Here is a 72089-nt window from a genome sequence, read left to right on the forward strand (position 1 = left end):
CCTCGACTCCTTCCACGCCTGCCACCCTCGTCCTCTTCATCTTCGTCCGAACCCTCCTCCGTATCTCCCTTGTCTCCCAATGGAGCGCTGCCCTGCTTCCATTTACCAACTTTTCCACCCGCGGATGGTCGCTGCTCCTCCTCTGCTATATAATCTCGGATATCGAATTCCTCCTCTTCCGACTCCTCCGGTATGCCAAGGTAAATTCTCTGTGCTGATTCATCAACGGCGGTCTTCCCTTTCGTATCCATACTCATCCCCTGGCTTCATGTCCTCCTACCTTCTCCCCTGTCTGGGTTCACTGCCATAATGGTTAACAGCAACTTCGTAACACTGCTGTTATTCGCTCCCAAGTCCATCGGACTGTATGCAAGCAGGAAAGACGAAACTCTCCCCCTCACTTGACTGCTATGCACTCCCGAATTAATCTTTGTCGCCGATCGGCTACTCGCATGCAGTAATATAACCCTGCTCGGCCACCTTTCCTCCTTGAAACATCGTTGCTGCCAATCCTTCTCATTAATACACGTCTCAGGTCTTGGATCATGATGTGATACGATCCCTGTCCGTCTGACGCTTCCACCACTCCACCTCGGTACCTTGCCCCCATTCCTTCTTGGGATGATCATTCCTCCCAATGTTCGAGTATACGCACCATGCCTGATTTTAATTTGAGCTACTCTCGCCTTCATATACCCTGTGCAATCATTAATGATCTTGTCTTTTCCCCTCCTATCCATTATGAGGAGGCAGCTAATCACTCCTTTCATGCTCAATCGCTTCATCATTATCTTGCATTAATATGGATTTTAAATCATTCCACCGTGGATCCTCCTGAAATGACAACCAACTGCCGTCCATTTCCCTGTTCGACTCTCCACATGCCCAATTGGCTAAGAAATCGGCTGCTCTATTACCTCGCCTCAAAACATGATTGATCGTAATATAGTCAATCGTCCGCATCAAACCTTCTATGTCCTGTATGATCCCTGCTGTCCGCCAGCTCTTCGCCACATGGTCCCAGCTTTTGCCACCCCTCAATTTCCTTAGCATATCTATCGTGAGTTGGGAATCACCTTCAATTTCAAGGTTTCTATATCCATTTCGTGCTGCAATTCGAAGTCCATTATAAACCCCCCATAACTCTGCTTCATTGTTCGACATTTCCCCTCCGCATTCAGCATATGCCCACCGCGAAATCCCTCTACTATCTCTAAAAATACCTCCCCATCCTGCTTGCCCAGGGTTACCCTTCGATGCCCCATCAAAGGTCAATTTGATTCGACTATCTCCTGGAAATCTAAAATGATTTGGGCTCTACATGCGAAACCTATTACTCCGGTCAGTATTGGGATATAACATTGTAAAGTCAATATTCAATTTGGCTAGTATTCGCTGTTCTTCCGAGTTTAATTTCCAATCGTCTTCACTCCAAACTTCAGATAAGACCGTTTCTTTAATCGATCGACAGACTTCATCCCAAATTCTCGATTCGTGGCAGTTTCTGTCTCGAAAGAGTCTGCGATTTCGTTCTTTCCACACCTCCCATATTACAAAACCAACCGCTAAATTCCATATCCTCCTGACAAGTTTACTTTGAAAATTCCCCTTTCCCCATTGAAGTATGGTATTCCTAAGACTGTCGGGATCCCTGTTTGACTTACCAAAGAGTACCCGAAGTTCTTCCCACAGACTCTGAGTATACATACATCGATTCAGTAGGTGTTCCTGATTCTCTATCTCTTTACTACACAGGTAACACCTTGATGGACCAATCATTCCTCGTTTCTGCAAATTATCCCAAGTCAGGATCCTTCCTCTGCACACCAACCATGCAAAAAGTGTTACTTTTGGCCACCATTTACCTTCCCAAATCTTTTTCCAATCCATTGGTTCATCCTCCCTTTCCTCTTTCGTAGCCCAGTAGTAAGCTTCTTTAACTGTAAACATACCCTGCATTGCTTTACCCCATCTAAGGATATCTTTACCTTCTCGGATCTTAATTTTCCTCGAATCTATTTCTCTTATATACACTTGCGCAGTCTCCAGACTTATACTCTCATCCCATTCCTGCGGTCTTTTCCATACTCTCCAAATATCATTTAATGCTGCTCTTCTCCAATAATCCCTTACGTATTCCATTCCTGCGCGTTGCGCTGTTGCTTGGAGTTCATGTAAAGGTTGATTTCTCGCCAGCTTCTCACGCTGTTGCCATCCTTCCTCCCAAAACCTCGCTGAACTTCCTTCGCGGATTTCCCAGAAAGCGAAGTCCCTAACCAGATCTTTGTTATTTCTTGCTAACTCCCATATTTGTGACCCTCGTGGAGTTTCTGCTATTCGTAGACGCCCTTCAATTGTGCCTGGCATATCATATTTTTGATTCCATATTCTTTTCCACACATCTGTACCCCCCTGTACCCATCTCCACCATAATTTCGCCCCTAAAACCTTATTTACGATTTCCAGATCTCTTACTCCAAGGCCTCCTTCCTCTTTCCTCTTGATTACATTCTTCCATGAAACCAGAGTCCATTTTTTCTGCTGCTTTGGTCCCCCCCAAAGAAATTTACCCAATATTTCTCTCAATTTAGAAAAAACGCCTTTGGGGGCAGCCATAATGGACAGAGGGTATATGGGGATAGATAATAATACCGATTTTAAAAGAATAACTCGGCTTGCTATATTCAGCATTCTAAACGACCAGCTAGCTAATCTTTTCCGGATCTTATCCAATAAACTTTGCTAATTCTTTATGCGGTTTGAGTTTATATCCAGCTGAATACCCAAATATTTTGTGGGTAACTCTCCCTGTCTAAATCCTAGAACTCTGGTTAAATGAGCCTTGACAGCTTCAGGTGAATTAAATATAAAAGTAATGAGCTATTCTTGTTATTAATGAATATATATTAAGAGTTTATATTATTATTATAATATTAATATAATATTTATATAATAATATATAGAAATAATCTGGTGGTTAATATTTATATAATTATTAATAATCATAAATCTAATTGATAATATTTATATAGTTATTAATAATATTAAATAATTATAATAATTATTAATGTGGTTGATATAAGTTTATGGACATATATCAACCATATTGAAAAATGTGATTGTATATATGTTTCATATACCCCACAGGCATTTATCAATCACATTAGAACATAGATTCCAAAAGCTTCCAAGGAGACATTCATGTTTATTTGATTTATTAGGAAAATATTTATTTATTTTCCATTTGTTTAAAGCTCCCAGCACTGCGAGATCATAATTATTGTGTTGTGGAAATCTGTTCCCACTACAATCCTGATCTGCATTTAGGTCCGCTTTCCGAACTATGTTCTTTTCACCTAGAAACAATGGTGTTGTCGGAATAATTGTCTTGCCGGCAACACAGGCACAGTGCTGTAGCATATTGGCATTCTGTAGACTCTGCCCGAAATTGTTGAACTTATGTTAATGGTAGATTTTGAAAATATTCCAAAATCTACAAGAAAAAGACAAACAATTTAACTCTATCGTGAAAATCAAAATCTACACTGGAGAAAAAGATGATCAAAATCTACACTGGAGAAAAAGATGTCTATCCCAAAGGCCTTCTATGGAGCCAACAGTGGTTACCAGAGTTACAAGAAGAGCTACGAAGCTACCAAAAACAAACAAATTAAACTCCACAGAGGCAATGCTCTGTTTCTACCTTTCCAGGATCTTTTTGCACAGGGAAGCTTAAATTTTTTTTTACTGAGGAACAGAGTATTTCACCACCATAAAAACATTTCTATTGATTGAAACAAAAATCACTGATACATATTCATCCTCTTTTACTGAGAGAGATTTACCAAAAACAACATTCAACCAAAACTCTGTTTTCACCTGAGAATTTACTGAGCTGGGTTTACTGCTGTAAAACTCCTTTTACATTCACTGCTGTGAAAAACACTTTACTACTGTAATAAAAATTTACATATGCATACAAAAATGCGCTCCACCATTTTCTTTATGCACTGCTGTGCAATATCTTCACATGCTTCATGTGCATTCCCCTGGTTTTTTTTAAGCTGCGTGCTACAACTCTCACACATACAACCAATACAACAACGAGCATATATTTCACTTGGCTCGTAATAATAAAAAACTACCGTGGGGTTTTTTTTAATACATATGGTCAACGCTCTATAAAAAAATATAACACGTTTTTATGAACATTAATATATGCCGTATGAAAAAAACTTAACTATTCACCTACATATATGACACTTCATTAATTAAAAGGTATGGTCAACCAAAATTGACATTCACTCCACGCAATCCTTGATTTAATGCGGGCCCATATGCAACTTCAGACAATCGACGGTGGAGAGCGATGGAAACAATCGAACGGTGGAGGAGAATATCGGAAGGCCTCATTTGAGTGAACGATAGCTCCCGAAAAGTTGAACTTGCTGACGTATGGTGAGAGCCACGCGTCTGCACCATATTGTATCGGAGTCAAAAATACGGAAACTGCCTTTTCGCAAAAGCGGTCCGATATCCCTCAAAGTGGTTTATGGTTTTGCTGAGTGGTTTTTGGGGATGTACGGCTGCGCAGTTGGAATTATGACTTCAACACTCCCCTTTAATTTCAACTGCTGGGCATTCGGTCATACCCAGACACTTTCTCAAAAATTCAAAGCTTTTCTGATCCAGCGGCTTTGTTAAGATGTCTGCAACCTGTTCTTGAGTCCTGCAATGTTCTAGGACAATTTCTCCATTGTTCACCAATTCTCTAATGTAGTGAAACCTTGTATCAATGTGTTTCGTTCTCTTATGAAACACTGAATTCTTTGACAATGCAATAGCTGAGCTATTGTCACAAAAAATCACTATTGCTTTTGCCTGCTCTTGGCTTAAGCTTCTCAACATTCTTCTCATCCACACTGCTTGACATGCTGCTGCTGTAGCTGCCACATATTCAGCCTCTGTTGTAGACAATGCTACAATGGACTGCTTCTTAGAAGCCCATGAAATGGCTCCTGAACCCATATGAAAAACATAACCGGAAGTGCTTTTCCGATCATCTACACTTCCAGCCCAATCACTGTCAGTGTATCCAACCAAATCTGAATGTTCTGAGACATTATATAAAATTCCAAACATTTTGGTACCTTTGACATACCTCAAAATTCTTTTTGCTGCCTGCCAATGTGCTTCCTTTGGCTTCTCCATGAATCTGGAAATTAAACTAACAGCATACATAATGTCAGGCCTAGTAGCTGTTAAATACATAAGGCTGCCAACAATACTCTTGTACAAACTAGGATCAAAATTCTTGCTGCTGTCCTCTCTGCTGAGTTTTAATCCCATTACTGTGGGAGTGATCGCTGCCTTGCATTCTTGCATGTTAAATCTGCTCAATACTTGATTTACATATCTTGCTTGTGAGATAAAAATTCCTTTTTCATTTTGATCTACTTCTATGCCTAAGAAGTATCTTAAGAAACCCATGTCAGTCATTTCAAATTCTTCTTTCATGACTGATTTAAAATTCTCAATGCGCTGATCATCATTACCTGTGAAAATAACATCATCAACGTATAAGACAACAATTAAAATTTTACCATCTTTTTTTTTGATGTAGACGGTGGGTTCTCCTTCACACTTGTCAAATTCATTATCCAATAGATATGAATCTATCCTGTTGTACCATGCTCTTGGCGCTTGCTTCAGCCCATAAAGAGCTTTTTTCAATCTGCACACTTTGTGCTCTTCACCTTTCTTCTCATAGCCGAGAGGTTGTTCAATGTAAACCTCCTCCTTTAACACTCCATTTAGGAATGCTGACTTCATGTCCATTTGGTAGACTTTCCATTTTTTTGTGCTGCTATGGACAGCACTGCTCTCACGGTTTCCATTCTTGCAACCGGTGCGAAAGTCTCCTCATAATCTCTCCCATACTGCTGCTTGTACCCTTTGACAACCAGTCTTGCCTTGTGTCTTTCTATTTTACCTTCAGCATTGCTCTTAGTCTTGTAAACCCATTTGACTCCAATAACTTCTTTGCCTTTTGGTAGCTCAACCAAATCCCATGTTTTGTTTCTCTCTATGGCATTCATCTCCTCATCCATAGCTTCTATCCATTTCTTATTTTTAATTGCCTCTTCGAAATGAATAGGATCATCAACATGACAATATAACGAAAACAAGGAATTCATTCCTTCATCATATATGTCACTTAGATTTCTAAATTTCTTACCTCTTTCACTTGGTGTGCAAGTGCTTGATGATGCACTTGAGTTTCCTCCTTGTGGTGTGCTTGGAGAAGCACTCTCATTTATCCTCAATGGTGTCCCTTGCTGTCCTTGTGTTGGCGCTGCTGTTTGGGGATGCATTTCAGCCACCTCCTCTTCATCTTCATCATGAGACAAACAGTTCTTGACATTCACTGTTTTCTCTATGCTTCCATCCCAAGCTTCCTCTTCAATGAATTGAACATCTCTGCTGACAAAAAACTTCTTGGTAGATGGGATATATAACCTGTAGGCTTTGGATTCCTCACTGTATCCAATGAATAGACATTTCTCCCCTTTGTTGTCCAACTTCCTCCTTAGCTGATCTGGTATGTGTGCATAGGCCACACATCCAAAAACTCTCAAGTGGGTGACACCTTGCTTTCTCCCACTCCATGCTTCTTCTGGCACCTTGTTCATCACTGCTTTTGTAGAAAACTTGTTCAAAATATAAACTGCACAATTTACAGCTTCAGCCCAATAATCATTTGGCAAATGCTTTGCCTTCAACATGCTCCTTGCCATATCCATGATGGTCCTGTTCTTCCTTTCAGCAACTCCATTTTGTTGCGGGGTGTACCTTGCTGTAAATTGTTTGTGAATTCCATTTTCTCTACAAAATCTTAGGAATTCCTTGGAGATATACTCACCTCCTCTATCAGTTCTTAGAACTTTAATGTGCAGCCCGCTTTGGTTTTCCACAAATGCCTTGAAATTTTGGAATTTCTCAAACACTTCACTTTTGTTTTTAAGGAAATATATCCAAGTCTTTCTTGTAAAGTCATCAATGAATGTTAGGAAATATTGGCTGCCTGCTAATGATGGATTTTGCATTGGTCCACATAAGTCTGAGTGGATGATCTCTAAGGGTACCTTTGCCCTTATGCTCTTCCCTGATGGAAAACTTTCTCTATGTTGTTTCCCCAAAATGCAACCTTCACAAAGGCTGTCCGGTTTCTCTATCAATGGTAATCCTCTTACCATTCCTTTTCTGCTTAACAAGTTTAGACCTCCAAAATTGAGATGACCAAATCTCAAGTGCCACAACCAATTTTCATCCTTTGGCACGCTTTGGAAAGCCTCTTGGGTAACTGCTGCAATTACATTTTTGTTTTTCAAATCTGCCCTGATTCTAAGAGGGAACATCCTGTTCCTCGTCATTTTTACTTCAGCAATGCATCGTTTGCTGGGTGCTATATCCATGATGGTGCATACATCATTTTTGAAGAAAACATTGTACCCCTTATGGACAAGCTGTCCAATACTCAAGAGGTTACATCTCATTCCAGGGACATAGTAGACATCTGCTATGGTTTTCTTTTCTCCTTTCTTTGTAAATATTTTTACCTCTCCTTTTCCCATAACAGAGATTTTACTATCAGTTCCTAGTGTGACTTCTGATTTCACATTTTTATCTAGGGCAGAAAAGAAGGCTATGTTTCCGGTCATATGGTTGCTGCAACCTGAGTCTAAAAACCAAATGTCCTCACTATTTGTTTCAGCGATGTTACAGGCTAACAACACATTATTTTGACTGTTGTTTTCTCTTGTAACATTTGCATTTTGTCTACTGTTCATATCATGCTGTTTCTTTCTACAATCACTTGCATAATGTCCATACTTTTTGCAATAATAGCATTGAACATTAGATTTATCATACCTTTGTCCTTGAGCATGATACTGTTCTCTTTGTTGGTTGCTGCCTTGGCTTTGGTTCTGATTTGGATTGCTGCCTCTTCCTTGAGCATTTGCTGGACTGTTCCTTCCACCTTTGTTCTGGCTTCTGCCTCTTCCTCTCTTGTTTCCTCTGCCTTGACCTCTTCCTCTTCCAAAAGACATCTGGGTCTTGAAGGCTTGCTCTAGAGATGAGTTTTCATTCCTACTCAACCTCTGCTCATGTGTTATCAGTGATGCATGAAGCTCATCAACTGAAAATTTTGAGAGATCCTTTGTCTCTTCAATGGTGATGACAATTGCATCAAACTTTGAGGGTAAGACCCTCAATATTTTCTCCACAATCCTCCTATCTTCAAGGGTTTCTCCATGAGTCCTTATCTGTGTGACCAAACCAATTACATGTGTGAAGAATGAGTCAATGTTGTCTGACTCCTTCATGCACAGATTCTCAAAATCCTTCCTCAACAATTGTAGTTTTGCTGTCTTCACTTTCTCCATGTCTTGATAGGCTGTCTTGAGGGTTTGCCATGCTTCATTGGATGTCTTAGCTGCTGCTAACCTTGGAAACACGCTTCCATGCACTGCTTGATACAAGAAGAAAAGGGCTTTTGAATCCTTCTTCTTGCAGCTCTTCAGCAGATCCTTCTCTCCTTGAGTTAATGCATTAAACTCATTTTCATCTGCTGGTTGTTCAAAACCTTCCTCAACTATTTCCCATAAGTCTTGGGAAGCAAACAAGGCTTTCATTGTTATTGCCCAATAGTCATAGTTCTTACCATCAAATAATGGGAGTTGCATACCCATGCTATCACTGGTGCTTGTGCCAGCCATTCTTGCAGCCTCAACTATGCTTCAATTTCTTGACTGTTTTTTTTTTTTAAATAACTGACTGCTTCTTCAGCAACACATAAAAAAAACTTTGTGAAATACCTGAGTATTTTCTTGACTGAGCCTTCACTCTGCTTGAGAAGTTTTACTGCTGCAACAAACTCCTCCCTTCAGCTTCTTGAACAACTTCAAAGAGCCTAAGTCTGCTCTGATACCACTGTTGGGTATTTTTGATGGGAAAATCCCAAAAACAAACAAAACTAAACACAGAGGCAGTGCTCTGTTTCCTTCACTCCAGGATCTTTTTATGCACAGGGAAGCTTTAAAAAAAATTACTGAGGAACAGAGTATTTCACCACCATAAAAACATTTATATTCATTAAAATATATGCCTGATACATATTCATCCTCTTTGATGAGAGGGATTGACCACAAAAATACATTCAACAAAAAACATTTAATCTGTCTCCACATGAGAATTTACTGTGCTGGGTAAAATTCTCATTTACATTCACTGCTGTGAAAACATATTACTTACTGGTGTAAAACCTTCTTTTACATACTGCTGTAAAAACAAAATTTACAGCCCTCTCTTTTCTTCATGCACTGCTGTGCAAATTCTCTCTATTCTCTTTAGCTGCCTCCGAGCTCTCACATATTACAAAAAATCAACAAGAACAAAAAAAATACGAGCTCCTTCTTCTTTTTGGATATTACATTGCGTAAAAACAAAAATTAACACAAAGTCCATGTTTTTCTTTAAATGCACCATACCTATCTTTAAGTTCTCCATACGTTCGTGCATAAAAGAAATATTAAAAACAAAATATTTACCAACCATCCTACGAACACATTTAATTTCATTAAATTACTTTAACGGCGGTCAACCCAAAAACTTTTACTCCACTCAATGTTTTAATTCGATGTTGGTTTGTATGCAGCTTCAATCGATCAACGGTGGAGGTTGATGAAGTAAATCGGACGGTGGAGGAGAATATCGGAAGGCATTACATAACTGAACATTACGTCCCGATATGTCAGAGATGATGACGTATGGGGAGAGCCACGCGTCTGCACCATATGTATCGGAGTAAAAAATACGGAAACTGCCTTTTCGCAAAAGCGGTCCGATATCCCTCAAAGTGGTTTATGGTTTTGCTGAGCGGTTTTTGGGATGTACGGCTCCGCAGTTGGAATTATGACTTCAACAACAGTGTTGTAGCATATTGGCATTCTGTAGACTCTGCCCGAAATTGTTGAACTTATGTTAATGGTAGATTTTGAAAATATTCCAGAATCTACAAGAAAAAGACAAACAATTTAACTTTATCGTGAAAATCAAAATCTACACTGGAGAAAAAGATGTCTATCCCAAAGGCCTTCTATGGAGCCAACAGCGGTTACCAGAGTTACAAGAAGAGCTACGAAGCTCAATGTTTGCAGAAGGTTCCACTTGAGTGTCCATCGTTGCACTTTTTTCTGTACAATGTACATCTCCACGGGAAAGTACACCACCAATGGCCAGAAGTTCAGAGCACCCAAAATTCCCACCACGTCATTGAATAATGGAAATAAAATGGCAATGCCAGTAGTTGACACCACAAATGCAGTTCTCCAACCCAGCTTGAGTAGATTGACATGGTAGAACCCCAAAAAAGGAACGCGTATGCCCATTCTCTTACTGATTAGCACACTGTCTGCCCATTTCTGAGAAATCCAACCTTCAATGAAATTGAAAATCGGTTGACACATCACCTGCGAGAGCTTCAGATATTAGGGCAATAGATTTATATGGGTGGCAGGAATGAATAGAGTTTCAGTCAAGCAGAGCTGAGAGAAATTGCGAGAAAATTCTTACTTGGTATGCTCCCACGAGGTGAACCACAATGGATGCATTGGCAAAGTCAATAAGCCAGTATGGCTCGTAGAATCCAAACCCTGTTAATAGGTTACCAGGTGCATTTTCCCCAAATGCTGCATAGCCCAGAAAACCACATAGCATATAGAATGATGCTGTTATCACTATAGAAATCAATGTTGCTTTTTTCATAGTTCTGTTTTCTGCAGGTGGAGACTTCAAAGTATCCTGTACAGTGATTCATTGGAGGGGGGCACAGAGTTATACTTGAAGCTTACTGCTTTCCAAAGGATTCGAATATAGAAATCATTTGAAGACTTTTTTTAAAGGAATAATTATATAACAATTATTTGGTGTCAATTTTTCGAACCGATTATTGGGATTCATCATAAATAAATATGATGATGAATCCAAAAAAAAGTTTTCAACCATTATTTACGAATCACAGAAGTTTGATTTCACAAAAAATTTCAAATAAAAGTTAACTTTGAGGCAAACCTGGATTTCAAGAACAAGTGGAGAAAATGGAAATGCAAATGCAATGTCACCAAGAGCTGGTAAGATCTTCCAAACTTTCTGGGCTCGAGTAAGGGAGATGGTTGTAGAGATTCCACCCAGTGTTCCCTGGATTTTTCCATTTTCTACAGGTTTTGGAACATTTGTCAACATGTTAGGGATGACATAAAACAAATGTAATATACAAAGTCAATAAAACCAGGATTATGCAGGAGAATAATTTCATAGCTGCTGTAAGAAACCAAGAGGGCTAATGATTGTATATAATGGACTAGAGTAAGGTAAAACAATACCAATTACTTTGGCAAGGCCCAGACCGATTCCTAATGTTGCATATGTAAATGACATTATCGCTGCAACTATTGAAAGGCCCCAGAGTTTATGAAAGTTTGGTATTTGACACAAGATGACTTGCATAACTCCATAGATGACCATAGAGGTAAGATCTGGGAAATGGCATGGAGAGTCATGTCCATTTTTGTGGTAACAATTCGATCGGCTGATTGCTCTGCAATGTAATTCACAATTTCACACCTAATAAGATTTTCAACCCTTTCAACCCTTTTATATATAACATAGACTAATAACATCATAAACTTGAAATTTCATTAGACAAGTTTTTTATATTTGCTGTTTAAAATGAGTTTTTAATGATATATATAAATGCAGTACCCTGAAAAAAAAATATTTGAGCAGAAAAATTATGGAGTTCACAACTCATTTGTGATCTTAACAAATTCCTATAAAACTTCATATAAATTAGAAAAAAAACTATTGAAACACTCTTACTGTAATATTTCTTTTAAAAAATCACCAAATCCCTAAAAAAAATTCACCATCCTAGCGAAATCATAACCTCATTACCTCATTAGACAAAGCCGAAATTATTGTCATGGAAACTAACCTGATGCTGACCGAAGTAGTGATGGTGTACGCAACGCATATTCCATACAGTAACAAATACTGAACTAATGCACACAGCCAGGCTTTTCTTTCACCTGTGTAGCATTACGGGCAAAATAAGTCCACCTGTGTAAAAAATTCACTCTCGAAATAGATAGTATATAGAAAGAAAGTAACAATAGATCTAATCATGAGGAGATATAGCACCAAGATTGACTCGTACGGCTCCCCTGTAAGAAGTGTTTCTGTGAGGCCCAGAGACTGGATCTGGGAACCTGTAACAATCCACCAGCAAGAAAGTGGAATACACTGTTATAAGAGCAAAGATGATCATGAGTACAGGCCCCGCAAACCATCCCAACTGCGCGACAGCCCATGACAAGGATAACACTCCCGCCCCTATCACTGATGTAATTATATAAGCCACAGCCGTCCATAGGGTCCCTGTTTACCCAAATTTCATATACAAACTTCAAAATCCAATATAATTTTTATAGCAACCATAGCATATGAAAACAATGTAGTTGAATATACAGAATTCCTAGCACATGGTCTAAAAACATTGAAGAGAAATGCAGTGGAAAAGGAATTAAGGGATGCTTGAATACCTGTTCTGGTTGTTTCCACTCCATCGTCGTGTTCACAGGCATTGGAAAGTGAATAATGGTGTTTGTTCTTATCATTCATGGAAGTCATCCTCCACCACGGTGTAAGCCCTCACTCTTTTTCTGCAAATAAATATATAAACAAACACATTGTTGAATAATTTTTGCTGTGTTTTTTTTTTCCTTTCCTCTTAATACTTATAAACTGGCCACTCTGATATGAAGCTTAATTTTGATGAACCTGATATTTATAAATGGGTCACTCTGATATGAAGCTTAATCGTGATGAACCCAAATGTATTCTTATAAAAATCAAATAAAGTGAGAATCGATCACCGAAAGTGGAAAAAAAACGTGCTCTTTAAACGTTAGAAATCTATCCACTATAGCAATTATTCGTGGGCCGTGGCATAATAAAGTTCTTGATCACAAAAATTCCAGTTAATACCCACGGGTTCAGAGTGTAAGTCTCAAAACTTGCTCTTACATGTGGTACACCACAGTGATTGTGGAATCTTCTGACATTAATACCCACGGAAAATGTAGAACATATATTTAATCTATGCAATCACATCTTATTGGTTGTATAACGTGTTGACATTACTTTTTCGTCGCTTAGTTTAGAACTCACAGATTAGTTTTGAAAATAATAGAGATAATGATAACAAAATCAGTAGATTTTTTAAATTTAGGTTACAGTGGTTAATGTTCAGGATTTTGGGTTCAAACTATTTCTACTGTCAAAAAAATGATTCACATGATAATAGCTACTCAAATCTATTTCTACTATTAAAAAATAATTCAAACACGCGTTCTGATTTCCAATCATCTTAAACTTGAATTAGAAACTACTCTTAAAAAAAGAGTGTTTTACAAAACTGACCCGAGCGGGAGATTATGCCCCCTTGGTTCGACGTTCAGCCCTGTGACCAGAACAAACCCCGATGAAACCGCTCGGCCTACATTTATTAAAGCTACATAACAAGATGCACATTGCTTATAGGGCACGCTATAATGAATAAAGGGACAAAATGAACTTTTAACATTAGAATTTGACTCTACAAATTTAAATAGATTGATTTTTAATTTAAAATATGTATTTAAAGGTATAGATTGATTTTTAATTTAAAATATGTATTTAAAGGTATAATAAAATTGTTCTAGAATATTATGGAATATTAAAATTTTTAAATTAAATAAGCATATTGAAGAAATAGACAAATTGGACTTTTAATATTAGAATTTGATTATACAAATTTAAATATACAGTTTTTTAATTTAAAATGTGTATTTAAATGTATAATCAAATTATTCTAAAATATTATGTCATATTTAAATTTTTTAAATTAAATAAGCACACTATTTACTCTAAAATATTATGCAATATTTAAAATTTTTTAAATTAAATAAGCACATTGTTTACTTTAAAATATTATGCAATATTTGAATTTTTTAAATTAAATAAGCACATTGTTTATAAGGTAAGCTATAATAAATAAAATAGAAAAAATAGACTTTTAATATTAGAATTTGATATAAAATTGTGATTTCTTATTATTTAAAATATGTTTTTGAATATATAAATAAATTAAATTCCAAAGCACTATGAACTATTTGAACTTTATGTATTAAACAATTTATAATTTTTAAAAACTCTACCAAAAAAATTTAAGCCAAATTTCTATGGAAAAAATGTCATTTTATTTATTAATTAGACTACTCTAATTTTAATTCAACTCATACCAAGATATTTTAGATATCTAATGCCATTTTTATATTTATTAAATTTTAAAATATTTTGAATACTTAATTAATATTAAGATAATAGTTTGACTTTGCTCCTATTTATTCTATATTTAAGATATTGAAATATACATTTATATAAATCTAAATTTTATTTTTTAATACATAATTAAATGTTTCATATTTTTTTGTTATGAGCAAAGTACTTTTCAAGAATTCAAAATTATGTAATAATATATTAATATAAGTTTATTAAATTTAGAATATATATTTATGGGAGGTTTTGTGTAGGATTCAACATTTGCAAAGGCTTGTCTGACAAAATAAACTTGAAAGTAGGTGATCTCCACTAGATCCACTTTCTAGACTATGAGAACATTGCTTTTGGTTGAACAGTGCTTTTGGTTGTCAACTTTGCTATCAAACAAGTCTAGACTATGAGAACAATGCTTTTGGTTGAACACTGCTTTTGGTTTTGGTTGTCAAACAAGATATTTACAGAATTTTTGTGCTCAAAAGCCAATAAGATGGAAAACTAAATCTTAGGCTTGGAAATCATGCAGCCCAACCCCTTTCGAGGAAGAGAGGAAGAGGACTTCTCTTCTTCTTGTGAGTAGCAAAGAGAACAAGAAATAAACAATAACACTGTTTTATTGGAAGCAACCTCACTCCTATAAGGGAGCATCAACAACTTGTGAGGACAATCTTCAGCTAGCCTTGGTTACTCCTCCATTGAATGGATGGGTGAAAGTAGCCAAAATAAAAAAAGGAAGGAAAAGCATATTTGGAAACCTGCCCCAAGCTGGGTGATACTCTTGTTTTTGTTACTTTGTTTTCTCTTAGCTTAGTGAGGTTGAGAAATACGTTTACTCTTAGCTTAGTGAGGTTGAGAAATACGATCTCAATGTATGCTCATTTTTATTAATGAAAATCCTTTGCACCATTTTACAAAAAAAAAATATTAAATTTAAGTGGAAAAAATAATAATAATTTATTTTTCTATTTAAAACAAATTCAATTAACATATTAACTAACGAGTCTAAAAACAATGAAAATGTGAATTGTTATCCTCACATGATGTAATCACTTTGAAGTTAGAAAAGTTGGGTTCAAAAACTCATATATATTTTCCACATATATTTTCAATAGTTCATCTTCATGGATTCACTCTTTCACAATAATGGATATTTAGGCATAATTTTGAAAAATTCAGTAGAAAATCTGGGTTACAACTATCAAGTTTCAAAATTTTGGGAACCACAAGAGTTTTTGATGGTGTTAATCCATTTCCACTATCAAAAAAATGATTCAAAAGTTCATAAGATAAATTTTTTGAAAAAAAAAATGTCTAAAATCGAACAAGAATTTGTCATTTAAATAAAATTGCAATCTCCATAAACAACATCATTGATTTTAATTAATATTATATTTTAATATAATTAGAGGAATCAACCATTAATCCAACTTACTTCTTTTCGAACATAATATTTCATTTTCAAAGCTATTGCCCATTAAACGGCCTCTGACAACTATATGAATTTTAATTATTTATACCATTATGAATAATAATATGAATAAAAAAAAATATTTACGTTGAAATTAGACTTTAAGGCGTGATATATCATGGACGTAATCAACTTTATGAATAAAATGTAACACAACAAAAATTGGTGTTCTTAAAGCTTCCAAGTGCCTTTTTCGTTTATTAATGAGTTAATAAGCAATTGAGTACCACTGTTTATTCGATTATGTGTTAAACGGTGAGAATTGATGCTTCTTTTATGGGACATGGGATTTGTGCATTATTGACCAGTCAGGGTGTTGTTATTGGACTGGTGCAATATGGTTCATGATTTTGTTTTACTGGATATAGTGTGGAGAAAATGGATTGCTTTTAAATTTATAGTGGGTTGTTATTTGATGGGACAATGAGGAAGTGATTAGCTTTTAGATTTTTATTTTATGGTTGTGATGATAGAAAAGTGAAAGTGGATATCTTGGTAGGTTTCACTACGGCTTTTATCAAAATAATTCATAGCTTTTATCATTTCCTCTTAGTCAAAGAGATGAGGTTTCATTATAACTTTATTTATATATATATATATATTAAAATTACATTATTTTGTTTTGAGTAATATATTAGTGAATATTAGAAATTATTTATTTAATCATAATGAATATATAATAAATAAGAAGATGTAAATAAAATAATAAAAGTGATTTTTTTTTAAATTTTTACTTATAAATCTAATTATATTAAAAAAAATTATTTAGTAATTTGTTTTTATTTGATTATTTATTTTTATAACTTTATCTAGGTAAAAAGGAAATTACATTGAGAAATATAGAGTACTATTATGTAAAAGGAAACTATATTGAGAAATATAGAGTATTATTAATTTTTATGAAAATAATTTAGATCAATAGTATTAGTTCAAAGTTTTGAGGTTACTAATACTTCTTTGGATCAAAGCATTCTTTAAAAAAAACTTTTATAAGCAGGTTCTGTTAATCATCTCTTTACATATTGTGACATTGCTAAACTAAATATATCACTTAATACATGATCAAAACTCTAGTGTAACATGACAACTAGTGTGGAGGATCATTGTGCATCTATTGATCACCTTCCTCTTACAAGGAGAAGGTGATGTTGGTTAATACCTTGGCTAGAATGGTTAGTTTACAATCAATGCAATTAATTTTATGCTCCAGTTGTCTAGTTTACATTATGATTTCTTATAGGATGTTAGCTTTGTATGTGAGTATGTGTAACAGCCCCGGGTTAAAAGTTCATGTAATAAAAGTTAATAAAGGAAAAAGAATAATACCAAGGGCATGGGGCACGTATTACAAGCTGAACGTTGGGCAAAACATCCTAGTGGGTGTCACTTTTAGTTTATTGTGGCTAAGGTACTTGACAAAGGCATTAGCAAAAGCAAAGAGGCATTAATTGGCATTTATTTATGAAAAAAAAGAAAATAGGAAAAAATGGAGATGAAGGGTCACATATTTGCATGAGAGGGAAATTGAAGGAAAATAGAGTAAAATGAAGAAAATAGAGGCCTCAATAATAGAAAGGATTATGAGGATCAGTTCACATCTTTTCGTCAGCTTTGGTTCTGGAATTCATTTTTAGAGAGAGAAGAGCACCAAGAGGAGAAAGTAAGCAAGGAAAGACAAGGAAAGAAAAGGACAAAAAAGGAAGGTTAGATCAGGCAACTTCAATAGGAGGTTGCATGTGTGATTTCATAGTTGATTTGTGAATGCATGGTACATGCATTTGCGTATTTGATTCATTTGTTTTCATTGGCATGGGTTTTTCCTAGTTTGACAGTGGTTTCTACCTTGCTTTTCCATTTACTAGATAACCATGGTGTGACAAGATTCTTTTCTGGTTGAGCTTTGGATTGTTGGAAGGATTTGGAACCAGGTGAGGTGGTCTCAAGAAAATTCCCAAAGATTGGGGGTGGAGGTGGTTTAGTCTCTGGGAAGCCCTCGATAGGTGGGTGGAGACAAGAAAATTCCTCAAGGTAATGATGAAGAAAATTTGAGGCATCTAAGTTTGTTTTGGGCTTGTGATCACTTGACTGCTTTTGACAAGATCACAGTAGTTTGAGGGAGGAGGTAGTTTAATCTCACGGAATCCTTGCTTGTTTATGTCTTGAGATCCCACATTCATGCTTATAATATGACATGGGGTGACTGGCTGAAAAAAATATTTGGTTCAGCCCAATCTATGGTTGGGTGCTACGTGGAAGTCCCTAACTTGGTTGGATTTTGCATCAGTTAATAAGAACTGTTTTCCTATTGTAATCTATGAGAACTTGTACTTGTTATTATGTTGATTTGATGGTTGTTTTTTCATGGTTTATAATCTTCTTATATGCTAGTTATAAGCATAGATTTGTAATGTGCTCTAGTTATGACTTGTTCAGGGTTTGATAAATATTTTATGGTTAATGCATGCATGGGCTAACAAGTGATATTGCATCTATTATGAGAGGGCATTAGACCTTCTTGGTGATTCGTAGATAATTTTTAGAATCCTATGATCTTATATGCATTCATGACCTATAGTTTGAATGTTCACCATATGTTTGACCAAATGAGTGTCATGGTTAGGCCTAGTTAAGCCAAGTTCTTGTTCAAGTTTTGTATGAATAACATTGTCATTCTCATTTATCATTCTTGAAAGTTTGTGGAAGTTCTAGGAAATGGTATGGAGGCTGGCCTAGAATTTTGGCTCAGATCTCGGGATCACACCCTCTGAACTGAGGATTTTAGGTTATAAATGCACTCTTACAAGCTTATCCATGGGGTTGGAGGGTCATAATCACACCCTTACATGATTGTGCATTTCATTATCGGCCCAAGTCATTGAAAAAATTATCCAACCCAGGGTTTGGTCACCTGGGGTGGTTCTTTGGCCCCTGAGTGTCTTGTAATCCTTGAGGGAAGTCGGTGACTTTTCAATTGTTGACCCACTTCCATAATTGAAGCTTGGAGGTCAAGTCATGTCATAATAACTCTTTGTATCATGTTTACCCTAGCAGGTTGTTAGGCGTAGCCTAAATTGGTCCAGTTTTGGTCAAAGACTCAACATTTTGATGAGTGAAGCATGCAGAGTCCACAAAGTTATATTTACTACGTGATGTTTAAGGGTTTTGGGGTGGGTCAAAGCCCCTTAGTTTGTAACATACATAGGGTGTTAGTGCATTGTTTTATTAGATTCATGGTATGTGGACGATGGTCTTGTAGTAATGAAGTCTATACAAGGAGATGGAATATTTTTTCGAGTAACAAGAGAAGTGATAAATGAATCATTTATATCTTCTGTCTTTAGCGTGTATTTTGGTCCTTAAGGGAAGGCTCTGCAGCTGAGTGTGCAGAGGCTTGGAAGACTCTATTGCTAAGTGCACAGACCACCTGCAGCTGGGTGTACAAGTCAAAGAAGTTGTATGTAGTGAAGATCTATCTTAGTAAAGAATAAGAAGAATTAGTTAAGTCTTGTGTATCTATGTTGATTATTTGTGTTTATGCATACTGTTATGCATGCTTTTTACTAAAAATGTGAAAGAATACTTGTTATACTATTCTATGATATGTTTATGCAATAATTACTAATCTGTGAAGTAAAGCATTAGCGCGAAGTCTTTTATGTATGTGAAGTTGTAGATAAGTATAAAACATAAGTAAACACACGGGTAACACAACACTCATATCCATTTGGCTGCATAAACCTAGTTCTATAACCTCCCATAACCGCTTCGGGTGAGACTGCGATCTGCTTGTAGGTTGTTGCCGAAAGGCCCAATGGTTGAGGGTTTTGTTGGTGCGGAATACACTTTGAACCTAGGTCTAGCCCCTTGTCATTGGTCATCGAGATGGCCCAGAAGCTCATTAATGGTTTTCCTACCACTAGAATTGCCAAGAGTGGGCAACTAGAGGCTCATCTCGAACACATAAGACATATCTTGGAAAGATTTGATTATGTCACTATTGGTCATGTTCTCCAGGCTGGTACAAAAGTGGCAGACTGGTTGCTAACAGGAGAGCATCACATCAGTATCGTGATTTCGCCTATACTTGGCACGAAGTGCTCAGTGCGGCTAACTTATACCCTGAAAATTCTCAGCTGCTTTGGGGCCTCATAGAAAAACACTCTCCTCCCCCCAATGGAGGTGATTGGATGGTGGTAAAAGTGGCACCAGAGCGGCCCTCAGGACCTGCTCTGGCTCCATGTGCTTCATAAATTCACACTCATGCAAACTCAATGCATTCAATACACAGGTACTTGGGAGGCTCCTACCATGTTTATAGTTGCAGGCTAGTCGTGAAGGAAGTTTAGTGTGGAAGCTTGGGAGACACGTTTTGGTAAGCTTGGGTTTGTATCCATGGTGTTTTCCCGAGGTTTTGACCTTGGATGAGAGGCATTTTGGGGGATCAAGGCCCTATGGTGTGGTCTGGGGTTCATGACTTTCTTTTCCCTTGGGACCCGAGGACACAAACATGCACAGAGTTGAGACACCACCAAGCTTTGGCCTATTGTTGGTTCGAGCAAAAGGAATTTGTCTCATCGGGCCTTCTTACCTACGTGTGGGATAAGGAGTGTGAGTCTCTTCATCTCTCTGTATGGTGGTTAGTCTGAACTTTGCCCATATGGTGGTGCTTGGGCAGAAATTAATGGGTTCTTAGTGGATTGAATTGTGCTTGGGGTGTTTGTAGTGAAAGAGGTGAAGGCCATCCGGTGTGGACCACAACTTGTTTGTCTTATTCATGTCAAAGGGTGATGAGCGGTGTGTGGGTTAAGGAGTTTGAGCCTCCCATTTCTGTATGCTTGTTTGCTTAGAACCTCACCCATTTGGTGGTGCTCAAGTGTGAATTTGTGGGATCCGTGTGGTTTTCCTCTAGAATTGTGTGGTGTAAAGCCAACCTCGATGTGACTAGGGCACATACAGTGTGCCTTTATAGGTTGAAGTGTGCTTAGGGTGGTTGCAGTAGAGGAGGGTGCAAGCCACCTGATTTGGTTAGTGACTTGTTTATCCCGACCTGATGTTTATAGAAATATTGCTCCATCTATATTATCCATGTTACGAGATCCTTGCCATCAAAATTCCTAATATCGATTTTTGGAGCATGGTCAGTCTTCAATCCAGCGTTAGAGTCTATTAAATCGTGATTAGCATTTCATTTTTTCTCATCATGAGTTTCCTTTACTACCCTTTTGCCATCAGTAAGCATTTCTTGTAGCAACTTTGTCAAATCTATCTTCAAATATTCCATGTTGCCTTTAAGTTTTTATTCTATCTTAGCTTCCATGCCATCCATATTAGCTTCCATTCCATCCATCTTAGCTTTCAAGCCTTTCTTTAAACCATCTATATTAGCTTTTGTTCCTTTTTGTGAGAGTGAAATGTGTAGCACTTGCTCTCGTAATTTTGATATATCATGTTGTATTTCTTCCTCTTCCTCATGAGTCATGCTAGAAATTTCAGGATGCTTACTACGTGTTTCAATTTTCTTTCTTCGAGGCATCATTTAATGATAATGATACTTCACTATGTCCTTTGAATTCCTTCAAACTAATTTTTTAAACTAAACTTATGCAAAATTTTAAAAAGATTACTCACCTTTTTTGGCTTTCTAGGAGCTCAATATTGAATCTGTTGTATCTTTCTAATTGTGGATCTTCTAGGTCTAAAATTCAGTCCTAAGGTATCCCTCTGGGTCCTTGTTCCAACCACGCAAGTTTGATCAAGATTGGATTCTCCAAGAAAGAGTTATGCAAAATCTCCCACAATGACCTGATTACGGGATTGTTCAGTATAGTGAACTTTTACAAATTTCCACGTGTCACGGTTTTGACCTTTGGACTTGAAACTAGTTCAAAGAAAACTAGAGTCCATCCTATTCCTATAACCTTTTACAAAATTTTAATCTAATACTTCGAGAGAAATTTATGGATATTTTCCCCAGGTCACCTGTTTGAGATATAATTCGGGAGCCTACAAAAACCTTAACTTCCTTGGATCATATCTCCTAAAATATAGTGAGACAAAATCTAAAATTCGCACCGACGGATCATCCCGATTTCAGCTCAAATGGGTTTTAATTTCAGATTCTGAAACATCGTATAAAAATGTTATAGCTAAAATTCCACGATGACCTATTTGGAGCAGCAAAATCCAAGAATCCAAAGCTCTGATACCAAATGTTATACAACCAACTCTCAAAATAGAAGAAAAGATAGATCAACGAATTAAAAATCAGCCTCTTCGAGGGGGAAACCTCCTTTACATTACACAAATGAAAAATTCTCGGATGATACAAATGACAAAACCTCATTTCTATATATAGGAGTCTAAGGGGTCACAATATAATCAAGCCGACATAACCATAATACTATAAGGGCACAAAAATAACAATAATGGGCTCCTATAGGGCACAATAATAACAATATGGGGGCAATATGGGCACAACAATAATAATAAGGGATAAAATGACAATAGTAATGGGAGAATCATTAGTATTATATGGAGCTAACATAAATGATGCAAAAGGCTTAGTTTTGTGTTGATTTGAGGCCCAGAACCAAGAGGTGGAACTGCGATAGAAAACCCCCTTTGTTGAATGGAAAACTTTCCACTGATTTGGGCAATTGATTGTTGGCAATCGAATTTGAAAACCAAAAAATTTCAAATAAAAAAAAAGGAGAGAAAAAAAATACCAAAAATGGCATTTCCTTGCGAAAGGATTTATTGGAAAACTTCTTTGTATGAACACTGAATTCAAGGATAACCTTGGTGTATTGATGAGGCCTTATTAATTCAAGGGAGATACATGATTCAAACTCTTTCCCTCCATGATAGAGTAGATTTTGGTGTTCATAGCTACCAATAAATTAGCTAGGCATTGTGACAATCGCATAGGACGAGAGGAAAACACAAAGTATCAAATGCATCCAAAGAATGTATTGAAAGACTTATCCAGATACCCAAATAATGTTCCACACACCCTAAACCAATGGATGATCTAATAGTGTATTGGAAAACGTGTTGTTAATATCTTGACTTTATCTTGAAAATCAAAATCTACACTGGAGATAAAGATGTCTATCCCAAATCCTCTCTATGTTTCTTTGTCCTTGACAAGGCCTTCTATGGAGCCAACAGTGGTTACTAGAGTTACAAGAAGAGCTATGGAGCTCAATGTTTGCAAAAGGTTCCACCTGAGTGTCCATCGTTAGAATTTTTTCTGTACAATGTACATCTCCAAGGGAAAGTACATCACCAATGGCCAGAAGCTCAGAGCACCCACAATTCCCACCATATCATTGAATAATGGAAATAAAATGGCAATGCTAGTAGTTGACACCACAAATGCACTTCTCCAACACAACTTGAGTATATTGACATGGTAGAACCCCAAAAAAGGAACGTGTATGCTGATCCTCTTACTGATTAGCACACTTTCTGGAAATTTATGAGAAATCCAACCTTCAAGGAAATTGAAAATCGGTCAACACATCACCTGCAAGAGTTTCCGATATTAGGGAAATAGATTTATATGGGTGGCAGGAATGAATAGAGTTTTAGTCGAGCAAAGCTAAGAGAAATGGAGAGAAAATTATTACTTGGTATGCTCCCACCAGGTGAAATACAATGCATGCATTGGCAAAGTCAATAAGCTAGTATAGATTGTAGAATTCAAACCCTATCAATAGGTTACCATGTGCATTTCCCCAAAGGTTGCATAGCCTAGAAAACCACATAGCATATAGAAGGATGTTGTTATCACTATAGAAATCAATGTTTCTTTTTTCATGGTTCTGTTTTCTGCAGGTGGAGACTTCAAAGTGTCTTGCACAATGATTTATTGGAGGTGGAAACGGAGTTATACTTGAAGCTTACTGCCTTCCAATGGATTATTCGAATATATAAATCAAATGAAAACTTTTTTAGGAATAATCACATAATAATTACTAGGGTTTTTCATCATTAGGCCAAATATGATGATGAACCTCAGTAATGTGTTAGAAAAGTTGACACCGAATAATTGTTTCATGATTATTAAAAAGAAGTTTTCAATCATTATAAATTACAGAAATTTAATTTCACAAAAAATCAAATGAAAGTTAACTTTGAAGCAAACCTGAATTTCAAGAACAAGTGGAGAAAATGGAAATGCAAATGCAATTTCACCCAGTGTTGGCAAGATCTTCCAAACTTTCTGGGCTCGAGTAAGAGAGATGGTTGTAGAGATTCCACCTAGGGTTCCCTGGATTTTTCCATTTTCTACAGTTTTTGGAACATTTATCAACATGTTAGGGATGACATAAAACAAATGTAATATACAAAGTCAATAAAACTAGGATTATGCAGGAGAATCATTTCAAATATTTGAAATTTTAGAGTTGCAGTGAGAAACTAAGGGACCTAATAATTGTAAATAAGGGAATAGAGTAAGGTAAAACAATACCAATTACTTTAGCAAGGCCTAGACCGATTCCTAATGTTGTATATGTAAATGACATTATCGTTGCAACTATTGAAAGGCCCCATAGTTTATGAAAGTTTGGTATTTGACACAAGATGTCTTGCATAACTCCATAGAGGATCATAGAGGTAAGATCTGGGAAATGGCATGAAGAGTCATGTCCATTTTTGTGGTAACAATTCGATCGGCTTATTGCTCTGCAATGTAATTCACACCTAATAAGCTTTTCAACCCTTTTATATAATATAGAGCAATAACATCATAAACTTGAAATTTCATTTATGAATTTAGTGTATAGGCTCTGTAAAGATATGGTGACTGCAACTAGCATATATGGTCTAGAACATTTGTCAGAGAAGTACAATGCGCCCCAGTTCAAGGTCAAAGAAAACAAAACCGCTCTAAATAACCTTCGAGCCAAATTAATAATTATAAATATTCAAAACTTTATAAATGTTCTCGACAATGAGTTTAAGTCAATATAGTTGTCCCAATCCCTATTTTAGTCATCAATTGACCAAATCAGGGTGAACATTATCAACCATTTTAAAAGTATCATGATAGAATTGTATCCACTCCGTTCTCCAAAATTATGGTATGCAAAAACAAGATGATGATAACCAAAAAAAAATTATGAAATGAAATATACACAACAAATCACACCAAAATCCATCACTAAAAATACTAGTAATTATGATAAAATTGTATCCACTTTCCAAATATATGGTAAGCAAACCAAAATCCATTGCTAAAAATACTAGGAATTATGATAAAATTGTATCCACTTTCCAAAATTATGGTAGGCAAAAACTAAATTATGATAAGCAAAATAAAAGTTATAAAATGAAATATGCAGTGGCTAACCCTCTAAAATCCATCACTAGGGATCCTAGGATTTTATGAGTGTAACCCACCACAACCTTAATCCTGATTGTTTTCTAAACATCAATCTTCTTAATGTTATACATATATAGCCAGTTCATCCAATCGATAGAGTTGTGGAATATGTGAATTCCAATGGCAAGAACATCAATATTATTAATGTAATATTCTACATGTATAGCTAGTCCGTCCAATCGATAGAGTTGTGGAATGTGAATTCAATGGCAATCATATAGATTGGGATTTTCATTACCTTAAATTCAGGAAAAAATTGTTTACTAGGTCTAGTCAATTTTAATGTTGATGGAAAATGTTTTTGATTAGATAGTGGACAATTATTTTAATGTTAGATGGAAAAATTTTTCGTTTGCTAGGTTGGGTTAATTTTAATGTTGATGGAAAAAAATAGATATTTGCACATAAAATGTTGTAATTAATATTGATTAAGGTTTAGTCAATCTTAAACACCTTATAAGTTTTATGCCACTCTAACTCCTTCCTATGAGATTTGAAGCAGTGTTATTGAAAACTAAATTCCAATTAAATTTTATACAAACTCATTAATCCATAAAACAAATTGTGAGTGAAAGAATCATAGAAAAAATACCAAAAATATGAAACTTTAAAGACTATTAAGATTCACAAATTGTTTTTTGTTTAATATTTTGCATGTGCCAACGCGCAAAGCACTAAAAGGACATAACTGAAACTTTCTAGAGAGCCGAGAAAACTAAGAATCCAAAAAGATTTGTTGGATGGTTTTTCCTTACACAATCACAATTATTTTTTAATGAGATCATACGATACACCGTCCTCCGACGCTACCTCCCATTCATTGAGGCCTTCATTGCTGCAACGCAACTTTGATCACTATTGACTGCTCACTGTAATAGAAAACTAATAGAAATCCCCAAACATACATGCTAGTTGCCAATGTTATATAAATGGGTAGTTAGGCTTACAATGACTCAAGACTTTTACAATTTTTCATTTTATTTTTCTCTTCTTCCAAATTTTAAATCCTCGAAATTGCTTCATTCTTTATTGTGGGTTCTTGTTGTAGGCTCCATATTCCTTTACTTGCTGCTGCTGCAATTTTTCTTTGACTTTTCTTAAACTTGTGCTCAAGCACAATCTCATCTTGTCTACTACACCTTCCTTTTCAAATATTCATTCAACCATGGACTGCTTCCACAACATTGCATCTTCAAATTGTCTTGTTTGCTCTACTTCTTATGCTTCATATACCTGTCTTTCTTTCTGCCATATTTCCAGATAGAAAATTTGTATCTCTGCTTGACTCCATTGATGAAACATGGTTTCAATGCATTCATCTTTTCCTTTCATGTCATTTTTTTCACTTTCATCATCATGTATTGTTGTTTTTTCTGTAATCTGCACACTCAAGATCAATATTCACCATATCATTCAATTCTTTTATTCCAGTTGTTTCTTTAAGACTCACATTAATTTGTTCTATTGGTTTTTGAATCCATTCTTCAATGAGCTTTAAATCTCAATAAAATTTATTAACAACCTTGTTTTCAACTTTTTGCCATGTTATTTTGAACACCTGCATATTAAAAAACAATGTTAAAAACATCTTTATTATGTTCTTCAGTGAGAGCTTCTTTCTATACCTCGTCCTTCTCTGCCTTCTTTTCTACGTCGCTGAAACTATCTTACATTATTATGTGGTCAGTGGATATTCTCATAAAAAACTCTTCAATCACTTTATAATGTTCTTGATCATCAGCTGCTGCTAGATGACATATTGCTTCATGAGTAGCTCCAACTGCTCCATATCTTGCTGCTACAGTGGAAACTTCAACCTTCAATTCTTCATCAAACATTGTGTTTACCATATTATCACAATCAATCATTGTTTCAAAGAATAAACCACACATAACATCAACATAATGTTCATTCACACTATGGTGGGATATTCGAGCATGCATGTGCTCATTGTCAATTTCATTGACAATTTCAACTTCACAAAATCCATCAATTGCAGTTGGATTCACCAATTCACATCTCACTTTGCAGTCATCATCCACATGTGTTTTATCACAGTGGGATTCACCATCATCTCCATTATCCACATTACAATGGATTCCTTGAGAATTTATATGCTCTTGCTCTGCTTCACATACAGAGGCTCCTACTTCTCACTCTGCAATCTTTGTTGCATCTTCTTCTTCTATACGCATGCTTTCATAATTAGTTTCAATTTTATGGTCTTGACAACCATCATCCACTTTTGAGTGGGATTTTCCAAGCTTTGCTTTCTTCTCAGAGTCTTGCTCATATACTCTCAGATCTATCGCTGACTTCTTTGCTTGTGACATAACTTGTTGTTGCATGTCGCTCTCCCTTGCACCAAATTCTTCTTGGTATTTTGCTAAACTTCTCAGTTCCTCGGCTGTGCCCTGAACATTTCTAAACATGGAAATGATCTTTGCCTCTTATTTTCGATTTATTTTCTTAGTATGGTTCAGTCGCACTTTGTGATCCATGACTATTGTCATTCATTTTCTTATGACTACTCTGTTGATTGCATGAGTTTGTCTTCCACATCGCCCCCGGAAAAAAACGTTAAATTTTCAATATATGCCCCGAAAAAAACATAAAATTTTCAATATACACCCCCATAAAGCACAATCTTCACGAAAAACTATCATGCTTAACCAAAAACCAAATAATTGACAAACTTTACAAAGACCTAAATTCTCTTACCAATAAAAACTCTATAAAAATTTCATGTTTGTAATAAAAAAAATCCCAAAGTTTTTTTTTTAATTAAAAAAATTAAAAAAATCGTTTTCCAAAACCCTTTTCCAAAAACTTGTATAATTTGACCTTGAATAAATATCGTGACCTTTTATAACTTTCATGCGCTTCCAAAAATGAACTACCCACGTAAGCAAAACAAATATGAGAAAGGTACTCCACGTGAGTTTGTTAACTTTAAAGTGCTCCGCTGAAATGTTAGGGGAGTTCTTTGAAATGTCAACGATGTGTTCATGCCAACATGCTCTTGTGATTAACATGTGTTCATGCTAACGGCACTCACGAAAGTGAAGTCCCACGTTACTACTCTAACTCTTTCAACTAAATTTTGACTCGTGTGCTTTGGAAAGGATGTAAATTTGTCACTATTAACGTGAGTTACAGTTTAGTTTTGTGCGCTATAAGGCCATGTGTATACCCTACACGATGCGTTATAGCACTACCCACGAGAAAATATATATTTCTCTTCTCTCGCCCATATTGTTGCACATCTGTTATTGTTGCACATCTGTTATTTGTGACTATTTTTAATTTTGCTTTGATACCAATTTGTTGGAAAGGCACAGGAGACAAAGCAAAAATCACACACAAATCACACGAGTTGCAGCGTTTCTATTGATCACACAAAACCGGATTCTTACAATGAACCCGATGAAAATAGAGGCAAATAGGAAAGACAAGGAAAACAAAGGACAAGCAAGGAAGGTTGGAGCAGACAGCTTCAAAAGGAGGTTGCATGTGTGATTTCGTAGTTGATTTGTTAATGCATGGTACATGAATTTGTGTATTTGGTTTATTTGTTGTCATTGACATGGGTTTTGCCTAGTTTGATAATGGTTTCTGCCTTGCCTTGCCATTTCCTAGATAACCATGGTGTGACAAGATTCTTTTCTGGTTGAGCTATGGATTGTTGGAAGGATTTGGAACTGGGTGAGGTGGTCTTGGGAAAATTCCCAAAGGTTGGGAGTGGAGGTGGTTTAGTCTCCAGAAAGACCTCGACAGGTGGGTGGAGACATGAAAATTCCTCAAGGTAATGGTGAAGAAACTCTGAGGCATCCAAGTTTGTTTTGGGTTTGTGATCTCTTGATCGATTTTGACAAGATCACAATAGCCTAAGGGTGGAGGTGGTTTAATCACGTGGAATCCCTGGTTGTTTATGTCTTGAGATCCCACATTCATGCTTAGAATATGGCATGGAGATGACTGGATGAAAAAATATTTGGTTCATCCCAATCTATGGTCGGGTGGTATGTGGAAGTCCCTAATTTGGTTGGCTTTTGCATCAGCTAATAAGAACTATTTTCCTATTGTAATCTATGAGCACTTTTACTTGTTATTATGGTGATTTGATGGTTATTTTTTCATGGTTTATAATATGCTTATATGCTAGTTATAAGCATAGATTTGTAATACGCTGTAGTTATGACTTGTTCAGGGTTTGATAAATATTTGATGGTTAGTGAATGCATGGGCTAACAAGTGATATTGCATCTATTATGAGAGGGAATTAGACCTTCTTGGTGATTCATAGATAAGTTTTAAACTCCTATGATCATATATGCATTCATTACCTATAATTTGAATGTTCACCATATGTTTGATGAAATCACTGTCATGGTTAGGCCTAGTTAGGTCAAGTTCTTGTTCAAGTTTTGTATAAATAACATTGTCATTATCAATTATCATTCTGGAAAGTTTGAGAAAGTTATGGGCAGTGGTATGGAGGCTGGCCTGGAATTTTGGCTCAAATCTCGAGATCACACCCTCTGAAATGAGGATTTTGGGTTATAAACGCACTGTTACAAGCTTGTGCATGGGGTTGGAGGGTCATAATTGCACCCTTGCATGCTTGTGCATGTAGTTATTGGCCCAGGTCATTGAAAAATCTACCCAGCTCAGGGTTTGGTCACTTGGGGTGGTTCTTTGGCCCTAAGTGTCTTGTAATCCTTGAGGGATGTCGGTGACTTTTTAGTTGTTGGCCCACTTCCATAACTGAAGCTTGGAGGTCAGGTCATGTCATAATAACTCTTTGTATCAGGTTTACCCTGGTAGGTTGGTTGGCATAGCCTGAATTGATCCAGTTTTGGTCAAAGACTCTGAATTTTGAGGAGTGGAGTGTGCAAAGTCCACAAAGTTATATTTACCGCATGATGTTTAGGGGCTTTGGGGTGGGTCAAAGCCCCTTATTTTGTAATGGGCATAGGGTATTAGTTCATTGTTTTATCGGATCCATGGTATGTGGACCATGGTCTTGTAGTAATGAAGTTTATACAAGGAGATGGAATATTTTTTCGAGTAATAAGAGAAGTGATAGATGAATCATTGATATCTTATGTCTTTATCCTATATTTTGGGCCTTAAGGGAAGACTCTACAACTGAGTGTGTGGAGACCTAGAAGAGTCTGTAGTTGAGTGTGCAGACAACCTGCAGCTAGGTGTGCAGGTAAAAGAAGTTGTATGTATTGAATATTTATCTTAGTAAATAATAAGAAGAATTGACGAAATATTGTGTATCTATGTTCATTATCTATGTTTATACATACTGTTATGCATGATTTTTACTAAATAATGCGAAATAATACTTGTTATACTATTCTATGATATGTTTATGCAATAAGTACTAATTTGTGAAGTAAAGCATTAGCACGAAGTCTTTTATGTATATGAAGTTGTAGATAAGCATAAAACATAAGTAAACACACGGGTTCCACAATGCGCATATCCGTTTGGCTGCATAAACCTGGTTCTGCAACCTCCCATAACTGCTTCGGGTGCAACTATGATCTGCTTGTAGGTCATTTCCAAAAGGGCCAATGGTTGAGGGTTTTCTTGGTGCGAAGTACACTTTGAACCTGGGTCCAAGCCCCTTGTCATTGGTCAACAAGATGGCCCAAAAGCTCATTAATGGTTTTCCTATCGCCAAAATTTCCAAGAGTGGGCGACTAGAGGCTTAGCTCGAACGCATAAGAGATATCTTGGAAATATTTGATTATGTCACTACTGGTCATGTTCTTCGGGCATGTAACAAAGTGGCAGACTGGTTGGCTAATAGGAAAGCATCACATCAGTATCATGATTTCACCTCTGCTTCGCACAAAGTGCTTGGTGCGGCTAAATTAGACCCTGCAAATGCTCAACTGCTTCAAGACCTCATAGGAAAAGACTCTCCTCCCCCTGATGGAGGTGATTACACGTTGGTACAAGTGGCACCAAAGCAACCCACATGACTTGCTCTGGCTCCATGTGCTTCATAAATTCACACTCATGCAAACTCAGTGCATTCAATACACAGGCACGTGGGAGGCTCCTACCATGTTTATAATTGCATGCTAGTCACGAAGGAAGTTTATTATGGAAGCTTAGGAGATGAGTTTTGGTAAGCTTTGGTTTGTATCCATGGTGGTTCCCCGAGGTTTCAACTTTAGATGAGAGGCATTTTTGGGGATCAAGGACTTGTGGTGTGGTCTGGGGTTCGTGGCTTGCTTTTCCCTTGGGACCCGGGGACGCGAACAGGCGTAGAGCAGAGCCACCACCAAGCTCTAGCCCATCGTTGGTTCAAGCAAAAGTAATTTTTCTCGTCGGGCCTTCTCGCCTATGTGTGGGATAAGGAGTGTGAGTCTCTTCGTCTCTCTGTATGGTGGTTAGTCCAGAACTTTGCCCATCTCGTGGTGCTTGGGCAGAAATTAATGGGTCCTTAGTGGATTGAATTGTGCTTGGGGTGTCTGTGACGGAAGAGGTGAAGGCCATCCGGTGTGCACCACAGCTTGTTTGTCTTATTCATGTAAAAGAGTGGTGAGCAGTGTGTGGGTTAAGGAGTTTGAGCCTCCCATTTCTATAGGGTGGTTTTCTCAGAACCTCACCCATCTGGTGGTGCTCGGGTGTGAATTTGTGGGATCCATGTGGTTGTCCTCTAGAATTGTGCGGTGTAAAGCCGACTTCAGTGTGACTGGGGCGCATACGATGTGCCTTAACAAGTTGAAGTCCGCTTAGGTTGGTTTCAGTAGAAGGGGGTGCAAGCCACCTGATGTGGTTAGCTGCTTGTTTATCCCGACCTGATGTTTATCGAAATATTGCTCCATCTGTAGTGTCCATGTTATGGTATCCTTACCATCAAAATTCCTCATATCGATCTTTGGAACATGGTGGGTCTTCAATCCAGTGTTAGATCTATTAAATAATGATTAACATTTATTTTTTTCTCATCATGAGTTTCCTTTACTACCCTTTCGCCATCAATAAGCATTTATTGTAGCAACTTTGTCAAATCTATCTTCAAATCTTCCATGTTTCCTTTAAGTTTTGCTTCTATATTAGCTTCCATACCATCCATATTAGCTTCCATGCCATCCATCTTAGTTTCCACACCTTTCTTTAAACCATCTATCTTAGCTTCTATTCCTTTTTGTGAGAGTGAAATTTGTTGCACTTGGTCTCATAATTTTGATATATCATGTTGCATTTCTTCCTCTTCTTCATGATTCATGCTAGATATTTCATGTTTCTTACTAGGTGTTTCTATTTTATTTCTTTGGGGCATCAATTAATGATAATGATACTTCACTATGTCCTTTGAATTCCTTCAAACTATTTTTTCAAACTAAACTTATGCAAAATTTTAAAAAGACTACTTACCTTTTTTGGCTTTGTAGGAGCTCGATATTGAACTTGTTGTATCTCTGTAATTACATATCTTCCAGGTTTGAATTCGGTCCTAAGGTAGCCCTCTGCGTCCTCGTTCCATCCCCACAAGTCGGATCAAGATTGGATTCTCCAAGAAATAGTTATGCCAAATCTCCCACGATGACCTGATTATGGGCTTGTTCAGTAGAATGAACTTTTACGAAGTGCCACATGTCATGGTTTTAGCCTTCGGACCTGAAATCGATTCAAAAAACACTACAGTCTGTCCTCTTTCTATACCTTTTTACTAAATTTAAATCTGATACTCAGAGAGAAATATATGGCTATTTTCCCCAGGTCAACTATTTGAGATATAATTCAGGATCCTACAAAAACCCTAATATTGTTGGATCATATCTCCTAAAATATAGCGAGCCAATATCTGAAATTCGGGCCCAAGTATCATCTAGATGTCGGCTCAAATGGGTTTTAATTTCAGCATCTGAAACATCGTATAAAATAAGGTATAGCAAAAATTCCACGATGACCTGTTTGGAGTAGCAAAACCCTAGAATCCAAAGCTTTAATAACAAATGTTATACAACCAGCTCTCAAAATAGAACAAAATATAGATCAATGAATTAAAAATCAGCCTCTTTGAGGGGGAAACATCATTTACTTTACACCAATGAACAATTCTTGGATGATAGAAATGACAAAACCTCCTTTCTATATATAGAATTCTAAGGGGTCGCAATATAATCAAGCCGACATAACCATAACAATATAAGGGCACAAAAATAACAATAGTGAGCTTCTATGGGGCACAATAATAACAGTATGGGGACAATAAGGGCACAAAAATAAAAATAAGGGATAAAATGACAATAGTAATGGGGGAATCACTAGTGTTATAGGGAGCTAACATAAATGATGCAAAAGGCCTAGTTGTGTCTGATGAATGATGCAAAAGGCTTAGTTTTGTGCTGATTTGAGGCCCAGAACCAGGAGGTGGAATTATGATAGCAGACCCCCGTTGCCGTATGGACAAATTTCCACTGAATTTTGCAATTCATTATTGGCCATTGGATTTGAAAACCAAAAATATTCAAATGAAAAAAGAGAGAAAAAAATACTAAAAATGGCATTTCCTTGCAAAAGGATTTTTGGAAAACTTCTTTGTATGAACCCTGAATTCAAGGATAACCCTGGTGTATTGATGAGGCCTTATTAATCTGAGGGAGATACATGGTTCAAACTCTCTCCCTCCATGATAAAGTAGATTTTGGTTTTCATAGCTACTAATAAATTATCTAGGCATTATGACAATCACATAGGAAGAGAGGAAAACATAGAGTATCATTTGCATCCAAAGCATGTATTGAAAGACTTATCCAAATACCCAAACTGTCTTTCACACACCCAAAAAAAATAGATGATATAATAGAAGTGCAAGTTCAAAAATCTCTTTGACCATGTGAAATCTTTCCTGCGTATCACTCATCAATAAAAAAACAAAATGTACCAATGAAAAATTTTAACTCTGAACCCAAAGGAAACCCAGTAATCATTTTACCTTTTAAGTTCCTTGAAATATTGGTAAAGTGTCTAAAACTTGATGAATTTCACCAAGGTTCAAAACTCCTATGATTAAAAATATAAAGGGCATAAAAATAGGGCATAAACACAGAATTAAACCCTGAGCATGGTCAAGCTTTACGATGTACTTACAATGTATTCACCCTTAGAAAATAGATTTGGCATATGAAGCACCAGATCAATGGGCTTCATCAAGAATATCATCTACATGGTGAAGTACCAGAAGATGACCATTCTCAAAACCACAAACCATGTCTGTCTTGCCCCACACCACCCTGCCCTGCCCTGCACTACCCTACCTTGTTGATGTTGTTGGTGTTTCTTGTCTACAGGTGAAACGAGTTCCCTGCCTCTTCTAGGCAATGCCATAATTCTTAATTAGATTAATGAATACCACTTACTTCAGAAGACAGACCGAATAGCAAATTGAAGCCATTGTAGACCCTAAAAAACAAATCAATGGGGTTATGGGAAAAAAGAGAAGAACTGAACTCAGAAGGAAGTGTTATCCTAGTGGGAGTCCAAAGTTAACATGGATTTTGTTGTAGGGATTGCATTTTCCCGGGATGAATTTATCTCGTCATTAAAATCGTGTATTTAAAAAAAAAAAGGATTAAAAATAATTTTGTTGTAAATTTTTATTTATTTATTTATTTTGAAACATGTACTCTTTCAATTTGATTTCCATATTCAATTTTTTTTGAGAAATTTAATATTAATAAAAACCAAGAGAACTTTAATTTTAATAAAAACTAAACCATGTTTAAATTGATTAATTTATATTTTTTTAATAGTACAAAATCTTATCATAATTTAGTTGTTAAACTAACAGCGATGACAACTCTCTTTGGCTATTATCCACAAATGCAAGTTGTCTCATCACCATTATTCAAGGAAAACCCGACAACTTGAAATGAACCATTGGTGGTCTATAATGGGCAGACCTTCACTTCTACTAGATGCCTCTATGTCTTGGGTGGTTAGCCACTTTCCTTACTTTTGAGGAATATGAGCTCTTCGATAAGCAAAAGCAAGATTTTTTAGGGCATACTCTAGACCCAGTCGATTAATTTACATTTTGAAGAATATATTAGAATTAATGGTTGATTTTTTTATTTATTTCTTGAATCTTATATTAGTATATCATACTATATTTTAATAAATATGATTCTATTTTTGAAAATATAAATTATAAAGATTATGATAGATATAAATATTTTTTTGTGTTTCTTATTTTCAATTATGAGTTTGATAGAGATAGTTTATGGTATTATTATATATCCATATGTGAGAAACTTAACCGTAACTGTGGAAAGAAAAATTAATGAAAACAGGACAATTTAAATAGTGAGGTTCAAGAAATTAAGCACATAACTAGGAGAGTAATACTTCAAGGTGCATGCCTATGCGAAAAACTCATATTCCATCAAACTATTAGACAATATTTCTCTATGAGAATGAATAGAATCCTCGGAAATGGTATTTATTGGGGCTGAAGACATGAACCTATGTGTGTTGAAGTTGCGCTTGATCTACTTAAATCAATAGCATAAGATTAGGTAGAGATGGTTTATCAAATGTAATTTTGTAGTTTGTTTTGAGTGTCTTTTGCATATCAATATTGTCTTTATATTCATATTACTTTATGAATAAGTTTATATTATTTGTAAATATATTTAAATCACTCATAATTAACCTAATTAATTGTTCACTATAAATTAAATATGTGGCACCATTGTTTTGAGAATGGTTTTTTTAAGAAATAGAATAATATAATTATATAATAGAATAATGATATTTTTGGATTCATAATGATTCGTAATCCTTGAAACAAATCTTTTCTTTTTTTTTAAAAGAAACTTTAAACACCTTACTTAATTCATGTTTAAATTCATGTGTTTTTAGATTTTCTATTGTTTTTAATTTGGCGAAAATTATTTGGAATTACAAGTAAATTTGATTCAAAAAAAAGAAAAAGTTACAAGTAAATTTGAGTAAAGATTGTTTGGAATCACAAGTAAAATGTACTTAGTTCCAACCAAAAATTCGTTAACATCTACTTGTTAGACAACCCATTAAGATCAAGTTATATATCATTATTTTTTTTAAACAATGGAGACATATAGAATTAATTGTTTTATAAAACACATTTTCTTAATGGTTAAGAACATTTAAATTATAACTATTATGATTAGTGTATTGTTAAAGATTACATTATTAAGTAAGGAATAGTATTTTAATAAACATTAAGAAATTCAAATAATTAAAAAAGTTATAAATATATATAATTATGTTGAAAAATCTCACAAACATAAAACATATTACATTTTTTATTATTTAAATTTCCTAATATTTATTAATTTAACCTCCATATACCACATAATCATAATCATGTAGATATTAATGTAGTCCTTTGGAATGCTTAGGTTGTGATATTAATGCAGTCCATTACAAGGATTATCTTATCATATTAACAATCTATTGTTTTATTAATAAATAAGTAAAATGATTTTAGATTAATTATAAATATGAAAAAAATTAATATATACTAATATGTTGTTTTAGAAATTTAGTAATATAATTTTAATTTGATATTTTTGGATTCATTATGGTTGAGTCAATTTTTTTTTTTGTCAAATTCCTACTAGAAATTATTTAGGTCATTCACATTACATACATACTTAAAACATATAACTAAAATAAATTCAGTACTATACAAAACAGTTAGCCATGTGATCATGAATCTAGAAGAAAAACCAAGTTGTTCACCAACTATTTTTTATTGGTTCAAATTTCACTCTTACACAACCATTAACATTTCTTATCCTTAACAAATTGCTCTTTTCTTTGCAACACACCATTCAAACATAAACAATGAGTTATATGAACCAATCATTCCAAATCATTTCTATAACTGGTTCTATTGATATTAATATTGTGGATTCGTATTACATCATGAAATGAAAAAATAGAGGTTTTGAATATTGACCACAGTTTTATTCTATTTCTATAGTTTTTTCTATTGCATTTTGAAATGAGGCTTATATTTGTATAAATTTTTATATCGTTTGGTTCATGTAACACTAGATTGTTTTTTCTTCATGTAACACTGTAACATTAATTTTTTAAGATAAATAAAAATTGGGTGTTATGTTTTATGTATATACACATATATTATTTATTTTTGCATATCTTTATTGATTTTGCTTTTGTTTTTGTGTCTTTCAAATGCAGATATGGACAATAACGATCTCATATATTATACCAAAACAATACGAGATATTGTTGAAGCTATAAGCTTTCTTTCCTATCTTCATAGCAAGTTTGATAGAAAACATGGGTTCCACCCTACATTTCTTGATGATCATATTCGTGAGCTAGATCAAACAAAAACACACGTAAAATACTTGAAACGTGCACTAGAGGGAGTCTGGGAGGAGAACAAGAAGGAATTGGTTGGAAAGTGTTAAGTATCGTGATCATTATCTTTTTGATTTGAATTGGTGTTGCTTTTGTCATCGGTCAGCTTGCGTTTTGGAAGAGGTCATTCCATAGATGACTTTTGAAACATTGTTTGAACTTAAATTTTGTAGTGGAATTATTTGATGTAAAGAAAACAAAAAATATATGTTAAGACTCAATGTTCTTTCTGTGGTTGCAATGTTGGTTAAATTGATTATTTTAAACACTAATGTTGTTTTTATGTACAAAATTGTATATCTCTAGTCTTAAAATGTCCTATTATGTTGTTCTTCTTTAAATCCAATGTGTGCAAGTTAGATGTGTTTTTTTCGTTTATATTGCTTTGCTCCAATGGGAGTGTTACTGTTTTATATATTTCTCTTGCATTTCTGATTGTTGTGGTCTTTTGTGTGGATCCTGATGAGCCCCAAATTTGGTAACTTGTTGGGCACATTTGGCCTAATTATCCTTGTTCAAACCTTCATTTTTCATAGCTTATGCATTATTTTTCTGTATGTTTATGTCATTTGTACGAATAAAGGTAGTCACTCTTCCTAGGTGGCTAACACGTGCTCATTTCAAGTTTTTTTGACACATGTTGGAGCAAAACCGAGTAATCATAGGCTGGAAGACAGCCAAGCTTGGGGTGAGGATTCATAGGGGGGTTGTCTATGGCATTAAATAGCCTTCCTCGGGATCTTCACCCCCAACTCCGAGCTCCAAAGGCCACCAAAACCGGATCTAGAAGGCAGCCAAGCAGATTTTGGAAGAAGTTGTCTACTCACAGTTTGGGCAGCCAAGTCCTATAGATTTAGGAGGCCAGCTAGGGCCCTCGTGGTGTATAAATGTTAAGGCCTCAGCCTTCGTGAGGGACTTTTGGAAAACTCTTGCATACTTTGCACTACAGTGCTGCTAGCTTCATTTTGTTCTCTTGTAGCCATCTTTGGCATAACTCTTGACTTATGATCATGTTTTGATAATGAGAAGCAGTCCGATTTTATACCAAGTCTGAGCTTTCTATAGGAGCCATAGCTCTCGGGGTTGGGCCCAACTTGAGAGCCTAGGGCCTCCTTCTTTGTACTGTTACCTTTTCTTTATGCATCGTGATTTTCCTTTTATGCATTTGAAACGTGTTTCTGTTAAGCAGATTTAGTTGTGTTGGTTAAATAGGTCACTGGTTACGAATAGAATTGCTTCAGATGTTTAGAATAGATTGGTAGGATAATAACAGTTAAAGCTCCAAGAAAAGGGTCGACAACACTCTCAGTTTCACCTCATCCTTATTGGATCAGGGGCTGGAATTGCAGAAACAGTGCTGCCCCAACAAAAACACTAGTTTGCTTGACCATGCAATCCTTGGTGTAATGTTTTCATTTGTAGAAGTTAGTTATGCGTTCAGACCTCTGAAATGTTTCTTTGCTTAAGTGATGTACATGGTTCTCTTTATAAATAAAGTTGTTGTTCATTTGTTTCATTGACAGTTAGAGTAGATTAGCTAAGACTTTGATTGTGTGCAGGACTTTGTTGATTCGGTTAAGTGTACACCATGCAGGGCATCTCCACCACTCTCTCATCCGCCTAAGCTTCGTCCAGGCCAGCTGCTCCATCTCCTAGTTAGGTTCCTCGTCTCACAACTGTTCTTCTGCCCACGTAACACTACCTTCTTGCTCCTCAATTGCCTTAGCCTTATTTAAGCTAAGTCAGCCTTCTACACCCTCTCATCACTCCATCCATCAGTCCCTGGGCCATTTCAGGTCCCTATCCTACCTCCCTATCCATTCATGCATCTTCCCTCACTCACCCATCCTCTAAAGTCCACTTTATAAACTTCCTGTAGAAATTTTTGAACATCCTGTAGAAATCTCCGAACATCTTGTAGAACCCCTGCAGACTTCCTGTAGAAGCTCCCAAATGAGATTTCTTGATAGCCAAACTTTGTGAAACTCTTTGGAAGAGTGTTAGGGACTCCTTGGACCCTCTCTGAACCTTCCCAACCTTTTCCAAGCATTTCTCCTCCTTGATCCACCCCTGCACAGTAAAAAGCCAGTTAAAAGCACATGCATGATGATTCTAATAACTTACTCAAAAATACAAAAAGATGTTTTCTTCAAATAAAGGTAGTCTAGACACATGAATTTCACCTTCATAGAAGTAATGGAATCTCTTTTAATAGTTTGCATTCTCTCCTTTGCATCAGTAGGGCTAGCTGGTAGAATTAGGGTTTGCATTACTTTTTGGCTTTCAGTTTCTTTCCACAAGTAGATTAGCTTCCTTTCAGTTAGCTTCCATCCATCAGTTAAAAAGATTCTTCTAAGAGCTCATAGAAGTTAGATTAAGCCCCTAGCGGACTTGTGCTAGCTGACCAAGTGACAGCTGCGATAAGAGCTAGTACTTGTGCATACAGCACTGTCGCTTCCAAGTTTGTTACGAACTACCGGGTTGATAAAAGTAAATAAGGGAGTCCCAGGAGTTGCAACATTATTGCTGCAATACTGGAGCCCACCATCTTTTTGGCGCCGTTTCCGGGGAAGCGTCAAAGTATTGGTGATTGTTGCTATCCTACTCTTGCCTTCTGCTAAATAGTTTATTTCATTTCCATTCTGCAATTTCATTTCCGCAAAAGTAAAGTAGATATTCCCTGCTTTCATAGATTAGCATTTCAATTCCGCAATTTCAATTCTGCAAGCATAGATTAGCGTTTCAATTCAGCAAGCGTAGACTAGCATTTCATTCCTGCAATTTCATTTGAGCAAAATAGATTAGTCCTTTCATGCTTTCATTTCAATTCCGCATTTCCATTTCAGCAAGATAGATTAGTTGCAGTTCAATCTATTTTAGTTTTGCAGGTACCAGAAGAAAAAAACAACAAAAGAAATCAAAAGTCTTTCCATTTCATGCCTCGTAGGAACAGAGATAAAACCGGCAAATTCTTACCCAACACCCCCACCACTTCACTAAGTCACCCTTCTCTCTTCTTTGGTGACAGTGATCCAGAAGAACCTATAGGTGAGCCTCCTGAGATATACGAAGATCCTATAACAGAAGAAGAGTTAGAGAACACTCCATCTGAAGCCATGGCTGAAAACCGAAACGGTAGAAGAGAAGATGAGAGAATAGAAGGTGCCTTTCCCATCCGAGAGACCAATGGAGACATGAAAATGAAAAACATAAGCCCCTCCGCTTTACCTCACTTCCATGGATTGACTACTGAAGACCCTGATACCTTCCTGTTTGAGTTTGTTGTCCTTTGTCGAACCTATGACTATACAGAAGATGAGAAAAAATTGAAACTCTTTCCCTCTACCCTCAAGGATGCAGCATTACGCTGGTTCATGGGGTTACCTGGAAACAGTATCACCACTTGGGCTTAGATGGAGCAAGCTTTCAATACCAAATATTGGGACTACTGTAGGTCTAAGGAAGCCAAGGGAGAAATCTTTCGGATGACCATGGGAAACGATGAGTCTTTAGAAGATTATGAGGAAAGGTTCCAGCTTAGCTATAAATGGGCCAGGTGCACACTTGACCCCGAATCTTTAAAGCTGTTCATGCTCCGAGGAGTCCCTGAAGATCTTCTAGATACCCTTCACATGCTAGCTGGAGGAGATATTTACCAACTACCTTATGATGATATAAAGACTGTGTTTAGAAACCACTCTAGGGCAACACGGAAAAGAGGCAGGGGAAACCCACTTTCAGCTAGTACTACCTTCTCCAAGCATGAGTTTGCTAATCAGCTGGAGGACCTCAAAAGTGAGGTGAGACAGACCATTGCCATGCAACTAGATACCTTCTGAATCAAGCAGAAGAAAGAGGAAGCTAAGAGGGCTTTGGCCATCTTCTGTCCCAGGTGTACGAGGAAGCACCCTAAGAACGAGTGTCCATTACACTTAGTAGAGGTATGTTTTGTTTGTGAGGAGGACCACCCCACAAACCAATGCCAAACCTTACCTGGATTTAAGGCCATATACCAAGGGACTGAGGAACCCACCGAACCTGTCTACTTCCTCAACCAAAGGAGGCCGCATGGACGTAGACCTTACCAGCAAGGGATGCAAGGGACATCCCAAGCTTATTATAGCCCCAACCAATCTACTCCTATGCCTTCTTGGGGTCCCCCCGCTCATCCTTCCTGGTCTGTACCTCCTCTATGGTCTTACCCACCTCCATATCATACTCAGCCCACTACTCATTCGTTTCACTCACATGCCCAGCGACAACCTCAGTGGAATGCACCTCAACTGGGGTCGAGGCCCCAGTACAACACTCCTCCCGCCATTTTGCCTCCACCAGCGGCTCAACCACAACCATTACCTCCTGCTCCTCCAAGACAACCCCAAATTCCTGCTCAACCGAACCCGAACCCCAACAACAGACAGGCCCAGCAGGTATATACTGGGGAAACGACATGCCTTACCTATGTTGTGTAAATCCAGGAGATCAACCTGCGATCCGGGAAGACTCTTCCGGATCGCCAACCTCCTCCCCCAGAGGACGAGGAAGATAAACAAGAAAGTGAACCCAAAGCCATTCCACCCTTTCTTGAGAGACTAACAGTAACCACACAACCTGACCCAGAAGAGAATGAGCTTCTGGGAGAACTCAAACAGTTGTGTGTGAGAATACCACTTCTCCAAGCCATGAAAGATGTACCGATATACAACAAATTGGTTAAGGAAAAGTGTTTTAGGCACCCAGGCTGGTGAAAAAGAGATGCCTCAACTATCAATGTCATAGGACAACTGTCTGATCTTATGTTGGGGCAAGTAATCTGTCCAAAGTATTTGGATCCTGGGAGTCCTATAGTTGATGTCCACATCAATGGCACCATCATACCCCACACCTTGATTGATTTAGGGGCTGCCATTAATGTGATGACCAGGGATACCATGCTCAAACTCAACCTTTAGGGTTCCTTAAAGAAGACCTCGACAGTCCTGCAATTGGCAGACCGCTCCACCGTGACTCCCGAAGGGATTGTGGAGGATGTCTTGGTCTCTGTTGACTCTTGGGAGTATCTTGTGGACTTCTTGGTCCTTCAACCAAAGGCAAAGCTTACTGGATACCCCCTTATTTTGGGAAGGCGTTGGTTAGCCACTGCGGATGCTTACATAAGCTGCTGAGTAGGAAACATGACCATCAAAAATGGTCCTATGTCCAAGCAGCTATTCCTATACCCTCCTGCCCAACCTCTACTAGAGAATGACTTACCACTTTGGTTGGAAGAAGGAGAAGAGGATGAGGTATACTCTGCACCCTTGTGCACCTTAGAAACCACCAGTGGAGGTCTTCAAACCGAGGATGATTTGATTGAGACCTTGATTCAGAATCCGCCCCCTAGTGCATTGCCCTTAGAGAAATTGGTGGAGGATACTCAAGCCAACACCTTAGTGGACCTCTGTGTGACTGATCCAACCTATCCAAGAGTTAAAAATGTGGAGTTTTTCCCCGAGAGAATGTTAAAGATCAGCTCCTCCCTATCTCCTTCCCAGGAAAAGTAGCTGTATAGCATGTTGGCCGGTCATCTAGATGCTTTTGCTTGGAGCTATAAGGAGATGAAAGGAGTCCATCCTTCGGTCTGTACCCATGACATCTACATTAAAGAAGATTGTAAACCAGTCAGGCAACCTCAGAGGAGAATTAATCCAGCCCTTAAGGACATTGTCAAATAAGAATTACAAAAATTGTTGGATGCAGGATTCATCTACCCCATCTCGGATAGCGAGTGGGTTTCCCCTCTGGTGTTGGTACCCAAGAAAAATGGAAAGTGGAGAATCTGTGTGGACTACAGAGAACTAAACAAAGCCACCAAGAAAGACCACTTCCCTCTGACTTTCATAGATTAAGTGTTGGATGGACTGGCGGGAAAGAAGTTTTTCTCTTTCCTAGATGGGTTCAGTGGGTATAACCAGATCCAAATCAGCCCTGAGGACCAAGATAAGACCACCTTCACTTGTCCTTGGGGTAACTTTGCTTACCGAGTCCTTCCCTTTGGGCTATGCAACGCTCCTGCCACTTTCCAAAGAGCAGTATTGAGCATCTTTTCTGAGTTGGTCCATGATTCGGTGGAAATCTATATGGATGACTTCACTCCTTATGGGTCCAACTTCCAGGAAGCATTGTCCAATCTGGGAAAAGTTCTAACCAAGTGCATTGAGATGAACCTGTCCCTTAGTCCTGAAAAATGTGAATTCTTGATGACTGAAGGGACCGTGCTAGGACATACCATTTCTCGCCAAGGATTACAGGTGGATCCTAATAAAATTTCTCTCATCAAAAAGGTTCCACCTCCTCAGAAGGTAAGAGATGTTCGAAGTTTCTTAGGCTTAGCAGGATATTATAGAAGATTCATTAAAGACTTCAGTAAGCTAGCCTCGCCTTTTTTTGGCCTCTTAGCAAAAGATGTTGAGTTCAAATGGACGGACGACTGTCAGAGGGCTCTGAATGAATTAAAGGATAAGTTGGTGTCTGCCCCGATCTTGAGAGGTCCAAACTGGGCCCTACCTTTCCACATCCACACTGATGCCTCGAACAAAGCCATAGGGGCAGCCTTAGGACAGGTTGAACAAAAACTCCCATGTGCCATATACTTTGTCACCAAAAGCTAATCCAAGGCAGAAATGAATTATACTGTACCTGAGAAAGAGTTCTTGGCCGTGGTCCATGCCCTAAACAAGTTCCGACACTACATCACTGGTTATCAAGCATTTGTACATACTGATCATGCTCCAATTAGATATTTAATGAATAAACCGGATGTGAATGCTCGTATTATTAGATGGTTACTTTTGTTGCAGCAGTTTGATTTGACTATCGTTGACAAACCAAGTAAAGAAAATGTTGTTGCTGACTTCTTGTCTAGACTAGATTTACCTGCAGGTGAAGATGGAATAGTGGATGACCAGATGCCAGATGAACATCTGTTTTCTATCTCAGTACTCTCTCCATGGTTTTCTGATATAGCAAACTACCTGGTCTCAACACAGTTCCCTCCGCATCTATCCTCAAAAGAGAAGAGCAGAATTGTGAGGAAAAGTGCCTCATTCACTTGGATCGGGGGCAACCTGTTCAAACTTGGCCCCGATCAGATCTTAAGGCGTTGTGTAAGGGAGGAGGAAGTCTTTGACATCCTCCTAACCTGTCATGATGGGCCTTGTGGAGGACATGTTGCAGCCAAGAGGACTGCCTTCAAAATTCTACAGGCAGGCTACTATTGGCCCACGCTCCATCAGGATGTCAAAAGATATATCAGCCAATGTGACCAATGCCAAAGGATGGGGAAGCCGACTCCAAGGGACGAAATGCCTCTCCAACCTCAAGTGACTCTTGAACCATTTGAGAAGTGGGGTATGGATTTTGTGGATCCTATCAATCCTCCTTCAAGGCAAAGGTCTTACATCATTGTGTGCACATACTATCTGACAAAGTGGGCGGAAACCAAGGCAATCAAAGCAGCGACAGAAGAAAAGGTGGCTGAGTTTTTAAGAGAAAACATCTTCTACAAATTTGGCTACCCAAGAGAGTTAGTCACCAATCAAGGAAGCCAGTTCACCTCCAACTTAATTGAAGACTTGCTCGCTCATCACAAGATCAAGCATAGGACTTCCACCCCATATCATCCTCAAGAAAATGGGCAGGTGGAGGTCACCAATAGAGCATTAGAAGGGATTTTGACTAAGGTGGTGAGCAGTAGCAGAAAGGATTGGGCAGATTGCCTGGTTGAGGCCACTTGGGCTTACAACACCACCTGGAAGACCACAACTGGCTTCACACCTTATGAGCTGGTCTATGGGAAGAAAGCTTTGCTGTCAATCGAGTTCGAGTACAACACATTGAGGATGGCAGCTCAACTGGACCTAGACCTCATCCATGCTCAACAAGAAAGGTTGTTGCAGCTGAATGGGTTAGATGAACACCGAATGTAGGCCCTCCTTCACTCAGAAGTGGTTCAACTTTAGAGGAAGATATGGCACGACCGGCACCTCAATGACAAACAATTCTAGCCGGGAGATTGGGCGTTGCTGTATGATTCCAGACATAAGGATTTCAAGGGGAAGTTGAGGACAAGATGGCTAGGACCATATGCAGTGGAGAAGTGTAATGACAATGGTTCTGTCCTTCTCCGGACCATTGATGAAGAAGCCATCTGCATGCTTGTCAATGGGCATCGACTAAGGATCTACAAGAAACCTCTTTCGAGGCAAGAGTTCATCAAAATTGTGGAAAAATCAGTGCTGGTCATAGAGAACGGTTCTGCCTCTATTTTGGGCATACCCTGAGCATCATAAAAAAAAAAAATGCAAATAAAAAAAGATCCTTGGGTGAAAACCTTTTTGAGGCACCCAAGGCAGATGGTAGGGGTGAAAACCTCATTGAGGTGCCCCTGCTGTCTCTTTGAAAAAGAATTGGAATAAAAAACCCTTGGGTGAAAACCTCTCTGAGGCACCCAAGGAAGATAGTAGGGGTGAAAACCTCATCGAGGCACCCCTGCTTTCTCTTAAAAAAAAAAATGAAAAAAGAAGAAAAAAGAAAGAGAAAAAAAAGAGAAAGAGGCAGAAACAGAAAAACAGGCTTAATCTTTGGAAATTGTTGCAAGTTGCAGGTATTCAATGCAAAAAGGAGGCCTCTCAACTCAAGGACAAAGGTCCCTACCAAGCTACCAAGCAACCTCACAAACACTCCCTCCATAAACACTCATCTCTTCCAAGGTTTGGACGCAATCTGGTCATAGTTTAGCCTTCTACAGGAAGCTACAAGACTTTCTACAGGAAGTTCTGTATTTCTACAGAAACATCCTGTAGAGCCTTTGGGCGGGCCAGGACCGATCATCAAGAAGAATTTGAAGCTTGAAGTCCATTGAGGAGGCATGCAACCACTCTTTTCTTCCATCCTCCACTTGTTCCACCTCCTTTCATCACCATTGCTTCCATATGATCAAAATATACCTGCACAGTCATACCAGAACTTTGTTTTCTCAGATAAAGGAATTTCTTTGGGAAATAAACGCATGAAGAGGCTCGCATACCTTATCTATCAAGGAAATCTAAGGACCCTGCACCTATGAACGTGACTCAATTATTTCGGCATGCACCCTAGGAGGAGAAACGGCTACAGGATGTCCTACAGGAATCCTGTAGCAGCTGATCTAGCTAGAGCACATACCATGGAGACACCCGCAGCTCATGAAGCTGATGCATGCAACATTCACAACTAGGAAACTAGGTCTCAAGGTCTCGTAACCAGCAGCAGCCAATGAAGAGGAGCTCCAGTGCCTGTGCACGAAGCAACAACAAGCAGATCCATCATTCCTCGTCCCGAAGCCTGAGAAAAATCACGTCCACGGCTGCACAGGTAAGTGCCTAACCTTATTTCATCAAATTACATAAGCTATACTCTAAAATGTGCATAACTATGAAAATGAATGGGTTGAACAAGTCGGGTAGCCATTCAACTGGCCACCACAACCAGTCCGATGGCCTCGTCGGATTCGAAAGGCTTTGGTTATGTCGAAAAGACAGGAAATGGACACGTGGGAAGCATCCAGTCTGAGAGAAGCAGTAGTCTAACGAGAATGGTGGCGGTAGATACAAAGGGAAGGATTCGGCGGTCAGGAATACATGCAGCGGAATGATAGCGGTGACGTCGGCCAATAGGTCGACGGGGACAGCTCACCCCCGCGCCATGAATTCCGCAGCAATTCAAATCAGCCGGCTGAATCACTTATGATGCACTGTAGTCATTTATTCACAACTGTTTTGCAGCCGAGTACGTGTCCTCAATTCTCTGAAGGTTGTTAGCTCGAGTTCTCGGCCTGTTGCAATGTCCTGTTGCTGCACAGAAGGTCCAGAAACACTGAAGCGTTCCCCAGAATCCGTGCACGACTCCTACAGGAAGCTGCGCTACAGGAAGCCCGGCATTACGGAGAAGTTTGGACTGTTCACGTCGAAGGTGGCAATTCTGGAATAAGGTAAGCCTGAACATAATTCTCCCATGCAATTGATTTAAAAGGTGGTGAATTCAATGTGTTGAAGGGGTAGGAAAATGTGAATAAAAGTCTGTTCATGAATTTACAAGCCATTTTATTATCGATGGATGAGAATTGTCATCATAGTATGTATGCGGGATTTTCTCCGAGGTTTTGAATTACAATTGAGCCACTGTCAAGGCTCACTGGTAGAAAGTTGTGAATTTTATATAATTGTGTGCATCACAGAGACATAGCTCTGTGCTCTGTCTAAGAAAATCTCGAAGCTCTACTTCTGTACACGAGCAAGCAAGCTCAGGACAACAAAACAAGTTTTTACCATGCCGGGAGGGTTCATTAGAAAAGAGCCTTCAGACTCCAAGAAGTTATGGGAAACCCCTGAGGTGGTGGAATTGTTTTCCCATGCACAATAGATGTCATTCTGCGACAAGCTTCAAGGTCACAATGACGAAGTTGCAGAAGAATTCCTAAGGTCCTTGAAGCCAAATTCAAAGACATTGGTCAGTGTCAACTTCAGAGGATTGACCCTCAGACCCACCCCACAGCTCATTAGCAGAGTAACTGATCTACCGATGGGGGTACCCTGGGATAAGGAGGAGAGAAAACTGGGTCAGAAAGCTAAGAAGGAGTTCTTATTGCAAGAGGAACAATTTTCAGAGGACAAGAATGGAGTTCGAAGAACCAGCCTACAGCCATTCTGGAGTGAGGTTAGCCTCCAGATTATGAAGTATATTACGTGTGAGGGGCGATTTAGCATCATGTATGGCTATCATTTCCGGTTGCTCACAGAACTCAGGCACCGAATGGACCTACCCTCAGAGCAAAAGTTGAGAATTCCTTACTTCCTCCTGCAATCCATGACTGAGTGTGCCACCAAACTGAGAGAGGAAACGCCAGACCAGATAGCCCATCATGGGCTCATCAAGCTCCTCGTGGAAGATGCACTCCACACTTACACTGTCCCTCTCTCCTGGGAAACTTTTCGGAATATGTCGAAGGATGATGACATCCGAATTTTGGTCGAGGAGCTCACCTCGTCCAGTAGCGAGGAGAAGGAGAACATTCAGACAAAGGAGAAAGATAAAAGATAGGAAACCCTGGGCACAACACCGAAGAAAGAACTGAAGGGAACTCAAGGAAAAATCCAAGCTGCCAAAACAGGGGGTGATAAAACCACACCAACACCCAGGGAGAAAAGACTACAGAGCAGGGTGAAAAGGATTGAAAAAGTCCACGCCAGTGAGGGCACCTCTAAGGCAGCCTCAGCCAAGCTAAAAGAAAAAACACCCTCAGCCAGGTAGGCTAAAACGGTGTCGTCTGCTTCTACAGGAAGTTTAAAAACGACTTCTATAGGAAGCCAGGAACCAGCCACTACAGGGATTTCTACAGGAAGTCCTGAAAAAGGAAAACAGAAGGAGAAAACGACCAAAATTATTGCTAGGGAGGCAGCAGCTGTGCTGGCCACCCTAAGTACCTCTCCCAAGCCAAAGAAAAAATGAAAGAGGGAGACTCCTCTGTATTTCAAAGCAAGAAGAAGTGTAAGAATTAAAACCGGCAGACCCCAACCTCCATCCAAAGACCCAATTACCATTGAAGACACACCTGCCTCGCCAAAGGAGAAGTCCCCCTCCAAAGCATCAGTCACTTATGAGCGGGGGAGCCCGAAGACATCTACCTAGAGGGAGAGAATGGAAAGATTGTCTTCAAAAACCTCTCTATAGGATGTTGAAGCCGTTCTACAGGAAACATTGGCCAGGCTCAAGGAGACCGAAAGAATGGAAGGGGAGGCAAACAAATCACCACAAAAGGAAGAAGTGGTAGAGCACATTATGGAACCTAGCCCCCAGCCTAGCTTGGGCTCTTATTATAAATTTTGGAGGCCGGAAAAATCATTCCACAGAAATTCACAGTGACGCTTTTCATTGCACTAGAGGAAGAAAGAGTGAGGACCCACACATGGATGAGAATAGCCATGTCTAAAGGAGTAGCAGATATAGGCCCTTTGGAGGAACAACTCAAGGAGGCAAGAAGAGAATTGGCTATGGCCAAACATGTGGGAAACTGCCAGCGAGTATTTCTACAGGAAGAAAATGAGAAGCTCAAACTTTAGCTACAAGGACAGAGGAAAGAAGGGGACACAACACCAGAGGACACCACAACAGAACCTCAAGAAAAAGAAGGAATGCAAGCTGGTCTTGAGGAACTAAACCAGCAACTACAGGAAAGAGAATTGCAGGCAAGCATAGAGATACAAGCTCTAAAACAGCAGGTGCAAGAAAAGGAGGTGCAACTGGCCTGCATGGCCAGTTGGGCAATGGACGCTCTACAATGTAGGCAGCCGGCCAAATCTTATGGCCTATACCTACGGGACCAGTGGCTGCAATTCCAAATTAATGCATTGGCACAGAGGGGTATCTCCCAAATCCAAAACCCCCAGCAGTTCACAGATTTATGTAATAGCAGTTCAACAGAGGACAAGGCCAAGCTATCAGAGTTCTACCTTCATAATTTGGCCCTTCCAAATGTAACTTCATGGGACCCCAACACAGTCGTGGGAGATATGCAGCTGATGGCACTAACCTCATGGTTAAACCACGAAGAAAAGAGAGCTCAAAGATGTCATGAACCGAGAGCTACATGAACCACTACTGATTAGAGCAGAGCCAGAGGACCCCACTGCATTGATATCAGCCCACCAGTACCTAGCAACCAACTCTCAGGCTTTATTAAAATACATGGATTGGCAGGCTCAGGCTATAGCACACTTCGAGGATATGGAGCGATTATTAGGGGACAATTGTGTTTATGCTTGCACCCGTAGGTGGAACACATTGTACCACAACCTCAAAATCAGGGAATATCACACTCCAACTAGAATGAGGGAGGCCCTGGCATGGGTGCCTCTCTACAAGAAGTCCATGCAAAACCTCCAGACCAGCTGGATTGGCCTCAAGCTAAGCCCACCTTTGCTTTTGGGATTGGTAGAAGGAAGCACAGAAAAAGACGAGCATAAGCAGTGGGAAGATGTGGAAAGGAATGAGGAGGATACTACTTTAGAAGCTTGGGATGTGAGGGTGGCGATTAAAGAAATGAAAGACGAGGAGCTGGACTAGTTGCTCAGAGGATGAGAAACCATTTTAGCAGGGGGTGATGATGAGCCCCAAATTTGGTAACTTGTTGGGCTCATTTGGCCTAATTATCCTTGTCCAAATCTTCATTTTTCATAGCTTATGCATTATTTTTCAGTATGTTTATGTCATTTGTACGAATAAGGGTAGTCACTCTTCCTAGGTGGCTAACACGTGCTCATTTCAGGTTTTTTTGACACATGTTGGAGTAAAACCGAGCAATCATGGGATGGAAGACAACCAAGCTTGGGGTGAGGATTCGTAGGGGGTTGTCTATGGCATTGAATAGCCTTCCTCGGGATCTTCACCCCCAACTCCGAACTCCAAAGGCCACAAAAACTGGATCTAGAAGGCAGTCAAGCAGATTTTGGAAGAGGCTGTCTACTCACAGTTTGGGCAGCCAAGTCCCATAGATTTAGGAGGCCAGCTAGGGCCCTCGTGGTGTATAAATGTTAAGGTGTCAGCCTTCATGAGGGACTTTTGGAAAACTCTTGCATACTTTGCATTACAGTGCTGCTAGCTTCATTTTGTTCTCTTGTAGCCATTTTTGGCATAACTCTTGACTTATGATCATGTTTTGATAATGAGAAGCAGTCCGATTTTATACCAACTCTGAGTTTTCTATAGGAGCCATAGCTCTCAGGGTTGGGCCCAACCTGAGAGCCTAGGGCCTCCTTATTTGTACTGTTACCTTTTCTTTATGCATCGTGATTTTCCTTTTATGCATTTGAAACGCTTTTCTGTTAAGCAGATTTAGTTGTGTTGGTTAAACAGGTCACTGGTTACGAATATAATTACTTCAGATGTTTAGAATAGATTGGTAGGATAATAACAGTTAAAGCTCCAAGAAAAGGGTCGACAACACTCTCAGTTTCACCTAATCCTTATTAGATCAGGGGCTGGAATTGCAGAAACAGTGCTGCCCCAACAAAAACACTAGTTTGCTTGACCATGCAATCCTTGGTGTAATGTTTTCATTTGTAGAAGTTAGTTATGCGTTTAGACCTCTGAAATGTTTCTTTGCTTAATTGATGTACATGGTTCTCTTTATAAATAAAGCTGTTGTTCATTTGTTTCATTGATAGTTAGAGTAGATTAGCTAAGACTTTGATTGTGTGCAGGACTTTGTTGATTCGGTTAAGTGTACACCGTGCAGGGCATCTCCACCACTCTCTCATCCACCCAAGCTTCGTCCAGGATAGCTGCTCCATCTCCTAGTTATGTTCCTCATCTCACAACTGTTCTTCTACCCACGTAACCCTGCCTTCTTTCTCCTCCATTGCCTTAGCCTTATTTAAGCCAAGTCAGCCTTCTACACCCTCTCATCACTCCATCCGTCAGTCCCTAGGTCATTTCAGGCCCCTATCCTACCTCCCTATCCATTCATGCATCTTCCCTCACTCACCCATCCTTTAAAGTCCACTTTATAAACTTCTTGTAGAAATTTCTGAACATCCTGTAGAAATCTCTGAACATCCTGTAGAACCCCTGCAGACTTCCTGTAGAAGCTCCCAAATGAGGTTTCTTGATAGCCAAACTTTGTGAAACTCTCTGGAAGAGTGTTAGGGACTCCTTAGACCCTCTCTGAACCTTCCCAACCTTTTCCAAGCATTTCTCCTCCTTGATCCACCCCTGCATAGTAAAAAGCCAGTTAGAAGCACATTCATGATGATTCTAATAACTTACTCAAAAATACAAAAAGATGTTTTCTTCAGATAAAGGTAGTCTAGACACATGCATTTCACCTTCATAGAAGTAATGGCATCTCTTTTAATAGTTTACATTCTCTCCTTTGCATCTGTAGGGCTAGCTGGTAGAATTAGGGTTTGCTATGGTTTGCGTTACTTTTTAGCTTTCAGTTTCTTTCCGCAAGTAGATTAGCTTCCTTTGATTTAGCTTCCATCCATCAGTTAAAAAGCTTCTTCTAATAGCTCATAGAAGTTGGCTTAAGCCCCTAGTGGACTTGTGCTAGTTGACCAAGTGACAGCTGCGGCAAGAGCTAGTACTTGTGCATACAGCACCGTCGCTTCCAAGTTTGTTACGAACTACTGGGTTGATAAAAGTAAAGAAGGGAGTCCCAGGAGTTGCAGCATTATTGCTGCAATACTGGAGCCCACCAGATCCCTTCACTTTGTCCACGTCTTTCATAAATGAAAATATTGTTTACATTTATAATATTATTGTTGGGTTTTCATGTTCTAGGTGTTTATATCAATATTCTTGAGATTTATACTATTAATACATTCATGTATTGATATCAATGTATTTATGGCTTAAATTCTATTTATTATTTATAATGTAGTGATATAAATGTGTTATTATTAATGTAATGATGATTTATCATGTTTTAGTGTTTTATGGTTTGGAATGTGGTTCTTATATTGGTTTTGGTTTATGTTTTTTTTTTTTTTTTTTTGTGTTATAGCATTATTTATGTTTATATATTGATGCCATGGATTTAGGGCTTAGGGTTCAGTTTACTATTTCCTTAGGTTTATAATATTAAATGATTAGGTTTATTTGTTTTTTTAGTTTGTAATATTAATAATTCCTTTGGTTTATCATTTATTCCCTTTGTTTTATTAATCCCCAATATTAAGGTTTAAATAATAGTCCTAAGGTTTAATACTAATCCCTTACATTTACAATGTTTATTCCTTCATTTTATTGATGTGCTACTTTCATAACATTAACAATCTCTAGGGTTTATTGATCCATTAGGTTTATAATATTCATAGTCACGTGGGTTGATCAATCCATTGGGTTTAAAAAATTAATTCCTATTAATCCCTTGCCATTTTTAATCCCTTTGGTTTCTAATATTTTTCCCTTGGGTTTATTAATTCCCAATGGTTTATAATATCAAATAATTGGTTTTCTTTGTTCTTCAACTTTTTAATATGAATAATTCCTTGGGTTCATAATCCCTTGAGGTTTTAGTGTTAATCCCTTGGGTTTATTATCAATCCCTTAGGTTTATTATATCAATCCCTTGGGTTCATTATTCCCTTGGGTTTATATTATTAGTCCCTTTTGTTTAATAATATTGCCTTAGGTTCATAATCCCTTGGGGTTTTAGTATTAATCCCTTGGGTTTATAATATCAATCGCTTGGGTTTATTATTCCCGAGTCAAACATGGTTTATTATAATGTCGACCATGGTCCAACATGGAATTGTGATAGGAATTGTCTCAATATGTAAATCAATGATGGTCGATCATGTTTATTTTAATGTTTATAATATTAGTCCCTTGGATTTAATATTATTCCCTTGGGTTCATAATCCCTTGGGGTCTTAGTATTAATCCCTTCGTTTTATTATTCCTTTGGGTTTCTCATATTAATCCCTTGGGTTTATTATTCCCTTAGGTTTATAATATCAATCATGGTAAACCATTGTCAATCATAGCTAACCATGCTTGAATGTCACATTGTGACAAGGATTGTCTCACCATGAAAATAAATGATAATCCCTTGGGTTTATTATTCCTTTGGGTTTATTATATCAATCCCTTGGGTTTATATTATTAGTCCCTCTTGTTTAATAGTATTCCCTTTGGTTCATAATCCCTTGGGGTTTTAGTCTTAATCCCTTCGGTTTATAATATCAATTGCTTGGGTTTATTATTCCTGAGTCAAACATGGTTTATTATGATGTCGACCATGGTCCAACATGGAATTGTCATAAGGATTGTCTCAATATGAAAATCAATGATGGTCCATCAAGTTTATTTCAATGTTTATAATATTTGTCTTAGGGTTTATATACGTTGGGTTTATAATATTAGACCCTTGGGTTTAATATTATTCCCTTAGATTCATAACCCCTTGGGGTTTTAGTACTAATCCTTTCGTTTTATTATTCCTTTCGGTTTCTCATATTAATCCCTTTGGTTTATTATTCCCTTAGGTTTATAACATCAATCATGGTAAACCATTGTCAATCATAGCCAACCATTGTCAACCATGCTTGAATGTCACAATGTCACAAGGATTTTCTAACCATGAAAATAAATGATGTTTATTTTATTGCTTGTAATATTTATATTTGGGTTTACGAATGTTGGGTTTATAGTATTAGTCCCTTGGGTTTAATATTATTCCCTTGGGTTCGTGATCCCTTGGGGTTTTAGTATTAATCCCTTGGTTTTATTATTCATTTGGGTTTATAATATCAATCCCTTGGGTTTATTATTACCTCATGTTTATAATATCAATTGATCTGATAATAATATCTTAGACAATTATTAAGGTATTACAGACTCATGTGCATGGATATGCCTATGTTACTTTGTGCAATGGATCGATAAGATTGCGAAATACATAGACAATGAAGCAGTTAAAGAACATAATAGACAACACACATAAACACAAAAAGTCTAATAAGGAGTTCACCCAACACTCCTGGGCTACGTCTCTTGGTCCAGCCTTCAATGGTGACCTCTCTATTATGTCTTCAAAAACAGAGTTTTTACAAAAGTATGAGCTCAATTTGAGTCTCAACACAACATATACAACACAATAAGGCTTTACCTGGATTCCCCAAGTCTTTCTGAGTACAAAAACTCTCTCTATCACTCTCTGTCTCTGTCTTTGCTCTGTCTCAACACTACCTATCTCTGTTTTCTCTCTGTTTGTGGCTTTAAAGCCAATCGATGTTGTCTGTTCATTTCTTCTTCTTGGGCTCTTTAGCTTCCCGACCTCTATCTACTCAAATACCCCTCTGATTATTAGCAATAATTTCTAAACACTTTCAAGGATGGTGGCCACCTGTTCTGGAATGGAATGGACCATCGGGCCTTTGAAATCCCCAAATTTAGCGTTCTCTGTTTACACAGATAAAGACACTAAAAACTGTGAAAATTTGCCAATCTGCCATTTATCGGATTTGAAACACTATAGATTCCACCTTATAGCTCCTATTGGGTCCACCTTTATATCACTTATCGCATCTCCATCGTTGATTTGGAAGATCTAGATCCAACGATTGTGGTTCATTTCGGGCAGCCCATGCGTACGAGAGTTAACTGCCCGAAAAGAGTGGTTTTCTCTCTCTAGGTCCTAGACATGTGGCAAACAATGTATGGGCTCGGGCGCAGCCCAGCCAAAACGTATTTCTGCCTTCAGTCCTCCTGAAATCCCGCTTGTTTCCTTTATATTAAAAAATACATTAAAACATGAAAATCCCGCTCATATCAGACTTGAAATAATATACATATGCATTCATAAACCCTTTCAGGTCTGGTTTAATCGCATTAGTGCATTTTCTTTTGTTTTTCCTTTATTTAATGAAAATACATTTACAAAGGAAAACCCTATTGTCTGAATCTCAAAATATATATAATACCATCTATATTTCCATTGGGTCTGGCTATCGCGAATCATATTTATATTGGCCCCGCTCCATTGTAATGTTGCGATGCGATTGATCGCAATTGCATATTGCACATATTCCCAGGCCATTTGTGAACTCTCCTCTGTAATCGCTGATTGCGATATCACGATTCAACTTGGGCCATCGATCTATGTGCTTGATCGACGGTCCTTGTTGACCGTGCTGATTGCTATCGTAATAAGTCTATGGTAAGCCTCCGATAGCCTTCGATAGCCTCCGCCAATTGTAATATGCCAATCGAATCTAGACCGTTGATCGGCTAGATCCGACGGCTCCGATACAAAGTTGTTTTATGCCTCCGACAAGCTTGTTTTCATTGTTTTCTCCATGTTTTTGCCTCCCGATAGTGTAATACGACTTTTTAACAATTTCTTCTTTTGAAATAGTTTTGAATGTTTGAAGACTTAGAGGGTTTTCTAGGATCCATTTGGATCATGCCTTCCAATAGAAAAGGCTTTTGGACCACCAAAAGTTGGTTTTTAAGCTTCAATCAAGTGAGGATACAACTTCCTCACTTTCCCAATCTCTATCCATCTTGCACTACTTGGTTTTGAACCTTTGAGTCCAATTCTGAGGTACTCAACATCCCCCCTGCACGTAGTTCTCACCTTCCTGTCCAAAATTGTATCTTCTTGTAACTCATTGATATATTCAGGCAACAAATCATCAATAGAAGGCAACTGACTTTGCTCTTCAGGATCTTTAATCAATGAAGGTTCAAATAGTCTCAAGTTATCTGCATTCATGACTGAATAGATATGCATATAAGCTAGCAAATCAAGGCAAAAAGCATTCTCACCAATTTTCTCAAGTATCTTGAAAGGACCATACCTTATTGGCTTCAGCGTCTTACCTTCACCTTGCATTCTGTCTTTGCTGATGTACAACTAGACTTGATCACCAACTTGGAAGCTATGCTCAATTCGATGCTTATCATGCCTTTCTTTGTACTTGGCTTAGCTCTTTTCCAACTGTTCCTGCACTGCCTGGTGAATTTCTTGGATCTGTTCAATGAACTTGGTTGCTTTGTCCACATCAATGTGTCCATCAATTGCTATCTTTACTAAAGACAAAATCCAAGGGAGACCTTGGTATAAAACCAAAACAAGTCTCAAAAGGAGATCTTTTTGTAGAAGAGTGCTTAGCACGGTTGTAAGCATGTTGCACATAACATAAATGTTCATCCCAAAGCTTGAGATGCTTATTGCAATAGCCCCTGAGCAACTTGATCACTATCATGTTGACCACCTCTATTTGGCCATCTGTTTGTGGATGAAATGATGTGCTCTTCTTCAATCTGGTGTCCATTAACTCCCATAGACTTGACCAAAACCTCCCAACAAATCGGGAATCTCAATGAGATACATAGAAGTGGGTAACCCAAAATGAAACCATACATGCTGAAAGAACAAATTTTTTGTTTGTTCAGCTGTAATCTACTTGTTACAAGGTATTAAAATACACATTTTGCTGAACCTGTCCACAATAACATATAGACAGTCATGACCTTTTCTAGATTTTGGCAGTCCCCCAAAAAAGTCCATGGAAACACTTTCCCAAGGATGAGAAGGAACTGGAAGTGGAGTGTACAAGCCTAGTTTTCTATTGCTGGGCTTGCATTTAGCACACATGGTATACCCTTTAATATATCTAGAAATTGTTTCATGCATTCTTGGCCAATAACAAAATCTTTGTAGCTATGCAACGATTTTACTTACCCCAAAATGACCTGATATTAGAGAAGTGTGTGCTTCTCGGATTATGTTAACTCTTTCAATTTGAGGAATGCATAGCTTTCCCAAATGATACAAGAGTTGGTCCTTGACATGATAATCCAATTCTTCTACTTGTACATATTTAAAATCTACAAATTGAGCATATTGTTCAATGTAGTTTTCATGCAATACTGAGTTATGCTTAAGTATAGTAGATGCATTTATGATTGGTCTGAATAACATATCTACAAACTTATTGTGTATGTCTTTCTTATATCTGATGAAATGATGAAACTATTGTAGAAACCCCATCCACCTATAGTGTCTTGATTGCTGCAATTTAGTTTGTGAGTGAAAATATTGAAGTGGTTGATGATTTGAATGTATAATTGTTTCTTTGCCCAATAGGTAATGTTTCCACTTTTTCACACTCTGCACTAATGCATATAATTCTTTATCATGCGTGGAATAATTAACTACTATAGAATTAAATGTCTCAGAATGATAACATATGGGTTTACCATGTTGCATCAACACTGCTCCCATGGCATAGTCACTCACATTTGTTTCAATCTCAAATGGTCTTTGAAGATCTGGAAATGCTAGTACTAGTGTTGTACTAATCTTTTCTTTCAAGGTGTCAAAGGCTTTCTGATGTTTTCCTCCCCACTGAAACACCTTGTTCAATCCTGTTAAAGCATGTGAGGGAGTTGCAACCAAGGAAAAGTTAGCAATAAACTCTCTCCAATATTATGTTGCTCCTAGGAAGCTCCTAACTTCTGTAGCAGATTTGGGTTTAGGCCAGTTCACAATGACTTCAACCTTAGAGGGATCTATCTTCATTTTACCATCCCCTACAATATGACTCAAATAATTCAAAGATGTTTTGCCAAATTCACATTTTGATAACTTCACATAGAGATTTTCTATTTTTTTTTAAACATCTAGAGTCCGCTTTACATGATTCAAATGTTCTTCCCATGTTTTTACTAAAAAAAAGAATGTCATCTAAATATACAATTACAAAATCATCAATAAAAGTTCAGAGTACATCATTCATAACTCTCATGAAAGTGGCAGGAGCATTATTTAAGCCAAAAGGAATAACTAGCCATTCATATAGCCCTTGCTTTGTTTTGAAAGCAGTCTTCCATGCATCTTTTTCTGCAACTCTTACTTGATGGTAGCCACTACGCAAGTCCAACTTGGAAAAGCAAACAAATTCTTTCAACTGATCTAATAGATCATCTATGCGAGGGAGAGGATAATGATTCTTGATCGCTATTTTATTCAGTGCTCTGTAATCAATGCACATCCTCCACGAGCCATCTTTCTTTCTCACCAAGACAACTAGAGATCCATATGGTTATGTGCTTGGCCTTGTGAACCCTTTATCGAGCAGCTCTTGTACTTTCTTCTTGATCTCTGCATTCTCTAAAGCGGAGAACATGTACATTCCGATGTTAGGCAATGGAGCATCTTGCTGCAAATGAATATCATGTACTATTTCCCTTTTGGGTGGAAGACCTTTAGGTTCTTGAAATAGGATATCATATTCTAAAACAACTTTTTCTAAATCAGCTTTCTGTTTAGCATCACAGCCTTCAAATGCATTGGTTTTATTAGGGGTCTTTTCCTTTACAACCATTAGTAAAAATTGGTTGCATGAATTTACAATTCTTTTCATCTACCCTAAGTTTATGAGAGTGTAGTTATTTTTGAGCTGATGAGCTCTTACAATATATTCTATTCCATCTTTTGTGAGCTAATACTTACTTTTAGTTCTATATAAAATGGCTTTTCTACCATACAAGTAAGGACTTCCTAAAACAATACCACATATATCCAAGGGAACTATATCTAACTCAACCTCATTTACAAATGTTGACCCAAAAGCAAACCTAAGTTTACACTGTCTAGTCACTTGTAGCTTTTCTTTATCACATACCTATTCTAATGGATATGGCTTCTTGTGAGGTGTGGTTAGTAGTCCCAACTTCTTTACAATTGCTTCAGAAATCAAGTTTACTTGTGAACCACTATCAAACAAAGTATCAATCATTTTATGCTTGGAAATAACTCTAATATGAAAAAGCTCATGCCTTTTCCTCTCATTTTCTTCATTACCAATAGATTGTGCAGAATTACTAGTATATGCTTCAGAACTTTTACCTTTTATACCTACGGTTGTGACTGTTGTTTCATCACTTGAGTTTGACCCAAAATCTTTTTGAATACTAGCAACAGTCTTCTTCTTCTTGCCATCGAACTTCTTGGGTTTCAGCTCTGGATGCAAAGACCAGTAGTGTTCATCGCCATGTCCATCCTTCTTGCATTGAGTGTGTTGGTACCATTCCATGACCTTCTTTTTCCTCTTGAAACACATCACTTGTCTACCTTTTCCCTCCATAGATCCCTTATATTCCTCGAAATTGATTATTTAACAGTATTATAGTTGTTAGTTTGCATTAAAGTTATTTTATGAGTTTTTATGTTAGAAATTAGGAGTTTTAATAAAAAGGTTACAGGAAGTTACAACATCCTGTAAATGGTTCATCATCTGACACGTGGCATGACAGGCAAGCTAAAGCAAGGAATAGGAACAAAAACTAGAATGTAAAAGCATGGAGAAACAGCGATCCTACATCGAATCCAACACTCCTTGTTATGCAATCAACGCTGGTCAAAGCCCCAGCCTTTTGGTGACAAACACAGCAACAGCCATAGGTTTCCAAACTAGTTTCGTTTTGTTTCTTTTTGGAAATCGGTTTTGAATGGAAATTACCCAAAAATCATTCCATAGTAAAAGCGGAAACAACAGCATAGTGAATGTACATTCAATCCAAATGAAAGCTGTGTATTATTTGTTTTTAAAATCATGGATATAGTTACATTTACAGGGTTGTTGATCTCTGTATATCGTTTTGAAAACATAGCTTTTGTCTGATCTTCAGAACTTAATACCAGAACTCGATTACAGTCATGGTTTCATTATAACATTGTTCATGTGTTAATACCTTAGTTGCTTGAGCGTATTCCAGTATACCGTTGAAATGCGGACGGGCCCTGCGTGGACGGGTATACTGTCATTTTCCATTTCATTATTAGCTTTTGAATATTGAATAGCATGCATAGTGATTAGAGTTATGCTTATGATCTCGTTGATTCAATTAGCAATCCTTATGAATGGTGTTTATGGTGATAGCTTCAAGGATTTATCGTTAAGATCATTGAACCGTATCTCGTAAGAGATCTGATCCATCGTTATATTTTTAAAGCATCTTCATAAACTCTGTTTGCATGTATTTAAATTTGTAGTATGCTTTTGATCTTTCATGAATGTTGATTGTTAAATGATGAGTGTTAACTAGACAGAGTTTTTACGCACAACATCCTTGTAAGGGGATTAAAATCTCGGTCTAAGAAATACACAGTGTCTTTAGGATAGTTAGATGAGTTGAGTGACCTGAGTGTTAAAGTGATAGGGAACATATCTTAACCTTTCGTAAAGAAGTATTGTAACCTACCACAATGAACACTTAGTTAGGAATCCTTTATGTCTATAGATTTTAGACGCATGCCTCAAAGTTTACTTACCCTGGTCGATAATAAATTTAGCCTAATCTAGCACCCTAGGTTTGTCACTACATTTTGGCGCCGTTGCCGGGGAGGCGTAGTTAGAGGATTTCGAAAAGGAATTTAATAAAAAAAAACAAGAAAAAACATAGATTCAGAAGTCATTTTTACTTATGCCTAGATCTAGAGATAATAAAGGTAGATTCATAAAAACCCCCCATCCAAAAACTAACCTACCATCAGGAGCAGACCCTTTAGGAAACATTGAACACACCACACCTGCTGAGGAAGTAACCATACGAGAATTAGAGGATAAAAAAAATCAGGGCAAAGAATCACACTCATCGAGAGGCAAATTCTATTAGCACACAAATCACAGAAGAAACACTTCCCTGGATCTTCTATACAAGGAGAAAGTAGCACAGTGACTCAACAATCTTTCTTTAATCTTCTCTTTGAAACTAGTGACATTGAAGAAGGAGTAGAGGAACCTATCAAAATGGATGAGGAAGGAGATGGATCAGTACGAAATCAAGGTTGAAGAGACGAGGAAGAGTCAACCTTTAAATTTCCTATTCAAGAACCACAAGAAGATGATGAAATAAAAATGAAAAACATACCTCCATCTGTGCTACCAAACTTTTATGGCATGGCTTCAGAAGACCCAGATTCATTCTTGTTTGAGTTTGACATTGTATGTCGAACATATGGTTACACAGATGATGCCCATAGGATTATACTCTTCCCAGCAACATTAAAAGCTGTAGGTTTTAACCCTGTACAGAAATTACCTGCATACGAATTCTTAAACAAAGAAAATAAACAATGCGAGAGCATAACCCATAAAACACATATGCACAAAGATTTTCCCTGGATCCCAAAACCGGGACTACCAGCTTGATTTTTCATTATGTTCCTTTCAATGTTACAATACATATTTATACATGCCGAAGCATCCAATACCATGGACCGAAAACCATCGCGTCCAATACCATGGACCAAAAACCATCGCGTCCAAAAACATGTGCGAAAATCATGCACAAAACCATAGGTGGGTCCGCCCAACCTAAAATATGGTCCAAAACCAAAGTGGGGTTACGGGTGCCCTTCAAACCCCCTATTAACTACGTGGAAAGAATATAACACAACCCAACAATCTCCCACTTGTTGTTTTCTTTCCACTGGGGGCCACAGGAGAGCTTAGTCATTTTTTCAGCCCTGAGATTCCCATTGCTTCTCTACACCAAGATAACTTCTCAGAGCTCACAGATTTTGTCAATGCATCTGCAGTATTGTTCAAAGTGTCCACCTTTACCAGCAACACCTTTCTCTCTTCTATCATATCCCTCACAAAGTGATACTGAACATCAATGTGCTTTGTCTTTGAATGATAAGCAAGGTTCTTTGCCAAGAAAATTGCACTTTGGCTGTCACAGTCTATTCTTATAGCTCCCTGTACTAACCCCATACCTGAACACAATCTCTACAACCAAACTGCTTCCTTGCTTGCATGAGTGCCTGCCATGTATTCTGCCTCTGTAGTTGATAGTGCCACTACAGATTGTTTCTTACTCATCCAACTGACTGCACCTCCAAATAGGTTAAACACATACCCACTTGTAGATCTTCTCTGATCCAGATCTCCAGCCCAGTCTGCATCAACAAAGCCATGAATATCCAACACTTTGTCCAATCCTGGTCTTCCTTGGTAGCACAAACCATAATCACTAGTGCCACGCAAATACCTGAAAACCCGCTTCACTGCTGTCCAGTGCTCCTTCCCAGGTTTTGGCATAAACCTGCTCAATACTCCCATTGCATGTGCAATGTCTGGTCTAGTACAGACCATTGCATACATCAAGCTACCCACTGCACTTGCATATGGAACACGGGACATGTCCTCTTCCTCTTCTTGTGTCTTGGGACATTGTTCAGCAGATAACCTCACACCTACAGTAATAGGAACCTTCACCGGTTTACTATCCTGCATATTAAACCTCTGGAGTATTGTCTCGACATACTTCCTCTGGTTTAACCAGAGCTTCCTCTTTGACTGATCTCTTTTAATTTCCATGCCCAAAATATAGTTTGTAGCACCAAGATCTTTCATGTCGAATTTGGAGGACAATTGGGTCTTCAAATCCTGGATAATTTCTTTGTCATTTCCAACCAGCAACATATCATCCACATACAAGACCAGATAAATAATACGGTCACCAATTAATTTAAAATACACGCAATGATCTGCTTTGCTTCTGGTGAATCCAAGTCCGTGTATAAATGTATCAAATTTCTAATACCACATCCTTGGTGACTGTTTTAACCCATACAGAGACTTCTTTAACTTGCATACCAGTTCTTTCTTACCCTTCACCGCAAAGCCTTCAGGTTGCTTCATGTAGATTTCCTCTTCCAAATCCCCGTGAAGAAATTCTGTCTTCACATCCATCTGTTCTACCTCAAAATCAAAAGCAGCAACAACATATAAAAGTAATCTAATAGAAGTTACCGTGGCAACAGGAGAAAAAATATCACCAAAATCAATTCCCAGCACTTGGGAATAACCTTTTGCTACCAACCGAGCTTTGTATTTCTCCACCTTTCCTTCTGCATTTGTCTTCTTCTTGAACACCCATTTGCTGCCAATGGGTTTCCTTCCAGCCGGCAACTCCACCAGATCCCAAGCCTCATTTTTGTGCAAAGATGCCATTTCATCGACCATGGCCACTTTCCAGAGTTTTCCATCCTCTGAATCCACTGCTTCCTTCACAGTTCTGGTATCATTATCAGTAACAGACAAAGCAAAATTTGAACTGAAAGCAGATGGACTATACCTTTCTGGCTGCCTTCTTTCTCAAACTGATCTTCTCACAGCCGGAGTTTGTGGCTCTTCATCTTCTGATTCCTCCTCTGCTGCAGAGTCTGATTCTTCCTCCTTTGGCTCAAACTCTATCTTCTCAGGTTCCTTTGGTTGGACTTCATGTTGAATAACATCTTTTACCTCTCTGAGCAACACATCTCGGCTGTACACAACCTTCTGTGTGACTGGGTTCCAAAGCTTATAACCCTTTAAACCATCCTTATACCCAATAAAGATGCACTTTTCAGATTTATTATCCAACTTGGTTCGTTTCTCCTTTGGAACATGTACATATGCATCACATCCAAATACACTTAGATGTGAAAGAGAGGGTTTCTTACCAGTCCATACTTCTTGTGGAGTCTTATCCTCCAACGCTGATGAAGGTGATTTGTTGATCAGGTAACATGCGGTATCCACCGCCTCTGCCCAGAATTCCTGTCCTAACCCGGCACCACTGAGCATGCTTCTTGCCCTTTTCATCAATGTCTTGTTCATTCTTTCTGCGACTCCATTTTGCTGAGGTGTATATGGAGTAGTCTTCTGCCGTGCTATACCACACTTCTTACAAAATTCTTCAAATTCCTTGCTGCAAAATTCTCCACCATTATCTGTCCTCAGCACCTTTATCTTCTTCTTTGTCTGATTTTCCACCAGAGCCTTAAATTCTTTAAACCTGTCAAAGACTTCAGATTTCTTCTTAAGAAAATATATCCATGTATTCCTTGAGAAGTCATCTATGAATGATACATAGTACACAGACTTACCTAGTGATTGAACCTTCACAGGTCCAAACACATCACTGTGCACAAGCTCTAATATATGTTTCGTCCTCTTACCACTAGAGGGGAAACTCACCGGATTCTGCTTCCCATATACACAATTTTCACAGAAATCAAAATCTAGAGAGCTATTATTCATACCTTCTACCATACCTTTACCATGAAGTATTCGAAGGCCCTTCTCTCCAATATGTCCAAGACTTTGATGCCACAACATGGTCTTCTCTCCAGAGACCACTAGATTCTCTACTCCATTTTCAGGAACCATAGAACTATTGCACCCATCAACAACAGTGCTACCTTGCAGCTTGTATAGAGTTCCAATCCAAACTTCCCGCATTAATATCAGTGCTCCTCGAACCATCTTGCAGGTATCTTTCTCGAACACCGTCTTTACACCTGCATCATCCAACTTGCTTACAGAAATCAGATTTCTGGCCAATGCAGGAATATGTAGAACACCCAGAAGTGTTCTAACCCTTCCACCTTGCAACTTCAACTTTACTTTTCCCCGACCAATGATTCTAGCCTTCCTATCATCTCCTAAGAAGACATCACCACCATCGTATTTCTCATACTCGCAGAACCACTCTCTATGGGGAGTGAAGTGAAAGGATGCACCTGAGTCAATCAAACATGCCTCATGATCTACATGTGTACTTGAAGAAGCCAAGTACATGTCCCCACCTTCATCTGAGGTGGTTTTCGCCTCTGCAGAAGGAGCATCATCAGATCCCTTTCCTTTATCAGGAGCTTTAGATTTACAATCCCTTCTGAAGTGCCCTTCCTTTCCGCATTTCCAGCACACCACCTTTGTAGGTTTTCCTGGAGATTTAGATCTCCCACTCGATGACTTATTTTTGTTTCTGTTCTGGGACCGTCCTCGTACAGACAAGGCATCACCATTCTAGTTGTCCATATTTTTCCGTCTCACATCAAACTGCAAAGTAGTTGCATTGCTACCTATTGCAATAACCAGACTATCCCACGAATCTGGTAGAGAACACAACAGACTGATGCACTTATCTTCATCTGAAATTTTAATATCAACAGATAATAACTGACTTACCACAGTATTAAACGCATTCAGATGCTCTGTCACCGAGTCTCCATCTTTCATCCTCAGGTTATACAGCTTTTTCCGCAGGAACAGTTTATTCACCAGAGACTTAGATTGGTACAAAGTCCCTAACTTGACCCACAAAGCCTTTGCCGTAGCTTCCCTTGATACATTCAGTAATACTGAATCCGAGGCACACAAAATTATTGTGCTCTTTTCCTTCCGATCCAACTTCTTCCATTCTTCATCGGTCACTCCCGATGGTTTAGTACCCGGATCTACCGCGATCCACTGATCTTTATCCACCAACAGATCCTCCATCTTGAGTTACCACAACTCAAAATTCTGACCATTGAACTTCTCAATCTCTATCTTTCCACTGCTCGCCATCTTATTTCACCACCAGAATCGATCTCGCAGATCTCCCACTGAACAGGGTCTACCACAGGCCCGAGCGAAACCCCTCAGCAACAGAGGCGTCCCCTTGAAGCCAAAACAGCCCTGATACCAAATGTAGGTTTTAACCCTGTATAGAAATTACCTGCATACGAATTCTTAAACAAAGAAAATAAACAATGCGAGAGCATAACCCATAAAACACATATGCACAAAGATTTTTCCCTGGATCCCAAAATCGGGACTACTAGCTTGATTTTTCATTATGTTCCTTTCAATGTTACAATACATATTTATACATGCCGAAGCATCCAATACCATGGACCAAAAACCATCGCGTCCAATACCATGGACCGAAAACCATCGCGTCCAAAAAACATGTGCGAAAATCATGCACAAAACCATAGGTGGGTCCGCCAACCTAACATATGGTCCAAAACCAAAATTTTTCGGGGCGCTGCCCAGGACCCCATAAAGTGGGGTTACGGGTGCCCTTCAAACTCCCTATTAACTACGTGGAAAGAATATAACACAACCCAGCAAAAGCATCAGCATTAAGATGGTTCATGGGGCTTGGTGAACATGCGATAACTGATTGGGATGGCATGAGAAGAATATTCCTAAAGAAATACCAACCTTATTGTAGATCGAAAGATTCCAAAGATGATATCTTTAGGATGAACCAACAAGAGGATGAAAATTTAGAGGAATACTTAGAACGGTTTGTTTACAACTTACAAAAATCAAAACACTGAACCATGCCTCTTGATTTGATTCGAACAATATTCTTGAAAGGCATTCGAGAGGAATACTTAGATGATCTTAACTTGATGGGAAAAGGTGATATTTCCACTTTACCTTTTGAAGAAATTGCTGAGTTATGTGAAAAGTATTCTAGGAGCAAAGCCAAAATTGGAAAAAGAACCATATCGTCCAAAGCCACAAAATCTACTTCAGCAAGTGTCACAAGGGCTGAAATAGGGAACCTGTTAGAAGAATTCAAAATAGATCTGTTAAGTACCTTAGGAACCCAAATTGACACTCTAAAAGCTAAGAAGAGACAAGAAGAGTAAGATCATATAATGGCTATCTTTTTCCAAAAATGCCGGAAGAAACATGCCTTAAAAGACTGCCCATTAGAAAACATTCAAGTTTGTGCCTTTTGTACTGAAAATCATGATATATTTCATTGCTCTAAAGTCAAGGTTTTGCAGAATTGTAATGTGGCAGCTAATGCAGATATGGAAAATGTGTATTACATGGGCGCAAAGAGACCATGGTAGCCAAAACCAGCACCTCAAGGTATGTTCCCAAATCAGAATTTGCAATTTCCTGTACATGATCAGATGTATGCTTAGAATTCATGGAATGTACCCATGCCATGGCAGCACCAAAATTACCCCCAACAATAATGGAGACCATCTCAACAATACTCTCAACAATATCATTCATATCCTCAATCATACCAACCATACTCGCAGCCATATCAACAATATCATCAGCCATACTCGCCATATCCTCAATCATATCAGCAATATCCTCAGCAACAAGTTGTTTACCCACATCAACCTCAACCCACTCAACAAGCATTGCCTGATCCTCCACCAATAAACCCAACACAATTACAACTTCCATCTAACTCACAACCTCCCAGACCTACTCAAATTCCTGCTCAACCTGTACCAAATCCAAATAACAGAGCAGAGAGGCCAGCCTACGATGTAGATGAGGGAGCCTCATACCCCACATTACCCTTGCAAAATATCAATTTGAGGTCTGTTAAGGTACTTCACAAAGAATCTCCAACAGCTGATAAACAAGAAGAAAACGAAGAAAATGAAAATGAAACTGCAAATCAAAGAAAACAAAACAATGACACCAAAAATAAACAAATGCAACCATTGCATCCACCACCATTTCCAGACCGATTGGTCCAAACAAAACTTCCAATGTCTATACCAGAGTTTGATGTTTTAGACGAGCTCAAGAATGTCTATATAGAAATTCCACTACTACAAGCCATAAAAGACATTCCCATATATACTAAAGCAATCAAAGAACTGTGCCTTAAGAAGCCCACTAGGAAAAGGGTTGATCCACAAACCATTCATGTTATTGGACATTTAGCTGGCCTTATGACAAACACCATCTCAATGGAAAAGTATGTTGATCCTGGTATTCCCAGAGTCACTACAATCATTAACAACATACATATTCCAAACACCTTAATAGATCTTGGGGCCGCAATAAATGTCATGGCTCTTGAAACCATGAAAACACTCCAGCTCACAAATTTGCAACACACAACAATTGTTCTAGAACTCGTTGATAGGTCTAATGTGATTCCTGAAGGGATTCTGGAGGACATAATTGTTTCGCTGGACTCTTGGGAGTATCCAGTGGAAATTTTAGTTCTTCAACCCAAATCCAATTTAGGAGGGCACCCTATCATCCTTGGTAGACCATGGTTAGCAACTGCTGATGCATTAATAGGATGTCGATCGGGTAATATGATCATTTCACGAGGAACTGAAAGAAAACAACTCACTCTTTACCCATCAGCACAATCACCAACAGTAGCACACAATTTATGGCTTGACGATAAATACAATGATAAAGAAGAGTACAATCTGTTTTTAGCATCAACCAAATCTATGCTTTTCAAGAACATAATGATGATGATTTGGTAGAATTGTTCCTTTCTCAACCTGATATTTCCGAAAATTTGAGGAATGACCAATATCATGCTGCAGATGAACTTTTAGCCCAAAATTTTTAGGAAACATGCACCATTCAATCTTTATAAACAACATTCCACGATATTTTTCCCATTCAATCCATCACAAACACACAGAGTCAGACCATAGAGATTAGTCCAGGAAAAACTCTGAATATTGGCACTCACCTAGACTCATCTCAGTAAGAGAAATTGATTCAATTATTGAGAAAATACCAGAAAGCATTTGCTTGGGACTACACCAATATGCACGGGATTCACCCTGAAACATGCACTCATCATATTTATACCGATAGTACTATCAAACCAGTGAGGCAACCGCAGAGACGAATGAACCCCATGCTCCAGGATATTGTTAGAGACGAATTACAAAAACTGTTGAAAGTTAATTTTATCTATCCTATCTCGGACAGTCAGTGGGTATCCCCATTGGTAGTAGTGCCCAAGAAAAATAGTAAGTGGCGGATTTGTGTCGATTACAGACAATTGAACAAAGCAACGCTCAAAGATTATTTCCCACTACCATTTATTGACCAAGTTCTAGACACATTAGCTGGGAAATCATCATTCTCTTTTCTTGATGGTTTCAGTGGCTACAACCAGATCAGGATAGCCTTAGAGGACCAGGACAAAACCACTTTTATTTGTCCCTAGGGCACTTATGCTTATAATGTTTTTCCATTTGGACTTTGCAATGCTCCAGCTACATTTCAGAGAGCTGTATTAGCTATTTTTGCTGATTTAGTTCATGATTGCGTTGAAGTTTACATGGATGATTTTTCAGTGTATGGCGATTCATTTGAGCATGCATTAGAGAATCTTGAAAAAGTTTTGAAGAGATGTATTGAAGCTAATCTGTCCCTGAGCAATGAAAAGTGCTTTATGATGTTAAACGAGGGGATAGTATTAGGTCACTGTATTTCTTTTCAAGGCATTATAGTTGATCCATCGAAAATCTAGATCATTGTCAATTTGCCAATTCCGAAGACTCAAAAAGAGGTGAGAAGTTTCCTTGGGTATGCAAGCTATTACAGAAGGTTTATTGAAAATTTTAGTAAAATAGCTTCACCTTTGTTTAAACTTCTAGCCAAAGATGTACTTTTCAACTGGAATGAGAATTGCCAGCAAGCATTTGAAACACTCAAAAGGAAGTTGTCAACCACACCAGTCTTAAAAGGACCTAACTGGAACCTACCATTTCACATCTTTACAGATGCATCTGATACTGCAGTAGGTGCCTCATTGGGCCAAAAAGAGGAGTCTTGTCATTATGCCATCTATTTCATTAGAAAAATTTTAACACCTTCAAAATTAAACTACACAGTCACAGAAAAAGAAATGCTTGCCATCATATATGTTGTGAATAAATTCCGACATTATATAACTGGTTATGAAGTTTTTGTACATACTGACCATTCTTCCATTAGGCCTTTAATGAATAAACCAGTAATTAGTGGCAGACTGACCATTCTTCCATTAGGCCTTTACTGAATAAACCAGTAATTAGTGGCAGAGTTACCAGATGGTTATTATTGTTGCAGGAATTTAACATCACAGTGTTAGATAGACCAGGTAAGGAGAATCAGGTGGCAGATTTTCTTTCTAGACTGCAAAATCAAGGTGAGGTTGTTTCGGTTGAAGATTCTTTTCCAGATGAAAATCTATTTGCAATTTCAATAGTGAATCCTTGGTACGCTGACTTGGCCAATTATTTGTCTACAAGAAGAACACCTCCATACTTTACTCCAAAGGAAAAGAAGAGGATAGTCAAACAAAGTACTCGATACTCATGGATTAATGGTGATTTATTTTACACTAGTTATGATATGATTATTAGACGATGTGTAAGAATGATGAGATAATTGATATTTTAAAATCTTGCCATGATGAGCCGTGTGGTGGGCATTTTGCAGCTAAGCGAACAACATTCAAGATTCTTAGTCTTGGATACTACTGGCCATCCATTTTTAAGGATTCCAAGAAGTACGTGAAGATTTGTGATAACTGCCAAAGAATGGGCAGGCCAACAGCTACAAATGAGATGCCACTTCAGCCCCAAGTGCACCTAGAGCCATTTGAAAAATGGGCTCTATATTTCATAGGAACCATTAATCAAACCTCCAATGGTAAGAAATACATCTTAGTATGTACCGATTACGTAACAAAATGGGATGAAGCAAAAGCACTAGTTAGAGCAACTGAACAAACAGTGGTAAACTTCCTTTTTGAAGAGATTTTTGTAAGGTATGGAGTACCAAGGGAAATAGTGACTGATCAAGGTACTCAGTTTACTTCAATGTTAGTTAAGGACATCACAGAAAAATCAAATCAAGCACATAAGAAGTACACCTTACCATCCACAGGCCAATGACCAGGTGGAATCCACAAATAAAACTTTGGAAGGAATTATCACTAAAACTATGGAAATGAACATAAAGAATTGGGAAGAGAAGCTCAAAGATGCACTCTAGGCTTATAGAATCATGTGGAAGAATACTGCAGGATTTACACCATATCAGTTGGTGTATGGCAAAGAGGTAATGCTTTCTATTGAGTTTGAAATACATACTTTTAAGATGGTTGCAGATTTGGGAATTGATCTGAATGAAGCACAACAAGAAAGAATTCAGCACTTGAACCAGCTGGATGAAATGTGGCAGCAAGCAGAGGAAACAACAATCCTCATGCAAAAACAAAGGA

General features: G+C 38.0%; 1 protein-coding gene and 1 pseudogene across 4 annotated transcripts; both read right to left on the bottom strand.

The window, feature by feature from the left end:
• Positions 1 to 9243: 9243 nt before the first annotated feature.
• Positions 9244 to 13654, bottom strand: LOC149170182 (amino acid permease 4-like). Of its 4 annotated transcripts, none has more exons than XM_089427272.1 (8): positions 12663 to 12939; positions 12262 to 12498; positions 12056 to 12149; positions 11445 to 11659; positions 11134 to 11276; positions 10636 to 10863; positions 10182 to 10532; positions 9244 to 10020 (listed from the first exon to the last, which is right to left on the bottom strand). In XM_089427272.1, the coding sequence occupies exons 1-8, from the start codon at positions 12748 to 12750 to the stop codon at positions 9982 to 9984; spliced, it is 1395 nt and encodes a 464-aa protein (XP_089283398.1). In that variant the 5' UTR covers positions 12751 to 12939; the 3' UTR covers positions 9244 to 9981. The 4 variants fall into 4 exon arrangements, with proteins under 4 accessions (XP_089283398.1, XP_089283399.1, XP_089283397.1 ...); XM_089427273.1 differs by having other exon boundaries at positions 9244 to 10075; XM_089427271.1 differs by lacking the exon at positions 9244 to 10020 and adding an exon at positions 13543 to 13654 and having other exon boundaries at positions 10084 to 10532; positions 12663 to 12782.
• Positions 13655 to 22977: 9323 nt separating this feature from the next.
• Positions 22978 to 27148, bottom strand: LOC149170183 (amino acid permease 3-like; annotated as a pseudogene).
• Between the last annotated feature and the right edge of the window lie 44941 nt (positions 27149 to 72089).

The sequence above is a fragment of the Pinus tabuliformis genome, chromosome 4_2 (genome assembly GCF_031772625.1).
Source record: "Pinus tabuliformis cultivar Carrire ecotype Pingquan chromosome 4_2, CPIR1, whole genome shotgun sequence".
NCBI lineage: Eukaryota > Viridiplantae > Streptophyta > Pinopsida > Pinales > Pinaceae > Pinus > Pinus tabuliformis.

What these genes read in the sequence shown, in the direction of transcription:
- LOC149170182 (XM_089427271.1), bottom strand. Translation starts at nt 12,750, where the DNA reads ATGACTTCCATGAATGATAAGAACAAACACCATTATTCACTTTCCAAT. An exon ending in AGTGGAAACAACCAGAACAG is followed by an intron (nt 12,499 to 12,662) that starts GTATTCAAGCAT and finishes TTGGGTAAACAG; the next exon opens with GGACCCTATGGACGGCTGTG. An exon ending in ACCTCGTGGGAGCATACCAA is followed by an intron (nt 10,533 to 10,635) that starts GTAAGAATTTTC and finishes AAGCTCTCGCAG; the next exon opens with GTGATGTGTCAACCGATTTT.